This window comes from Amphibalanus amphitrite, unplaced genomic scaffold, assembly GCF_019059575.1.
Source record: "Amphibalanus amphitrite isolate SeventyFive unplaced genomic scaffold, NRLGWU_Aamphi_draft 000375F_arrow, whole genome shotgun sequence".
Taxonomy (NCBI): Eukaryota; Metazoa; Arthropoda; class Thecostraca; order Balanomorpha; family Balanidae; genus Amphibalanus; species Amphibalanus amphitrite.
The window spans coordinates 369497-439774 of NW_024881869.1; the positions used below are offsets into that span (position 1 = coordinate 369497).

At 48.2% G+C, this 70278-nt stretch overlaps 4 protein-coding genes across 8 annotated transcripts; all 4 read left to right on the forward strand.

Annotated features, from left to right (window-relative positions):
- Positions 1-577: 577 nt before the first annotated feature.
- Positions 578-8237, forward strand: LOC122389893 (sperm-associated antigen 7 homolog). 4 transcript variants are annotated; one of them, XM_043382362.1, is made up of 7 exons: positions 578-595; positions 5327-5401; positions 5847-6003; positions 6208-6296; positions 6839-7010; positions 7326-7479; positions 7710-8237. In XM_043382362.1, exons 3-7 carry the CDS (start codon positions 5854-5856, stop codon positions 7820-7822), a joined length of 678 nt encoding a protein of 225 aa, XP_043238297.1. In that variant the 5' UTR covers positions 578-595; positions 5327-5401; positions 5847-5853; the 3' UTR covers positions 7823-8237. The 4 variants fall into 4 exon arrangements, with proteins under 4 accessions (XP_043238297.1, XP_043238298.1, XP_043238299.1 ...); XM_043382363.1 differs by lacking the exon at positions 578-595 and having other exon boundaries at positions 5331-5367; XM_043382364.1 differs by lacking the exons at positions 578-595; positions 5327-5401 and adding an exon at positions 5555-5744.
- Positions 8238-9868: 1631 nt separating this feature from the next.
- On the forward strand, positions 9869-38336 carry LOC122389869 (ATP-dependent DNA helicase DDX11-like). 2 transcript variants are annotated; one of them, XM_043382330.1, is made up of 20 exons: positions 9869-10257; positions 11064-11336; positions 11776-11952; positions 12431-12597; positions 12930-13059; positions 13458-13559; positions 15219-15371; positions 15761-15884; positions 16325-16467; positions 16830-16950; positions 17757-17958; positions 18258-18468; positions 18891-19040; positions 19458-19581; positions 19816-19946; positions 20231-20328; positions 20720-20855; positions 21421-21804; positions 29339-29428; positions 37857-38336. In XM_043382330.1, exons 1-18 carry the CDS (start codon positions 10132-10134, stop codon positions 21457-21459), a joined length of 2607 nt encoding a protein of 868 aa, XP_043238265.1. In that variant the 5' UTR covers positions 9869-10131; the 3' UTR covers positions 21460-21804; positions 29339-29428; positions 37857-38336. The 2 variants fall into 2 exon arrangements, with proteins under 2 accessions (XP_043238265.1, XP_043238264.1); XM_043382329.1 differs by having other exon boundaries at positions 21421-21525.
- Positions 38337-42161: 3825 nt separating this feature from the next.
- Positions 42162-52782, forward strand: LOC122389870 (atlastin-like). Its single transcript, XM_043382331.1, has 2 exons — positions 42162-42806; positions 50351-52782. Exons 1-2 carry the CDS (start codon positions 42768-42770, stop codon positions 52172-52174), a joined length of 1863 nt encoding a protein of 620 aa, XP_043238266.1. The 5' UTR covers positions 42162-42767; the 3' UTR covers positions 52175-52782.
- Positions 52783-62645: 9863 nt separating this feature from the next.
- Positions 62646-66381, forward strand: LOC122389874 (atlastin-like). The gene is made up of 2 exons (XM_043382334.1): positions 62646-62928; positions 64082-66381. Exons 1-2 carry the CDS (start codon positions 62920-62922, stop codon positions 65897-65899), a joined length of 1827 nt encoding a protein of 608 aa, XP_043238269.1. The 5' UTR covers positions 62646-62919; the 3' UTR covers positions 65900-66381.
- Positions 66382-70278: the final 3897 nt, after the last annotated feature.

Sequence of the window (70278 nt, forward strand, 5' to 3'; positions counted from 1 at the left end):
AGATCTCGGCGGCAGCGAAGAACGTGATCTCTCGTGCTCAATCTTGTGCGACTCACAACGGGGGCCACCTGACTTAAGTGGTGCTCTAGGCATGAAAATACAAAACTTCATTTCATTCTCTTTCGTTTCAGGCGTCATTTGCCTTAATCAGTGGCATAGCAAGGTCACACGACAAAAATAAAAAAGCTTCAAGACTTCTGGGACACCCTGTAGTTAGCTAAGAATTCTATTTCAATATATTCGTTATTTGCAATTTAAAGTTTTTCTCACAGAGAATTCAGAATATATGCTCTACACATAGTGAATAATTTACTACCAGCTTCTTACATTTCATCGTCTTTTACTCGCCATAAATGACTACGATTATTTCCTTTTGGTGCATGTTCTTTTTGTGTAATCGATGAGGCAAACTGCTTGTGACTGGGATGATTCGGCAGTTGATTCGGCAGCATTACTGGGAATAACGAATAACAGGACGGAAAAAGAGCATCATTGATAAAAGAACACAAGTACAAATATTCATCGAAATAAATTACCCGATCATGGATGAAGTAAACCCGATGATGTTTGTTTATTGAAGAAGGGTGTATTATTATTAATTTGTTATGGACATGCCTAAGAGCTGGACTTTTTGCACGCGTTCCCCGCCAGGGGGCGCCACTGAGGAAGCACCCTCTGACGTCACGATAAAACTGCGCGCACTGTGCGCACGGTTTTGTAAGCAAGTAATATAGTGGTGGTTTCATGGTGGAAATTGGAATAAGTATTTTGACGTTGTAAAATTTCAAGCCGTTTTTGTGAAATTAATTAGTAAATGCATTTAAAAAGTATTTATTTAAAGTGTGAAAGGAGAATAATTAGAAGAACATGAATATTTTTGTTCCAATAGCTTATTATGTGAGACATGATCGGTACTAACGGGTACTTCTAAGAAGTAGTGAAGAAGTACCAAACAGCCTGCTCGGCTACGATCGTCAGCTGTCCTTTGGAGCTGGACTTCAACGCTGTAAAAAAAAATATGTGCTGAATTAATTTTAAGTTTCACCAAAATATAAGCAATTTATCATTTCTTTTTCACTTTTGTAATCATTGTTGAGTGAAGAGACATGTTGCTAGTTCTGACAATATAAATTATAAAACGAAAGGGACCGTGTATATCACACCACGGTGAGATTTACACAATACCGGCCATTTGTGTAAATCACACCCACCCCGGTGTGATATACACAAAATCTACTACGTAGTGTAAATCACACCCGGGTGAGGAATACACAGAGAGGGCAGCTGTGTGTATATCTCACCACGATGTGACGTCATAGCAATGCTGAACGTCCATTGGTCAGAGCAGTGACTCTGCTCGCCCATTGGTCAGATCAGACTAAGCACTACGAATATTCCGGCGGGATTCCGGGCGTCCTCTCTCTCGGAGTCAGCTGACCGCCTGGCCTAGTGGTGAAGGTGCTTGCACAATGATACGAATGTCGCGGGTTCGAGTCCCGTCGGTGCGGGCGCTTTTTCCCGCATTTTCGCTTTTCCTTGGTAGCGGTGGGTTCGCTGCCGACCGACAAGTTTAAAAGCACCAATACAATATGGAAAGCGACGTCTGAATGCTCGTGGCGAAGCGGTGCAGTGCCGAAGGCAATGCCTTAGGAGAGATTACAGGCAATGGTAAGTCAAATATTTTTAGGTTAAGTGGCTGTGTATCTGGCTTCAGGCCGAAGGCCTGAAGCCTGATGCACAACCACTTAACCTAAAAAATATTTGACTTACCATTGCTTGCAATCTCTTCATGCGAGTACCTTCTTCCTCATCCACGGGTAGGCAAAAATCAGTAGGTCAGGTTAGGTTAGGTTAGGTTAGGTTAGGTTAGGTTAGGTTAGGTTAGGTCAGGTCAGGTCTAAGGTTTGGTTAAGTGTCTTGTTACCGTGCCTACTGTGTAAATCTCACCCAGGTGCTGCGTGGTTTGACACCCGGGTGTGATTTACACACTAGGAGCACATTGTGTATATCACACCCCGGTGTGATTTACGCATTGCCGGCCCACTGTGTAAATCACACTCCGCGTGGTGTGATATACACAGGAGTAGTGTATTGTGTAAATCACACCCGGGTGAGGTTTACACTACAGTGCGATGCATTATGTAAATCTCACCGTGGTGTGATATACACGCGTCCAAAACGAAATGCGACGGTAAGTATCTGCCACTAAATTATCACTAAAACCAAATACATGGAGAATCTTGCTACCATTGCTTATAAAACGTGCTTATCAATACACAAATGTTTTATTTCAGACAAGAAGGATTTATTTGCCTGACGTTTTGCGTCATGTGCTACTGCTTTGATTCCAAAGACGCTCTCCGGGTCGGGGTAATTTAGTTCTTCATCGATCGATAAGAGATTTTGATTCCATTGATATCCAAATTGATAAGCTCGGCACCATGGAGTAAGGGCGTCCCCACAGGGGTGACGCAGGAAATATGAATGGCGTTTACACCACAGTAGTTTCCCACAGCCGGCAATGGGAATCTCCTGTCGGTGTAAACGCCACTTTAGTCCCATCCAACTCAAACACTGGGGAATATCCCCGCACTTTTGAGGACGGAAATCTATGGACCTGTTCGAAAAATAGTGGATAAACTACGACGAGCTTTCAGTTTTATGGTTGGGTCTCCCTTCCGAGGCACATATTTACGGGGGATATTGGGTCATATTCCCCCGGCGTCCTGATGATCGGCGCCCAGCTCAACGTCGAAGGCGCCCTGATACGCGGCACTGCTATCTGTGAAGGTGCCCAGGTTGCTGCCGCTCGAATTTTGGTCGCCTACTTAAAAAAAAACTCCGTTGGTGCCATCTCAGTTTCCTCGAGGTCAGGCAACCTTCACACGCCGTTGGCTACCTTGGCTGGCCGGCGACTCGTTCCCCTCGTGGCGACGCTCTTGACATCCAGTCAAAAGTTGGAGTGGCTGGCGCCCCCAATTGGGGCCGGGGAAGGGGCAGTGGGCCTCCACGTTGCTCTCTTCCCGAGCCTATGGTGACTTGGCTCAACTCTCCTCAATAGAATCTGGATTCTGCACGCTGTTGTTGTTGTTTATTGGGGCTTTAGGGCGCGTCGAATTCTGCACGCTGTATTAACATGGGCGTAGACACCACTACGGACAATACGGACAGTGGGTGTGACAATCAGTAGTGCCATTCATATAGAGGGTGTCATATATGAGCGGAGAGGCAACAGTACAGCTGAGCGGAGATACAACATTAAAACAACAGTACAGCTGGCGTTGCATGGAGCTGCAGGCAACCGGACAGCGGAGGCTTGCGAAAAATAAACAGTTCGTCACTTCAACGTATAAACAATAGTAAAAGCAACATAAACACATATTCTCATGGTCGAACCCATGCAATAGCGGCTCACGGCGGGCACAGGCACGCAATGCGGTAGCGGTACCGGATCACACGTCATGGGCGTTGTCTCAGCATAGGTTGTTATGAGCGGAGAGGCAACAGTACAGCTGAGCGGAGAGACAACATTAAAACAACAGTACAGCTGGCGTTGCATGGAGCTGCAGGCAACCGGACAGCGGAGGCTTGCGAAAAATAAACGATTCGTCACTTCAACGTATAAACAATAGTAAAAGCAACATAAACACATATTCTCATGGTCGAACCCACGCACTAGCGGCTCACGGCGGGCACAGGCACGCAGTGCGGTAGCGGTACCGGATCACACGTCATGGGCGTTGTCTCAGCATAGGTTGTTCGCAATCTAGTTGAAGCCTAAGAAGACGGCCAGTGGGGTCTCACTGCTGCTGAGGCGACCTCGGAGACGATGCGTCGCCCCTCCTGTCGGCGACCTGCGGTGAGCAGGACTCCAGCTAGCTGTCTGGCACGTTGCCGACACTGCCAGACGCTGTCAGCAGGCCTCACTGCTGCAAGTGATGTGCAGATGGACGCCAGGTGACTTCGTCTGCAGGCGATTCCGGAGACCGCGGCCTCACCAGGCAGTACCACCTGCATCGCCATGTCGGTGTTTCTAGAAATGGAAAAATAACAGTATCGGTGAAGGACAAGCAATAGGTACAATGTATTCTGTTTTCCTCTCTTGCAGGTATACGTAATCTACAATTATCATTGTTCCTATTTCATTCAACTGAACCTGAAAATTCCATATTGGCACATTGTTTGACTAAATTTGTGTAGTTGGGAACAGGGGCGACGCCACGGTGCGACGACTGGAGGGGACATTGACCATTTTGGAGGGGACGAGGACCATTTCAAGTCGATTCTTTCCATGCAACGCCATAGGCGTAATGTTAAAATTTTAAAAAGTGGAGGGGACGAGATCCCCTCCGTCCCCCCCCCCCCCCTGTGGCGACGCCCTTGGTTGGGAAACAGATTGTTTGAAATACATGTTTGGCTGAACAGTGCGGAAAATATTTCATTGATCACTTTAGCTGCAACAAAAATACTGAGACAGAAAACATTTGCGCTTACCTGGCTCCTTAGTCAGTCCCGCACAACGGAAGTGGTACCATTTATCGCAGCCGTCACATCCGACCATCGGTGCTGCACTAATGCTGCTGCACTCCCCACATTCCCAGTACCTTAGGAGCGTCTTGGCTGTGAAAAGATTACATGAGTCATGGCGCATACATGAATAGTAAGATGTTTTATATGTTTAACATCGCATAGCAAAGACACAACAGCTGGGAGTCAAATGTAAGCCAAAAAAGTAAGCCCTGCCATGTTTTGCAGACTGGCTTTTAAGCAAGAAAAGCTTTGCTAAAAATGACGCTTGACAAAGCCTCATCCTACTGGGCTGTCTGACGTGTCTCCCTGTAAAAAGCATGTGGCCCTTATATTGTATATATGATGAATATGTTAATAATGCAGAGAAAACACAGCATAAATTATACCCAACGTTTCATCTTAATCGACTTTGTCAAGGGTGTTTGAACAGCTTGAGATGAGTGAAGTGTAAGGGTACCTAGGTACATCTGAAAATAAACTGAATCTGCGTTCAATAAACATTGATTTTGATAATACATTTCACAAATCAACTGCTAATAACAATCATACTAAAATAGCACGACAGATAACTAACAATCGCATGAAGAACTTCTTGATTCGCCTTGACATTGTCGTCCGAACGAATGTTGTGAAGTTACACATTTGTCTTTTCTGCGCAGCATTTGTGTTTGCCATTTACCGCACCAATGTTCGCCAGCGGTGGTGACTTTTCCTTACCTGCTCACGAAACGTCACACACGACATGACGTCACCCGAAGACGTCATCAAAAAGTCCAGCTCTTAGGCGTGTCCTTTGTTATTGTTCCTCTCCATCTTTCCCGTCATTTCAATATTCAGGTAACTATCCAAAGCAGAATACGCTGATAAAAAGGTATGTTTGATGGTCAAGCAAGGGGACTGTGTATCATAATCCATAGGTACAATGCAATTGTGTTAGTTTCTTGTAATTTGAATCTATTGAAAGTTTGTTTTCTGTTGAGATAGTTGTTATTTCCTTGTGCACCCCACTTCCATTCACTAAATAAATTAATCCACCCAACAAAATTACCAGTCCAGTTCATAGCAAGTTCAAAATAAGCTGCGATCAGACTCATTAATTTATTTCAAATTGAATAGGTAGTGCTCAATAATCCATAATAATCCATCTGAAAGGTGTGGGTTCCTTCATGCTTGCTACTCGCTACCTGCTCTTCACAGGCACATGGCATTGAAAGGTGCTGGTGTTATTTTGGTGCCTTCAAATTACATTGATGTGGTATACGCACCAGAAGCTGGAGATTAATTTTAATGGTTACCTATGCATTTCTCTGTTTCAGGAACAGGATGGATCTTCTGGGATCTATAATGAGTAAAATGGAGAAGCCTCCAACAACAACTACACAGGCACAGCGAGATGCAAAAAAGAAGCACCTGGAAGAGGCAAAGAAAATGAAGGAAAGAGAAAAGGACATGCTTTTGAAGTTTAGGCAGCAGGTATGTACTTAATTAAGATGCTTTCCACTTTGTTGAACTGGTGGTTTTACAGCAACGGCTGTTTAGTCACTGTATAGGTGGTGAGGACTGTGCAGGGTGCAGGCTCATATTCTCTTGCCAAGGACTGAACTGTCCATCAATATAGCTGTTTGAATTTCCAGCTATGTATTTTTCATTTTCAAGTTTGATGAGTGTCCTTTCCAGGCTGAAGAAGAGATACAGAAGTTTATGAAAGATAATGCTCTTCAAAAGAAACCACTGGCACCTATGAATGAAGTACAAAGAAGCATTGTGTAAGTGAAGCTACAGTTTATTGTTTGAAAGAAATGGTTATTTACTATGCACTTGTTATGTGGGTGGAACCTATGTGGACATCCAGCTTCAGATAAACATAACTTGTTATTCTCAAGCATTTCTGTATGGAATGGCTAAAACAGCACATTTTTTGAGTGTATTCTTGTCCTTGTAGGTATATGTACATATGCTTATTCTCATGTGTGTCTTCACCTGTGCCAAGATGCACAGATACACATTAACTTGTTGCCTTTAAAAAAGGGTTTGATGATTCTGAAGTTCGTGGGCTGTGCATGCCTACATCTTCTTCTCATCATTTTAGGTGGTTAATATTCATATTTAAGTAGGTGTTTTGGCCTTTATTTAGCCAACATCAAGCATGCATCCAATCTGGCACGCAAAGAAAAAGCATAGGTGCATATTTCAAATAAAAATTGTTTGGCTTGGCTGTTCACCATGCTTTCTTGTCGCGGCAGAGTTGCCCCTGTCCCATGCTTTTTTGTAACCTAAGTCAATTTACGTGTATGCACCTGTGCCGCAGTCATGACGTGGCTGAGGTGGCCGGAATCGTATGCCACGCCTTCGGAGAGGAGGGTGTCGACCGGCACATCATGCTGTTCAAGAAGGAGTACGAGCTGACGCAGGAAGAGCTAGCGGCGCTGCGCAGGGGCGAGGAATACGACCCCCTGCGTGCCAAGGAGCAGGCTTTCCAGGTCAGTGGAGCTGCTCGACTCCGGGCCCGACGCCCAGCGGTCTGTGATCACCCGTGCGTCCTTCAAAGGATGTAAAGAAAGAAAGGCGTGGAACAGAAACTAATCGTATTTGGTGCTTTGTATGTTGAATTTTTCCTAAAAAGTTGCCCCTTATGCCCATTTTGATGGCTAGGTATGGTTTATGGTATCGTTATTTATTTTATCACGATCAGGCTACGCAGCTCCCATCTTCCTCGTATGAGCACAGATTCATTCTACTTACTTTTCGATTTTGACATTTTACCTTATTCTCTGCGATGCCTTTTCTCTTGGCAGCGAGACCTGGCGGAGCGTCTAGCCGAGCAGGAGCAGCGTCAAAAGCGGCCGAAGAAGGGCTCCGAGCCGCCGGCCGCCTTCCTACAGAAGCGGCAGCACCTCTTCGCGGACGACGCGGCTAAGCGTGCCGATGTCAACTCCTCGTTTGGCGTCGGTAAGCCGCGTGCCGCCGGAGAATCATATCGCTCATAAAACGCGCCGTATTTATTGCACAGGACATAATAGGTACAATCGGTTACGAATCAAACGACTTCATGTCATTAAAGGTGTGGTATCTAGATATCTATATGCTTTATTATCCTGCTTCCCGTGTAGTTTTTGCTTTGTGCTGCGCAACTTACCTTCTGCTGAAACGCTGACCCCTTGTCTGACATTTCTTGACAGTGGCCAGCCACCTAAAGACGGACAAACGCTCTATCGAGGAGACCCTAGCCGATATCCGGGCCAAGAAACGGCGTCAGAAGGATGACGACGACGCCTGCGCCAGTGGCAGCTAGTATCCCGCCCGCCGGAGCTGTTTGTGAACCATCCACCGGTCCCGCTGCCGAGTGACGTCATCACCGGCGACTGGGTGACGTCATCACCGGCAGCTGGGTGTGTGTTACGGTGCTGGACGTTTGGTGTGTCCTGTCACCGAGCGGCCGGGCGCCTCAGATATATGGTGCTAGACAGCGGTGTTGAGGTGTCGGCTCGTGCCGAAGTGCGGGTTTTTGAAGGTACGCGCTGCGAGGCGACTCGCACTTGGTGTTTTGAGGACGAGGGAAGTGTGTGCCGCAATATCTCTCAGGCCCTCGCCGGTATTTGGTGGCCGGAGAGCAACCACGATTTCATCTGTGAATACGCGACATTGGCCGATTGCATGGGTATTGTTGGTCATCGAACATCGTAATAAATGCTCACCAATGATTCTTCTATTGACTGATTAGTGGTTGGCATAGGTGGGCATCGTTCCCCAAAATTGTAACTTCGTTACTCGTTCCTCCGTTCCTCAAAACGTGACTTCCGTTACTCGTTCCTCCGTTCCTCTGCATATAATGTAACGGAAGTTCTTTTAGTCCGTTACTCCGTTACAGCAAAATAAAAAACGTTAAAATGTTGGTATTTCACACATTTTTGAGACCATTCTAACACAAACTAAACCTACCGAGAAAGTGGAATGCCCACCAAATCTACCAAGACAGTGGGCACTGATTGGACACTAAACCTTGAAACGTCTGGTGGTACTGATGCGCATCACTTGTCCCCGGCCAGATGCCGGTTGCCCTTCACGAACACTAGACGTTCCAGGTTGGCATCTGAGAGCATAGGCGGCGGAACGGGGGGGGGGGGGGCACCGGCGCACCGTGTCCCCTTTGATTTTGGCATTTTAACATTAGCCCTATGTGCGTTGCATGGAAAGAATGGGACAAAAAGTCGGCAGTGCCCCCCCCCCTCCCTTAATTGAAGATGTTCCGCTGCCACTTTCTGAGAGGGGTAGCCCTTTTTGCACGTAGCACATCTTTTCCCTTTGAGAACATGCGCTCTACTGAGGCGCTTGAAGGGACGCCCGTGTTGAACTTTGCGAACACATACTGCAACGCCGGCTCATTGCGGAAGGCCAGTACACTGTACACTGAGGCCATCTTCCGTCTTCAAGTCAGGGCTGCTCAATAATCCACTATTCCGCTTCTGCATTAATGTCTGTGGGTTAGCTGAAAGATCAACCCGCTCGGGCAACGAAAAGTAACGGAGGAACGAAGGAACGGACTAAACTGTTAACTTGTAACGGAGGAACGAACAACCAATGTAACGGAAGTTACTTGGTCCGTTACCCTTTTTAAAATGTAACGAGTCCGTTCCTCCGTTCCTAAAAATTGTAACGGCGTTCCGGAACGGAGGAACGGAGGAACGGATCGTGCCCACCTGGTTGGAAATACAGCAATACAACTGGATGGAGACCACCAGAACAGCTGGAAACACTGGGTAGCAGCGGTAGATACAGCTGGATGCCGGGGGTATGGAGATTTGGGGCTTGGGCGACCGCCCAGACTGTCATGGCAGGTGTAGTGTAAGTCTCGCCGGGTATTACAGTCATTCATAAGCCATTCTGGGATGCAGGTGAAAATTCATGCGTATTCTGCTGTTGCAAGTGAGGATGAATCGATAACCTCAGGCCAAAACATATCATGCAATGTTTGGGAAACACAAAAAGTTTGGGAAACACAAAAAGAGAGTCATTTCTCATTTTGTCTGAAAGGAAATTTAAATGTAATACGCTTCAGTGATAATTTAGCTGCTGTGAGCCTATTCATCTAAGAAGGGAAAATGGTGCCTGTGTGACAAATCTGGAGCAAAATCGCGCGCAACTTTTCCATAGGGGTGTTCACGGGCACCGCACACTGCTGCGTGCGCTGTGTGCGGTACGTCCAGCAGGCGTGGGGGTAGGGGATGGGTAGGCGGCTCTGACGTCACGGCTGCGTGCGGTGGACGGTCCGCTGTGGCCAGTCCCGACCGGCCACAGCGGTCGCTGTGTGCGGTGACGCAAGGCTGACGTAGGGACGCAGTGGGCGGAGCTTGGAGGCTGTGTGCGGTCCGACCGCACACAGGGTCCGTGAACAGCCCTCATGACTTTTCCAAACTACTCACTCGCGCAAATACATGTCACTAATCTGGATTTGTTTATATATTTCGAGGTTTGCGATCACGTGCCAGGTCTTTTCATATTCTTATTTTTATACTTTTTGTTCGTAGTACCAAGCATTCCAATTGACATCCTACGTCAGTTTGCGTTTTGATAAAACGATATCAAGATCGAGACTGATGGATCATGGAGGTTCCAGAAACATTTGAGTTTCCTTTTCCTCCATACAAGGCTCAGGAGGATTTCATGAAGAATCTTTACAAGGCTCTTGAAGAAAAGAAATTAGGTATTTTTGAAAGCCCAACAGGCACTGTAAGTGATGTGCTCTTCAGGCTCCTTGCTTTTGTCGTATTTTCAAATATTTTTTTTCAGTTTATTTTGATTGTGTTTCATGTAACAAGGCCGTGGTTGTCTTGAAGTCATGGTCATAAAAGGTTTTTCCTGGTATACTGCTTAAGTGTTCAAGTCAGACAATAACTTCAATCTACACAATTATGAGCCATTGTCTGGCTCAACGTCAGTATTTTTACGAGTTTTGATGAAACATGATTGTATTTGTGGTATGTGGTACCTATAATGCATGTCCTACAATTGCTCAATTTGTTCAATGCAATTTGTTGATGCCAAAGTTATTGCAAAGATTGGTGAAAATATTACTCTGGCAAAATTGTCATGAGGACAGGCTAGCAGAAGAGCTTTGAAAGAACTGTCAATAATGTTTTTCTGAGGCTCTAGCTCTATAGGTTTCCTGGTTCATGAGCTCATTTGTTTTAAACTATCAAAATTGAAAAAAAAATTGTGTTAAGTTTACCTTTGGTGACCTCTGGTGACCTCAGCAATGACCTGCTAAAAATACTTGTATGGTCCTGAAAGACTTTATAGCAAGGTGTATGTTGCTTTCCCCACTCTTTCTAGCTTTCTTGTTTGTTTTTTTAGGTAACCTTGTATGACCAAATATGCCCGCCACCAGCTTGGCAAAGTCAGCTGAGACCTCCGCCCAAGTGCGGGATAATCACATCAGGAATCAGACTGCATCTGGCTCCATCAGTAACTCCACATAGCTGGTGTTTTACCGTGCTGGCTTATTATTCACCCCATCTCTACTTTCCCACTGCCAGGGGAAGTCTCTGGCGCTGATCTGTGGCGCCGTTCGCTGGCTGCGCGATCACGAGGCGCGGGAGCTGGCTGACGCCGAGGCGGCAGTGGCACAGCTACGCTCCTCCGGGGGCGGGGCGGCGGCGGCCGGAGCAAGCCCGGATGACTGGCTGGCGGAGCAGGCGGTGGATCGGGAGCGTCGGCAGCAGCTGCTGCGTGCCGAGCGCCAACTGGAGGCCCTGCAGCGCGCACGGGCCAGAGCTACGGTCAAACGTGGCCCCCGGCGGCCTGAGAAGGTGAGGGACTCTGTGCGTGTGGGATGAGGAGGGGGGGGGCTCTACTTGTACTTTGAAAGTCTGATGATTAGGGGTAAGTACTCTGGTGGATCTAGGGGTGGGCTCATTTTGGGTAAATGCCCCCACAGCACTCAAAATCGACAAAAACGCGTTTTTTTTCGAGAATAAGACTAAAACTGAAGCTTTTATGAGAAAAGTTTATGTTGAATTGCACAGCAGTGAATAAGGAATGGAAATTTGATGAGTTTTTTAATTTTGAGAAGCGTTTTTTGGTGCATGCTCTCCCGCAGCGTCCAAGGCCGCCTTTCTGGATCCGCCAGTGGTTAAGTATGATGCCTACTCTCTCGGTGTTTTCTAATCTCATCTTATACATCTCACCGCCGTGCCATCATGTTCATATGTCTCGCGCTGACATTTCCCGCGCTTCCTGCTGTTCCAGTCGGCCGAGCTGGCGCGACAGGAGGACGAGTTCCGGCAACTGTTCGGTGACGTCGTCGAAAACGATCCACCGGACTCCTCTGGCCAGGAGGAGGATCTGATCGCCGAGTTTCACAGCGATGAGGACAGCTCGTCAGATGAGGACCCTGAGGAGGAGGAGGAGTATCATGGCACGCAGGTTCGTCCATAGGACACTGAATGATCGTATCGTATAAATGTGACGCTCTCTTGCCGGTATTTGTGACTGCATCATAGGGTCCGTTTGTGATATCTAATTTTATCGACGTATGCCAAGCTTTATTTGCTTCGAATTACGGCAGCTTATTCGTCTTTGGAGCATATAAGTGATGTGCTGTCGCTATACCGCGCATGGTGGTCCGTACCAAGGTCCGTACCGTACTGTCGCCTGTCCAGCTATCAAGTGCTGGCTACTCGCAGCTAGCTAGTATGGACGTGCCACAATCCCTTCTTTCCGTACTAGGCAGCACAGACATCCCCAGCTGGTTGTTCGTGGTCTCCTAAGACCAATTACCGGTTCGAGTGCGCATAGAGCCCAAACATCTTCATCGTTACCAGATAATCCACTGTGCCGTTTAGCGTCGTTCCCGTCTTTCCCTCCGGCCTGGTCAAGTGATCACTCTTCTCTCCTCCCTCAGATCATCTACACGAGCCGCACCCACTCTCAGCTGAGTCAGTTTGTGGGTGAAGTGCGCCGGTCGCCGCACGCCGATCATGTCCGTCTGGTGGCGCTGGCGTCGCGGCCCCAGCTGTGCATCAACGACTCTGTCCGGCGACTGGGCAGCGTAGGGCTCGTCAACCAGGCGTGAGTGGGGACTGGAGACCACGGAGATCACGCTGTGGGACAAAGCTGTTGGAAGGGGAGGGGTTGTTAGCTGGAGCTGAGAGAATACTGTCGGGAGGTTAGAAGAAACTGTCTAGGAAGTGGGTTGGCACTGTCAGGTGCCGGGACGGAATGGCTAGTGGCTTTGCCCGGGCTTTTAGTGTAAGGACTTCGAGACGGACTGAACGGAGTTATCGGTAGGCTTGTGTCCGTCTTTTGCGGCTGGCTGTAGTCACAGTTGGTGCATTGTATATAATCACTGGGTCATCGTACCCCTACCATCCCTCTAACCTCACTATCGATATGCTCGCCAGATGTCTGGACATGCAGAACAAGACGGGCTCGAAGGCGACCAAGGTGACCGATGGCGGCCGTGCTGAGAAGAAACAAAAGTCGACCGGCGCGTGCCCGTACAAACGCAGAGTGGACGACATGGCCGCAGAGGTGGGTCCATGTAATGGGAAACCTCCGTTCTCGTGTATATGATTCTATGAAATGGTGGCTGGGGAGGATTGTTGCGACTTGCGAGACAGTCAAGTTTTCTACATTATCTGCTTATTCACAGATGTTCTCAGCTAAAAAAATATATTCCGTTTGCAGATAAAAAAGCTTCGATGTCTTACTGAAGCCTGGCAATTGAGATACCTTGTTTGTCATATTTACGTCGGCGCGGTGGCTAGGTTTGTGGCTGGCTGATGTGGTTAACCTGATGCTCAGAATTTCTGCTTCTTTTTACCTCCCCTGGGGGAGGTAAAACAGAGCCTGTTTGTGTAGCCTGTTTTCTGCCATCACATGCTGGGCCGGTCCCGGCCGCTGAAGGGTATCCCCGCTGGTGTCCCCAGGTGCTGTCGGAGGTCAGGGACATTGAACAGCTGGTGGCTGAGGGCCGTCGCAGGAAGGCCTGTCCCTACTACGCCAGTCGGAGAGCGGTCAAACACGCTCAGGTACGTTCAACTACGCCCCAGTGACCACGCCCACCCAGTGACCACGCCTATATCGTGACCACGCCTATCTCGTGACCACGCCTATCTCGTGACTACGCCGATCTCGTGACCACGCCCATCGCGTGGCCACGCCCATACCGTGCCGTGGCTGGAATGACTTGCTGGGGGCCGATGATCTCTTTAGCGCCGTTCTAAAACTCATATAACAATACCGGAATAAATTCTGATGACGGAGCATGTTTCATGAGCTTGCACTCTCTCCGTCGCTTAAGGTAGCAAGGATCAGCGGGTTGAACCCAGACAGTCACTATAAGCTCGACATATGGCTATGAAGATCCTTTAAATGTATCTTTTTTGTTGAGCATTATTTTCGTTAACGACTACATGAAAATGCTTATACGTACACATAAAATTATCCGCCGCTCTCCGCTCTCACCCGGCTCATGTTGTCTCGGATTCTCCGGCGCTGTGCCGGACGTCTGTGGACCTTCAGTCTCCGACCGGTCCCAGGTCACGGCGAGTTCCTCCGGCTAGCGCGGTCCGCCGACGCCGTCTGACCAGCGCCTGGTGACCTCCGACGCCCGACTCAGATCGGGGCCTCCACAACCGCCCCGCTCTAATCGGGGGCCTCCGCTGCCTGACTCAAATGTGCACATCAAGTACCTAAGAGCTGCAGCAGCACTGACTGACCGACCAGGTAAAATAGCCGTGTTCGGGTCCTCCCCGGCCGTCGAGTCTTCGTTTCCGTGAGGAAAGGTGTCGTAAGACGTACCAGCGGCGCCTTGTTGGCACTTCTCAATGCTCTGACTCACGCCGCGCAGAGCGCCGATGTTTACTCTACGACGGGGCTCGTGAAACTTGGCGTGTCGATAGGCGTACTCGAAGAGGGCCGAATAAGGAAAGTGAGAGAAGTTCCGGTGCTTTTTGATGGACCACTTCGGTTTGCTGAAGAATGTGTTGATATGCGGCTTGGTGACTGCCCGACCCGACCGTGGCTCGATGGACTCGCAGTTTGTGAATCAGTGAGGCCTCCAATGTGTGAATCGCTGAGTGGCCCGGCCTGAGTGGACGCCGGAAAGGGCGGTGGCGCTGGTCAATGTTGCAGGGTGTTGCTCTGAGTGCTGCTCAGGTGTGTTGCATGTTGTCAGATGCTGCTCAGCTGCTGCTAACTGCTGCTAACTGCTACTGTTAGCTGTTCTTCGCAGATTAGTTACTGTCACAAATTGTTAATTGCTGCTAACTCACTATACAATATTGGCGAGCGCTTCTGGATGCTAACTCTGACTGTGTAGGACACTGGGAACGATCACAGACGAGAGGGAACAATGTGACGTTGCGAGGAAGGCGAAAAAGAGCGAGGTGCTCGTGCGACCGAATGTTCGAAATATTACTCCCGGATAGGGTTTACCTGCTTCATCGTGTCCCAGGTCTAGACATCCCCACGCCATCAAAATATTTCGAGAAAAATGGCTTCGGGTATTATAACTACCTAGCAGGTCAGGGATAACGCAAACCTTTATGATTGGAATAGACTACAAGGATTGAAAAATGCTGCGATGTCATAGGTTGCGCGCGGATTTTATTTACTTATTTTATTGAGGTGTTTTGGGCTGTGCTCTGATTCCAGCTCATCTAAGCGGTATTCTCTCCCGTCCACAGCTGGTGGTGGTGCCCTACAACAACTTGTTGCACGCTGGCACGCGCCAGGCCAGCGGTGTGCGGCTTACCGACAGCGTCGTTATTGTCGACGAGGCACACAACCTGCTGGAGACGATCGGTAGCATCCATACCTGTCACCTTTCGTACAGACAGGTTAGTATCTGGTAGCTGTCAGCGCCGATGATCACTGCAGTCCGGGCCCCCTAAAACCTCGAATGATCGTCATCTATAGCCGTCAGCAGTCGTCCAGACAAGCTAGTTTCCACGTTTGTGCCAAACGATATTTAGTGACTTTCCAATAACTGTTTTCCTCAAAAAAGATTTTGACATCTTATAACTAATTTTGACAGTTCAACCTCATTAAGAGTTGATTACCTACGTTAATCGCCGATGTTATGTCAGAATGCACCTTGCACATTACGCATCATATCAGCTATCGCGCATATTTTTTGCGAGGAATAACATTGCATGTCAGACAGACGTAACTTTCCTCCACAGCAATGTGTCTCCAATAATGTTAAGTTTCTGTTTTCGTTTCTCAGGTGTCTGAGGCTTTGGAGCAGCTCAATCACTACATCGAGACGTACAAGAAGAGGTTCTCGCCAAAGAACCTTCTCTATCTTCGGCAGCTGCTGCATGTGCACAAAGGAATCATCAAATTGGTCGGTATGTATATTGTATATTACATAATTAGGGTGCGCATGGGATATCATGTAAGGACACAAATCAAGCTTTTGAACGACGATATTGATATTTGTGTCTGCCAGTAGAAACTCTGCTTCCGCGTATACCTACATTATTGCCAACATAATTGCTTTTGTGACGGTGAATGGCGGAGAACGCTTGTGGCGAAATGAATCGATTCGCAATATAGGATAGGATTATATTCGACTTCTACTTTGCGTTTTTTTTTTTTTTTGCCCTCATCAGAGCACTGCTGTATTCACCTTCGTGTTTCTGCACCCCATTTGTCATACTAGCTTTGCCATGGGCTATCTATGTAACGTATGGATAGATTGGAGTTTGGACATGGTACTTGTGTTGTTCCGTCGGCTGCACACTTCTGGTACCATTGCACATACGCGCATTGGTTTGGTTCACCACAGACAGCACCACGAAGACGATGCCGCCCGGCTCCGAACAGACCAAGGTGCTGTTGCTGAACGACTTCCTCTGCGGCGCCACCATCGACAACCTCAACATGCGGAAGCTGCTGCTGTTCGCGGATAAAAGCCGACTCGTTCAGAAGGTTAGTGTACACTCCTGACTTAATGAACGGTGCACTAGCCTGCTTGTTTTTCTATATGTGTTCCACCAATTAACTTTTAATTTTATCTCTGGCAATTTGGGATATTTAGCAGAAGCTTTATTGCATAGTACCATATCTGCAGAGCTTGGCTGTGTTTTGGCCTGACGTTATCGTTATTTGCTATGCTGTTACACTCCAGAAAATTTGTCATCTAAGGACAAGAAAAGTGCACGCATCACCGTGCCGTGGCCCTCACCTCATGATCACCTCAAATGTTCAGAAAGCGTAGCCAACCACCAAACATGTATGAATCTATGCGCCCGTAGCCATGTCCTAAGCCTGGCACCCATCTACCTCCCCAGCTGCGGGGCTGCTGGAAGAAGCGGCAGGTGACGGCCGCGCCGGTGACCACCGGCCGGTCCGCCGTCTCGCAGTTTCTGCGGGAGATCCAGCAGCCGGTCAGTGACCAGGCGCAGGCCACAGGTGGGTGAAACCGGCCCAGAACGGCTCGTGATAGGGGGGGGGGGGGGTGAGTGGGGTTTCAATTGGAGACGGACTGTCCCGTGACTGTTTCTTGTCGTGGCGACAGAATATTTGATTTTTTACAGGGAATATGGCTGGTGTGATTGTATCAAAATTGAATGTGGTGATATTGTGGCTTTTTTGTGTGGTCCGAAACGTTAGTTGATCGATACCAGTCTAACCCGCTCCCGATATGTCGTCGTTTGGAATTGACTTGCACGCCTATAAGAATTTTCGGTGTTTTTGTTTTGTTGGGTTAGGCCCCAGGCCCTTTCGATCCAATTAGACTTTTTCAGAGCTCCGGGAGGATGCTAGGAATTATGGGGAGATATTGGTCTGGGCGGGCACCCTAGTGAGTCGCCGGGACTGAGTCTGTCCAGAGGACAGGTCGACCAGCCCCCTAAGTACTCACTGCACCCGGCTACAGTGGTGTGCTCCCTCGGGAGCAGCGGTCCGCTCCAAGGGAGACAAAGAGATAAAGGTGACCGCCCGCATGAGATAAAGGTGCCTGTCCAGTCCGGAGGGGGGGGGGGGGTTGAGGCGTGTAGGAGAAGGATTTCAGCATCCTGAGGATGGAAACGACGGAACGGAGGGTTTCAGTGCTAGTCCACCACATCCACAACATCCACAATCCACATCTGCCGACCGCTCCTCGCGTATATACAGCCGGTCCCTGGGTACCCATTTGACGTGGTTTCCGTATTTATCATCAGCTGCTCATCATACGTGCCACTGTGAATAGTGAAGATGTCTCATTTCCTCTGCAGCGGAGCAGCAGCCCGAGGCGCCGGCCGAGACTCGCACCTCTGATATGCCGCTGATGGCCACACTGCAGCTCATCAGCGCCCTCTCTGATCCCGACCGCGACTGTCGGCTGCTTATCTCCACCACCAGGGCGGAGCCACCTACCATCAAATATCTGCCGCTCAATGCGGCCGCGCAGTTCACCGATATCGTGAAAGAGGCACGGTAAGTAGAAATGACACATCACAATGCATAATGTGTTTCATAAAGTGGTATCACACAATTCAGTTATACCCGATTAATTCCACTTTAGTGCAGTAGGGCAGGATTGCATCCAGCATCTTTTTCACAATTACTCTGTGATAACCGTGATCTATTCCCCACTTCTGCACGATTTGCGGTGGTAAACGTCAGACCGGTGGTAACCATGACTGCCTCCCGCATAACTATACATAGACCCGTGGTGGCCAGCCACACCCTTGGTAACAGAACAGTAGACTTCCAATCATTGCCCTCCCACACAGCGCGGTGGTGCTGGCCGGCGGCACGATGCAGCCCGTCTCCGAGTTCCGCGACCAGCTGCTGGTGGCCGCCGGCGCCGCGCCCTCCCGGGTCACTGTGTTCAGCTGCGGCCACGTGGTGCCCTCCGATCAGCTGCTCACCCTCAGTTTGGCGGCCGGGCCGTCCGGCGCAGAGCTGCTGTTTAACTACCAGAACCGGGCCCTGCCGGCCACTGTGAGTGTCGCTCGACGAGCCGCCGGTGCGCCTCCTGCTGAATGTTATGTAGTAAATGTGTACGTAATGTTACCTTTTCTCAAGCTGTTAATGTCAGCAGGTTTGATAATCCATCGAAGTTGTTTCATTTACGGTAGCTTTATGAGCTAGTAAAAACTTAATACGAATATGTGCATGAGTTCTTATTTACTGCATAGCCTAGTAAATACGGACGAATTTTGTATTAAGCTCTCAATTGTTATCCGTTTGCAATGTGCATTTAATGTGCCTATTACTCCATATTCATGTCTTTTGCGGTAACGTGCATCAGCCTTGATAATGACGTCGCCAAATTAAGCGACAGCGGCTCACCCGTTACCAATGTCTGTCCAGCTGGTGTTGTCTGCTGGCTGATCCCTACCTGCCACCACCCGTGTCCACAGATGAGCGAGCTGGGACGGGTGCTGGTGAGCCTCTGCACCCTGGTGCCGGCGGGGGTGATCTGTTTCCTGCCCTCGTACGACTACGCCGCCGCCACCATCGCCCATCTGACCTCCACAGGAGCCATGGACAGGATCGCGGCCAAGAAACAGGTACGGTGGGATAATGGTGGTGTGTTAGGGTTACTGGTTGGTTGGAGGGGGTGATAGGTATTGGGTAGTCGACCTGCTTCCGTAGAAAAAAATATACGGATGCCTTACGCATTTTTAAGCTTGAAAGCCCGTCTGGTACGCTAAAATCTTCATTTGCTCGCACAATGCTTTAGAAGACCTGGTATTGATGACCAAACCAACCCAGTGTGTCCCTGACAACACTGAATAGTGAATACCATGCATCCCACTGTTGGTTTCGACACCGATGTAGGAAATTCGCTCGTCAATAGCCCTGGTAGTTGACACCATACCTCTCATCTTGCTTGACATCATTGTGCCCCACCCGGTTAGTACTGATCGATGTTAACGCCACCCGTTTGTCCTAACACCAGCCCCCTCCCCCCTCTCCGTCCATAGGTGTTCCGGGAGCCGCGTCAGGCCAACCGGGCCGACGCCGTGCTGTCCCAGTACTCTGCCGCGGCCAGGGGGACCGGCCGGCGGTCCACGGGGCCCTCCGGAGCCATACTCTTCTGTGTCGTCGGTGAGCCGGGACGCTGAGCTTTGCTGTTTATGATGCTAACTTTGGGAAACTTGGATCAAAATCGCCATTTGCATTTACATTTTTTTTCTTCTGAAATATTGCGTAGCCTTGATTTGCAAATAATCGCGGGTAGAAGTTTCGGGCTGGAGTCCATATTCAGGTCAAGCACGATTTTCCCACTTTTTTCGCTCTTTATTAATTATTATGCACGGCTAATTCTCTTTCATGTTACAGGCGGTAAGATGAGTGAGGGCATCAACTTCAGTGACGACCTGGGTCGCTGCGTGGTGGTGGTCGGCCTCCCCTACCCCAACGCCCGATCTCCGGAGCTCGTGGAGAAAATGAACTTCCTTGACGCCAACGTGGTACGTTTTACCTACCGTCATACTTCGGGTAGGGTAGGTATAAAGTAAACCCATTGTATGACAGATCCTAATCGTGGTTGAATCTGCACCTCTGTCCACACCTCGAGCCGAGCCGGGGAAGAATTGACTATGTACACCATATCAGTTTTCCCCTTCAATTGGCGTCGTGCTCTTGGTCGTGCTTATTACATGCTAGGATTTATAAACGGAAGTGTGTCGCTCTCCCTTTGTACTTTGTGTCATTTAGCACACCCCAGTTCTCACGGTGTGTGCACCGTTTTCAGAAGCGCTCTGAGGATGGTCGAACGGCCGGCCAAATCCTCTACGAGAATCTCTGTATGAAGGCGGTCAACCAGTCGATCGGACGCGCCATTCGGCACAAGTGAGCGACGAACGCCGGGGCTTGGTATTGTGCTTGGACGTTGGTGCTGTTTCCATTCTTATCCTCTCTTTTTATCATTATACATGCTCTTATTGTTTGTCTTAAAAGCGTTTTTGACATCAGCCGAGGGACATGCACAGTGTGTAGCGGTGTCTACCAATTATAAAAACAATGGCGGTGATTTAGCGACAGTGATGGGAATAAGTAATTATTTTAATCGTGATTCCCGATTTGAACCAACCCAATGGTGCGCTATAACGTCTATCTACACATCAAATGCCTAAATCAATCCGATCATCCGACAAACGGGGTGAAAAGCGACATACTCTGCTAAGTGCTAACTACGCTTAAACCCCACCTGAGTCCTGACCTGACCTGACCTCGGTCCCAGGAACGACTACGCCTGTGTGGTGCTGTGTGACGCGCGCTACAGCCGGGCCAGCACGGTGGCCGGTCTTCCCGAGTGGATACGAAGACAGATGGGACACCACGCCAAGTTCGGGCCCGCCTTCGGGCAGATCCGTCAGGTGGGTTCACACTGTCTCGCCGAGAGTCGGCGAGTGGCGACCGTGTCTTGCGCTGGTGCCTCAGATTCTTGATATAATTGCGCATTACCTCATTCAGAGCTTTAGCCTCATTGGAGCTGTGTTTTTTATGTTGCACTGGGAGATTTACTGGTAGATTGTGGGGTGCACCTAGGTTCCTATTACACTTGGCAGAAAATAATACCTGGGCTTATCTCTCTAAGGCCTTGTCGGAGAAACGGCAAGCCTGGTGAGATAGCGTCACGTCGATATGGCGGGACGTGTCATCTGGTCGGTCGTATGACGGTCGTGTTTTCCATTTTCCTCCACTATAAATTGCCGTTATCTCTTTCCCGTGCTCAGATGTATCTCACGTCAAAGTCGCGGGGCTTATGTGGAATTATGTGCGCGCTACCGATAGTGTCTCGTCTGTAGTCTACGCCCTGCCTAGTGTGTCTTGTCTTTCACTTAGCGATGTCAGGAAACGTGTCTTGATATTGTTCTCTTCTAGCCATAATATGTTGTGGCCCGTTATATATTGACCTCCGTAACTCGTTTTTGTTTGCAGTTCTTCAAGAAAATGCAGGAAAAGTTTCCTTCGTCCTAAAGAGCTACAAACACACCTGGAGGAAAACGATTGTCGAGGTTTCGTCCCCGTGAATTTTTCAAACGGGTAAAGCCAACATCTATCTGTGGTCGGGCAGCGTCGTACTGTGTTTATCTGTACCTTGTTTAAGACTCAAGAGCTATTGAATGTGTATACGCTGCGAATGTTGAATAAAAATATTGGATATTCTAAGCGCAAGACCTAGCAAGTTGTGTTACGTCATTGTCATGATGTGCTAATTGTTCCTCCGGTATGCTTTTCAGTGTTCAGACTCTTTCGCATAGAAGTCTTGAAGGAAGCTCCAGCAGGTTGAGTGGGTAGGATGTGGGCCTCTCCGTTGTCAGGGTGAGTAGGATTCATTTCGGATGAGGCCACGTCGACACGGGGATGCCAGCTGTCCACGCTGGACTCCCCTGTGCTACTTGTAAGAAAATTAGCTGGAATGTTTGCATGAACGGATTGACAGAGCCGGAGCCCACGGTGAGCACTGGGTGTGTTGCGTAGGCTCCATCCGTGCAATCCGCTCGGCTATCCGTGTGATGGGCTCCGGCCGCTCCCTCCAACCGCACTTCAGCCCCGTCATTAGTCTACGACTCGTAATGTGTCGATGGCCGAAGCGACTCGAATCCAGGCTGAGTTAGAGTTGCCTCTCACTACCGTGAGACCGTCCAAAGCCTCGGGACGGAACCTCGCGACGGACAAAGTGAACATTTGATCCTTAGCACGGGAAGATCGAATCAGCTTTCATAGCACTGCTCCTAGCTCCCAGCGAGCAATTACATTGACAAATCGAAGATGCGGGCGTGCTCCCCTAGAAGTAAAATCTCAAAATTAATTAAACTTTCGGATAAAAACTCCCTCGCCCTACTGAGGCTCCTGACAAGGACGACGGAAGCCGCATATAGCCGCGTAATATTTCGAGCATAGCCACCTAACTAATGGAATTTTATTTTCATGCATACCCAGACCCTAAAAAGTGCAATACAATCGAATAGAATAGAGGTTACGGATTGAGGACGGTCAACAAAGGACCTGTAGGAATCCGGTCATCTATTTCTTCCGTACGTCAACCATGTAGCTCTCTAGCTCATCCTGGCACCGCATGCTTAGTCAGTCCGCAGGGTATACTTCCTGTTCGCCCAGGGGCGCGGGAACTACGTTCAGACTGGGGGGGGGGGAGGGGGCACACCATAATAGAGATCAACCTAGGGTACCCCCAAATCTAGTTTACTCACCGGTTTTAGGCGACTTATTTTTCATCCCTTGACTTTTTCAATAAAAAAAAACATTTGCAAAAAAGTGTGGTATTCCGTCTCAAAGCTGTGGGGGCATCGCCCCCACGGCCCCAGAGTTGGGGGGCAAGCTCCCCCCACTGCCCCCCGTCTCCCGCGCCTATGTCAATGTGCTCGCCCACAGCTTGTCGAGATGATTTTTGAATGTGTTCAAGTTTGGTGCCGCGACGGCATCTGCAGGGAGACTAGCAGGGAGACTGTTCCAGCCAGTTCCCGCGACCAGCTGTCAACAATGCGGTGACAGAAAGAGGTCTGGCGAAGATGTGAGTTCACTCGTTGTTGCCTATCGAAAAAATTAAGGCGCCAACTTTACATAGCCTTGGAGTCCTTGGACAGAAGGTTTCAGTTCGCCAGTCAATAGTCACAGTAATCATTTAGCTGTACTGTTCTTTAACAGCACCGGGGCGCGTGGTCACAGTTCCTGCGCTATTTCGACAAAATACTTGAGCTAGGCGCATTCAATACTATTGGCCTGTTCCAGCGCCTCCAGAAGAAATTCTTGACTGGAGGCTCTACCAGAGGTTTTACTGGAGGCGCTGGAACGCAATCTGGAGATTTCTGGAGATTGGCGTCATAGATACCAAAAGAATGACGATTGTTCTCTCTTGAAACGCAAAATTTGTTTTCAATTTTAGTTAAAAAGATAAATAAAATTATAGCAATGTAATTTTCTTTTCATTCAAGTTGTAAAATAATCAGTCAAATGTCCTTTGTTTACATTCGTGATTGTCACATGTGCACCATAATTGTAGACCAGAGCCTCCAGAGAAATTTGGACCTCTCAACTCTCTGGAGGCTACTGGAGGTTTCTGGAGCTTTGGCGAGAGCTTTCTGGAGCTTTCTGGAGGCGCTGGAACGCTCTCTGGAGGATTCTAGAGCTTTCTGGAGCTTTCTGGAGGTTTCTGGAGGCGCTGGAACAGGCCCTATGCTAATGTTGTAGGCACTCGCCTTTCTTTCGGTTCTCCCGCGGGTTATCGCCAGGGGGAGGCACTCGCCTTGGCCGTAGGGGAGACCCGGGAGGTATGGGCCGGTTTTGTGCAAAGGCAATTTTCTTCCAGTGGGCAGTGGCTACACCCGGTTTTTCACTCTGTGCACGTGAAATTGCCTTTCGTCTGCAAAGTGTGCCTGATATTAGGCATCTGGGATCAACTATTTTGTCTCGAGATAACTTTCAATAAATCATGTGCCTTTTCGATCCATCAAAATACACCGGGAGGTATGGGCCATGGCCCGGGAGGCATGGGCCGGTGCCATGTTCATATTCTTTTCTCGACAATGAGAATAATACTCGTAGCTGGTTTCGACCTTGATCTCTCTTAGAGCCCAGGAACCGCATAAGCGGCCAACAGCTTACTTTATGGAGGTCACTTGGGCCCATATGTATTTTGGTTAACTCAATCATGCACCATGAAATAAGATCAATAATATTTTTCCGTTCGAATGAAATTTGAAGTTAAATTTTCCACCTTGCGCGACAAAAATAAAACTTATTGACGGGGACATTCAATGAAAGCATCTTCTTTATTTATTTAGGATCAACGGGGTGGGTGGCCCGAACCTCCCGGTTAGGACGCCAGAATGTGCGTAGCATCTCAGCTCATAATCTTTCATGAAAGCTTCAAATTGTCTATCCAGTCATAATTTTCATGCTTTAAACTTTATGTTGGCGATGGTCTGACATCATAAAACGAGCGTTCAAATTTATTACGATTTTTTTTTTTTGTATTCACCGTATTTTACTCGAAGAGGGCAAAAACACTTCGTCACCGCTCATTGCCAAAGAAGACTGAGGATGATTTTGAAAATCGCGTGGGTTGTATAATGGAATGGCTGTTACCAGTTAATGCCGTCAAATGTGTAAAAATACGCAACACTTCTTCACAACTGCGATGGCCCATACCTCCAGGAGGCCCATACCTCCCGGGTTTCCCCTATATGGGCCAGAATGTCTAATGATTTCTGCCATGTTGTGTATACCAAAGTCTTGAAAAGTTGATCACTGCAATCAAACTGCAAGCATGAAGCAGCAGCACTTTTGAGTAGTGTACCTCTCACTAAACTGCACCTCTGCTACCGTACATGCAATTTATATTTCTGGTATACACAACATGGCGGAAATCGATAGACAAAAACAAGTCACCAATGCTCCTTCCAGTATATATTAGAGTTCAGTGGTTATCGCGAGTCTTTTGGTGATAGGTTGCCTAGCAACAGTAGGAGGTGAACTGCTTTTGAACAACCCAATTTCAGTTAGCCCTCTGAAATGGTTTTCATGTTTTCACTCGATCTTAACATTTTAGGGCGAGTTTTGTTTTATTTTCTTGTGGCGTACGTTACTTATCTTGGGATTAAGTGAGACTATTAGAGTAAGAAGCTTTTGAGGGATTGTGTGGCTTGACTGAGTTGCTGTAAATATTTAATAATCACTGGTAAGCAAGCACGGTCGCCACTCGTCACTCGTTTTTTTATCATATCTTACCTACTACCTTCCCTTCAAGGTGTTCGGGTTAAAGAAGGCCACTTGGCCACAGCCCCCGTTCACGAGCCTCAGAATTCCTTTACCGTGACGTCACGTGGGCGGCAAAAATCCCTTCACCCCATAACGATCCATACAAATGAGGCCGAGTTTTGAGCTGGGCTGACGCCCAAGTTGAGGGCTAAAATTTTATAAAAAGCATACCATTTGACTCAGTAAGGCTTGATTTTTCCAAAACCGGGCCTCAATAGGTCGAATTCAAATGAACCAAGCATTAATTTTGCCTTTTAGATGAGGCCTGCAAATTTCGATGAAGTTTTTTCTCGTGAAGGAAAAAAAATAGTGCTACCAAATGCGTCTTGCGCCGCTTTTGCAAAAGTTAGATACTAACGCCATTTTCTATCAATAATATGCAAATTTATTATGATTTTGGCCAAATCGAATGGCAAACATTCACTTAACAATAGCAAGACTTCTATGAGGTGCATTGTTTTGGCGAGTGATCTATAGTATGCTTCAAAAATACCACTGGAACTTGGTATGCATCATACTGCACTACCAAAGGAACTGAAGACTCGTATCTGAGCCACTTTGAATGCAAGATAATGGGCTGAAGTGTGAAAAAGGCTGTGTTATGCCTTTCAAGAGAAGAAAACATGCCAGTATTGGTCTTTTAGCACAAATATTTATTTCTAGTGAATATTAATAATGTGTAAAATCATAAAATGTTGAAGTTCACTTGATACGAGAACAATCAACAGATCACCAAAGCAAGGGACCTGGTTGACTGGTCTTGTTGAGTCCTTTTTTACATTTCTCTCATCCAATAAGTACCTAGTTAATTGAGTGAGTATTGTCTACTATTATAATTTGTGGTTAATACCTTATCATAGAACATTGTGAGCCACTGTCGTGCTGCCGCAAGGCGCAAATGAGCAAGCACAAGTGCTACAGTGACATGAATCATTATGAATGTATTTCCAAGGTGGCATGTACAATAAATGTTACAAGGGTGGAGTATGTTCTTTTATGAAATGGAAATCATTTAGAGATACAAAACATCACATGATTCAGAAGAATATTGGTGAGCTGATGATATTTTATGTTCGTACTTTAATAGCACCCATTAAAATCATTTTCATTTTGTTGAGCAGTGCTCTTGAGATAATGGGTGACCGGGACGGGTCAAGTAATTGAGTTGAAGAACTATGCTGAAATATGAATACAACACTAAACATTTTCAGCACGAAAAACCATCACCTTCTTCGTCCACTCCAAACACATCTATTTTTGAATGCATATTTCACACTCAGGAAACCTTAATGTAAGGCTGGCTGAACTGCAGGTTCATTAGCTACGTTAGACTGTGCCCATGCTGCCCACAGTTCCTTGCATAAGAAGACCAGTGAGTGATGAAGTTCTAACCTCTAAATCATTGAAGTCACTTAGAAACATGGTCTGGCACATTTTGCACAGCTATTTCAATTTCATATAATCCAGCAAAAGATATGTTGAAAGTCGTATGGAAACCATGAATAATGAATGTGTACTGGAGCAGCCAATCTGCAAATATGGTAACTTCGACGAGATCTTGTTGGTGTGGGCTTATTCGGCTGGTGCGGATTTGGCATGGTGCGGAGCGGATTTGGCTAATGGCTTGGTGCAGTGCGGATTTAGTGTGGTGGGTAGGTTAAGGTGGTAGGTTTTAGGTTGTAGATTTAAGATTGTAGGTTGTAGGTAAGGTTAGGCCAGGTTTGGTTAGGTTTGGTTTGGCTTGACTTGATTAGCAGGCATCTCTGGGTAGAGCGCCTCTTCCTGGTTGGAAAAACAAGTGTGGGGCTTGCTTAACGACTACCACATTTTTTTCTAATGCATGATTTTACTAGATTTTACAATTTGAAACATGTCAAAGACTGTTGAAGAGGCAATTGGTGTACATTGCTCAGACCATCACTTTGTCCATATAGCCAATGCAGCATTATTATGAGGGCTAATTATTGCATATCTGATGGCCATGCTCAACCCAAAATTTAAAAATATTCATAGCTGAATAAAAATTTAATCACTCATCAGCATTTCAATTTCATTGTGCGATACAAACCGACCTCTGATGAACAGACACTATAAGGGAAAATAATGACAGAAATGAGAAAACCTGGTGATATTATAAGCGATCTGATAAATAAAGCTAGAGTCGTCTGAATCCTCAATAGTCCTATCTAAAATCGCAAATTTGCCCATTATCACTACCTAATGGGCAAAAAATCCACAAACAATACCCTATATACACGGCCTATACGTCCTTGAACAATACCTTGCATTATAAATGTCTCACGCAAGTCATTTATGTATTTGCAAACGGCTACCAAATCGCTACCATATTATGTGACGTCACCTGGGCGGCAAAAATTCTTTAGTGAACTAACCTTATAAGTAAAGTAATCTTGACTTGGCCAGGCCAGGACACTGTTTCACCGGTGACAGCAGCATGCTGCTATTACAATTAACATGTGTCAAATTGGGTTTCCATGGAAACATCAACAAACCATGGTAACATCCACTGTGGTAACATCTGTGTAATGTCATCAAATATTGCTGCTAACATCTTCACGGCCTTGTGATCAAGCAAATGTAACAAACACATTCAACGAGACAGCAACTCTGTTTCAAACGCAGCTATAAAAAGCTCATGGATTACAAGAAACGTCATTAGTGTGACATCATCACATTGCGTCAGCTTGTGCAATTTGATAGCAGCTATTTATCTCACTGTGATAGCAGCATGCTGCATGCTGTTATCACAGGTGAAACAGGGCCCTGAGGATCCCGCTCTCATCGAGCTCGTGAGGATACCTATACATTCTGGACTGCGGACTCTAAGGGGAAGGGGATGTCATACTTCTTGTTCTTCCAGTGTTTGTCCAGTCATGCCTTGAATTGGTTCACCGATGTTGCTGACACCAAAGAGTCTCAGCTGGGAGAAACTACAAGGCGAAGATCCAAAAATTGATCGGTCAATAAATAGACCTTTGATGACCTTATATGGGCATAAATGCAGCCCTCGCTTCTATGGGTGAGGAACAGGGTATAAGGTGCCGGTACTTGCGGTATCGCATCCACTTATTTGAGAGAAAAGGCTTCCATCCTCCACTAGAAATTAACGTGATTTGATTAAATTTGGTGAATGCACTCTAAAATGGTGATAGGAAAACGTTTTTTTGCAGGCTCTGGGCATCACAATCAGCTGGCCATCCAATAAATGGATCGGTGTTTTGAAAGAAAATTGTTTAAAGACTTAATTTAATTACATCTTTTATGTTTTACTGTTGGTTCAAGTAACATACCATATTCATTATCAGATAAATCCCCCTGTCCTATCCCCTTGTCCGATCGCGCAATTACAGATTATTGGAGAATTTGGAGGCGGCAAAGTTTACCGTGCCCATCAAGGGCAAACACTCACCTGTACTTTATGAAGCATAGGTCCCTCTCACGTATACGTCAACCAGCCGCAGACCACGGAGTTTCATATCATCGATCCAGCGCTCGAGCCCCGGCGATCACCTCCAGGGGCGCAGCGCTCTACCAATTAAGCTAACAGCCATCACTCAGTGACTCAGAAGTGCTCCGACTACAGTTACCGCCGCCGCAGAATAAATTGTGCTGAAATGTTACTGTTTTGCACCTCAAGTTGAACTGCAGTCTGCTTTATTTTCAAACATGCATATTGTTACACTATTTTGAAGATTTCAATCTAGAGGATTGTGCACAGGATTTGTAATGAAATTTGGAGGAATCTGGAGGATTTTTGTAACCTGTCAGGAGGCTAATAAACGTCAAGCACCCGTCGCGCTTCGAACTCAGGCTGTTTTCTCACCACGCGGAGTCCAACGCTCTACCAACTGAGCTACGGAACCGACTAGGCGACTAGTTTCCTCAAATCCCCAACTGATATCAATATGTGAACATAAGACCAACATAAGTGTGGTCTTCTTTCTGAGTGTCAAGTTCTCCATTGTAATCTACTCATTTAACAGCCTTTGGTTTAAAAGCACATGTTTTTTTAAGCACAAATTGTTTTTTTATCTGATTATTGTTCGGTTCCTTGCAGGTGGCACCAATTTATTAAGATGAGTGAAGATTCATCAATAATTGATGACATTGAGAAGACTGAGGACTTACTGAAAGAGCATCAAACTAGGTAAGTAGGCACCATGTGGAAAATTGCACGATAAAGCATCAGGTGGTTAAGGTTTCATTGACATTGGCCCAGTATTTTCTGATTGTGGGCTTGTGTCCAACAGTTAAGAGGTTTTGATATGATGTGTCTGTGTTCCATGTAGAAAATTGACAAGAAAATATTTAAAAGGGCACAATTTTATTTGGTTTACCAATCTTTTGGGCTAATTTGATCCAATTAATCCACTAAGAGCGGAGAAACTGAAAAATGAAAAACGGTAGGGTAGGTAGGGGAGAGGGGCAGATTTGGGGGCACATCCTCTCAGTGGGGGTTTCTTTAAAACTGTGACGGTCCGCCCCACTCACCGGTCACTGTAGTACTGATGCTCCGCCGCCGCGCTGACCCGTGGGTCAGCTGATGTCCGACCCGTCCACCAGAGGCGCGCCAGTCGCCCATAGGCGCGCTCAGGTATCCCAGAACCCCACACAACACCACACTACTCCTCCCCCACTTCAGCCCCCACTCCCCACATCTGTCTGCTAGTTTATACTGTCCACTCCCCCAGCCGGTCCGGCGGCTTCCGCTCCCTTGCACTCCGTCGCAGTTCCCGAGCTGGTACATCCGCTGGGTGGGGAACCGGCTCTCCCTCTTCGCTGTCATCTTCCCCATCATCTTCACCCTCAGCATCGTCAACGTCCTCTTCTTCCGATTCGAATATCAGCTCCCTTTGGGCAGTTGCTGGACCTGGGTGCTGACTCTTCCCTTGTGACTGACCCTCAGCCGGTGAAGGTCGACGGCCTTGCAGTTTTGCCCCATCTGCAGCGCGTTCGGAAGCCTGTAGGTGCTCTTTCCGTGGCTCTACCGGCTTAAGTTGGTCATGATGCCTCAGAAAACGTTGCCTGAAGTTGTCCTCTCGCTTGATCCAGTAAGTATTACCCTGGCGACATTGAACCACGATGAATGGACCACTCCAACGGGCCTGAAGCTTTGCAGGAGTTCCCGGTTTGGGTGGAATTTTCATGAATACACGGTCACCAACCTGATATTGGACAGCATTCCCAGACCCCCGGCTTTTTCTTACTCTCGCTTCTTTCATTTGTTGCTCCCTGGCAACTACTTCCTCATGAGCGCTGTTGAGGTCTCTCACGAGATTCTTCGCCCAGCTTGCCTCTGTGGTACGACCAGCCGTGTTGTTCTCCAATCTAATGAGCTCCGGAGTGCGTGGTTCACGTCCATATTGGAGGTAGAATGGGGATCTGCCCGTTGTGGAGTGAGGTGAACTCATGTACTGGAAACGAACGATATTGAGCTGAGTATCCCAGTCTACGGCACGCTCTTGAGAACGTTTCCGCAATAAGGACCCGATAGTCTGATTGACTCTCTCTACCGCCCCATTCGCCTGGGGGTGGAAGCTGCTGATTCTTTTCTTGTCGATTCCTAGCGTCGAGGCCAGAAGCTTGAAGTGACTGTTCTCAAATTCTAGCCCTCTGTCAGTCAGCAATGACTCTGGAATGCCATGGCGATACACAAGTACTTCCACCAGCGCTTGAGAAACAGCTTCAGCGGACTTACACGGGAGTGCTGCCAGCTCCACACTCTTGGTAAGCAAGTCCAGCACGACCAGGACGAATCGGTTACCACGCTGTGTCGGACAGCGCCCAAACGGACCCATGAGATCTACAGCCACGTGTTGCCATGGCGAGGTAGCCTGCGTAGTGAGCTGTAGTGGTGCCCTGAATCGCCGAGGTGGGTCATTTGATCGGGCGCACACCTCACAGCTACGACAGTAGTTCCTGACATCAGCCGACATCCCCTGCCACATGTATCCTGCTTGGATCACCTTCTGCCTCGTTTTCTTTGAACCGAAGTGCCCAAGTTTGTCATGCTTGAGCTTCAGTATCCGTGGAATGAGATCCTGAGGAATCATCACGAACTGCTTTCTTCCTTTCCTGGCCAACACTAACCCATTACCCGGATCAAACACTGGCTCGTAACCAGCAGCACGCCACTGTGTAGACATCTGTCCGTCCCTCCTGCGGAGACGTAGTTCGCTGCTCAGGGCGCCGAGCCGCTCATCTTGTTGCTGAGCTCTGCGCAGCTCTTCGAGGGACGGCACATCCGCCTCTGGGCAAGTATCGACTGGCTCATGAACGGGAACCGGTAGCTCAGCAGTGGTACACACTTGAGCCCGAGACAGCGCGTCAGCCGGCGCATTTTCCTCCGCCTTCCGGAAATGAATGGAAAACTGAAACTCTTCTAGCTCTTCAATCCACCTAGCGTACCTGCCTCGTGGATCTTTGGTGTTCTTTAACCACTGTAAACCAAAGTGATCGGTGTACCAGCGAAACGGCCTCCCAAGAAGATAATGACGAAACTTGCGAACAGCAAAAATCAAAGCGAAGACCTCCTTATCCCTGATGTGCCAATTTCTTTCACAATCAGTAAACGATTTGGACGCAAAGCAGATTGGCCTTTCAACTCCAGCATCATCTCGTTGAGAAAGAATACACCCTAATCCAGTATCACTTGCATCAGTGCTCACCTCGAAGTCCCGTTGTAGGTCTGGTAGCTGCAACGCTGTAGCTTCACAAAGGGCCTGCTTCATCCGTTGGAACGCGAGTTCTTTGCCTTCGTCCCAATAAAAACGAGACTTTCCGGAGAGCTGGTGGAGAGGCGCCGCCAGGAGTTGCAGTTGTGGAACAAAGTCATTGTAATAGGTGCACATCCCCAAAAACTGCCGCACCTGTTTTGTCGTTGTTGGACTTGGCCAGCCCTTGATTGCCTCTACACGCTCCGGATCTGGCTGTACTGCAGAGCCAGAAACAACGTGACCGAGAACGCGTATGCGGCGACGGCAAGCCACCACTTTTCTACTCTTCACAGTTAGACCTGCTTTCCGCAATCTCTCAAGCACTGCTCGTAGCAGAGTGAGGTGTTCCGTTACCGTCCTTCCTCCCACGACGACATCATCCATGTATGCTGTGACACCGTTACCGAGAAGGCCCTTCAGCACGACGGACATGAGGCGGGTAAAACAGCTCGGCGCACCCTTGGCTCCATAAGGCATCACCAGAAATTCCCATTTTGAATCTTCTGTACAAAACGCTGTTTTATGCCGATCTTCCTGCGCAACGGGTACCTGCCAGTAAGCAGAATTAAGGTCGAGCGTCGAGAACAAGGTCGAACCGGACAAACTGTCCAGGCATTCCTTCACCGTCGGCAGGTACGTAACCTCTTCAACTGTCCTTTCATTCAGACCTCTATAATCAATCGCAAACCTATATGAGTTGTCAGCTTTCCTAACCATCAGGATTGGCGCTGACCACGGCGAAACAGACGGCCGAATGATGCCCCGTGCCTCCATCGACGCAACTTGCCGCCTGACTTCATCCCGTAAGTGGTACGGCGTCCGGCGCGGGCGCACCGCCACCGGCGGCCCGTCAGTAGTGGTGATTTTGAACGTTGCCATGTGTGTGCGGCCCAACTCATCCTCGTTATTCGCGAAGACATCTCTGAATTCATTCAAAAGACTCTGCAACTTCTTCCGGTCAGCACCCCCAATATCCGCTTCCGAAATATCCACTTCTGCCGGACCCGTACGCAGGAGCTTGTCCCTTTCCGCGTCTTCCTCCACACTTGCAGCCGTAACCTGGCCCATGACGGAGTTCCCATATATTTTGACAGATTCTGCGCCAGGATTGTGAATCAGAATAGGCATCCTATTCCCCGTGTCGGACCGAACGAAACAGGGGACTGATGCTACCCCGTAACGAGTAGCTTTCTCAGGATCAGGATCGAATAGCACCTCCCTGGGAAGACGGCCAAAATCGTCCGCGCCTACATACACGACTCGCTCAGAATGAGGCTCCACGACGCAGTCTTGCAGCAAACGAACCGAGACTGGCTGCGTAGGGACACCGCAGTGTCTGGCCTCCAACTGCATACGGTGACCACCGAGGTGCAACAACTGTGCGTTAAGGTCGACCGAAAAACTAGGAAATCGGCGGAGAACGTCCATACCAAGAATTGCAGGCGCAGATAATTCTTTCACGACAATAATTGGCACGTGGCTTACTTGCGTCGGGCCAATGCCAACGTTCGCTGTGATGGCACCAATACAATTTAAAGGCAGTCCATTAGCGCCAATCGGTTTCCGAGCAGTCGGGCTCATTTTCAAACCATTTATCCCAGGTAGCGAGGCTGAAATGCACGTGACCGCCGCCCCTGTGTCTACCAGCCAGGAACAGGGAATCTTGTCTACTGTCCCGCCCACATGCAGCGATTGATTTCCCGGCTGGCCCGCACTCAGCAGAGAGGGACCAGCCGCCTTCAGTTTAAAGACAGCGGACAGTCGTGCTGCGTATGTCCAAACTCACGACAGCGCCAGCACATGACCGGGCTGGCCCGTCCCCGGCCGCGCGCCAGAGGTGCGCGTGTGCAAAACCGCTGAATATGCCCAGCTTCTCCACAAGTCCAGCAGACGACGCGGCTCATCGCTCCATGCTCCATACCAGGATCAGCGTGCCCCCAATGTGGCTCCTGGCTCCGTCCCTGCCCACCCGGCGGGCCGGCGCCGGCCGCCGAGTCACGTGCTGGGGTCATGCTGCCACGACCCGCTCGCGGCCCCGGGGCGCCTGCAGCCCCGCCCCGCCGCCACGCGGCGCCCACCCGGCCGCGACCGACCGGCCCACGGGATGGAAAAATACGCGCAACTTGCTCCTCTCCCGGGCTGCTGCACCCGCCAGCAGCTCCTGTTATGACATCACGAATTGCCAGAACGGAACGGGACAGTTCAGCGACCTCCGTTCTCAACTTTGTGATACTGTCTGGCTCACGCACAGTCTGACCCGCCGGCTCCAGACTGCCAGCAGAGTTCCCTATGATCCCCACAGCACAGGCAGGTTTGGGTTTGCCGTCTGCGCCCGCCATTGCCTCGTCAATCTGTTTTGCACGGGCTGGAAGGTTCTCGACATCCAGGTCGGGGCATAGTAGCCGCAGCTGAGCAGACACAGTCGCATTGATACCGTCGAGAAACCGAGATTTTATCAGAGCCTTGGCGACAGAAGTGTCCGCCTTGGTATCAGGAAAGGCGTTCACGAACAGAGACTGCAACGCAGCCAGAAACATACCGTAAGTCTCGCCGGGAAGTCTGGCGCGGGTCCCGAACGCAGTCTGATACGACCTGGTGGAAGCTCCAAACTCTCGCCGTAGAGCAGCCTCCAGCGACGCCACCGAGCTGGTGTCGTCTTCCGTCAGCGAGTCCATGATGCCGATCCTCGAGCCCAGGCCCAGCAACGCCTTACCGATCGCCTTTTTCTCATCTCCCACTTGCAGCCGGTACGCCTTCACTTTCCGCATGAAAGTATCAAGTTCCTCCCCTTCACCCCACACCACACGGCTGTCCCCATGTCCATCCATCGCGACTATCGCTGCCACCAGTGTGACGGTCCGCCCCACTCACCGGTCACTGTAGTACTGATGCTCCGCCGCCGCGCTGACCCGTGGGTCAGCTGATGTCCGACCCGTCCACCAGAGGCGCGCCAGTCGCCCATAGGCGCGCTCAGGTATCCCAGAACCCCACACAACACCACAAAACTATCGAGCGCAGGTATGTTGTAATGCAAGCAGCAAGATAAGCTTGTTTTTGCTTGGGAGGGTTTGTTAGGTACTATCGATATGACAACGTACCCTGACCTTGACCATATTTGATAAAATTTGGCGTCTGAAGCTCGTTTTTGCAACAGAAATCCAAACTTTTTGACTAAAACAAAATGTTAGTTCATACATTTTGATTTTCATCAAGTGAGGCACATTCTGTCACTCTATCGGGGCAGATTCGGTCACTGGCAGAACCTACCCCATCTGTTCAGATTTGTTGGGATTAGTGCATGCCGCCTTCTCACTTCTATCTGTAAGAATCTTGGCTGGCACCACAGTGTATATAAATAGCTGGCACCACGGCGGAGCCGAACCCCGGGCGGCCACCCTCGCCGCCCTGCCCAGGCTAGCCTCAGGGTATATTGAGTGAAAGGCTAGCCTATCCCCCGGGGGCCATGAACTTAGTAATTGGACGCTGCTTGTCATGTGGTGTACATTGCAGAGCCTGATATAATATGCCAACTGGATGCGGCAGACACCCCTTCCACCCATAGTCCCACACAAACTCAAACATTTTTTTTTTTTCAGAAAGAACATTTTAGACTGAGCATTCCTTCAGCGCACTTGTGCACTCGTGATAGGATCTACAAACATGCATCACCATTGGAAAACTTGCAATGGTGGGGATTGAAAAGCACAACCGCACTCATAAATTGGTGCGAAAGTTCCCAATAGTTAGGGTTCAAACTTCACACCCAAACCCCCTCCCCCTGGACCTATCCTCACCATCAAGTGCAGAAAGAAAAGCTGAGGAAGCAGGGAACACCATAATTCACAGATATACCTTAACAATACAGCGCTCAGGTGCAGGTCAAACTTCACCAAATCAAGATTGTGATAAAGGTGAAATCGGCCAGAAAACTGGCCAAATGATGGACGCAAAATGACATTTGTGGTCAGCGCGTCCCAAAGCCCCAGTAAACTACATCTGGGCAAATGCGCGAGGAAGCTCTCTTAAAACTTTCCACAGAACCTGGTGTCCAAAATTACTAGCCCACGGCCACGCCGTACTGGGACTGGGGTATTTCTATAACGCGCCCCACTGGGGAGGGCTATTCAAAGCCCCACCGTCTCTTAATTCCGAAACTACTGGGCTGATTTTCAAAATTAAAACGGGGCCTGATAGCACTGCAAAAACTTTGTTGTGGAACGTAATATTATTGACCTCGAGGTCACCGATGACGTCACATGTCAGTTCAAAGTAAAAATTATTAACGTTTGGGCTTGCTCACAACTTGGGCTCTGGCCGCCGGCTTACGAGAAAGATCAGGCTCCTATTTGGTTTACACGGTTGTGAATATATGCGTAAGATACCCTGAGGGTATCAATGTTGTACTGATTTTTCAGGTCAAGGCCAGGTCATCCTATACGCCACGGAAATTTAATATCATGTATCGGTCACCTGACACATGTTTTATGATCCACTTCGGCCATAAATTTCGAAATCAGTGTCTCTGTGTCATTTGAGGCCATTTCCAGCTGAATATAGCTGAGATCAGGTCACTTTCATGTAAAAAGGTCAAATTTTTAAGTTGAAATATGCTAGAGACAAAAAATTATTATAACAAGAAATTGTTAAATATAACAAGAAAGGTGTCCTTTAAATGCAGTCAGCAGTTTGAGTTCAGGAGCACGATGGTGCTATTTATTTTGGTGTACCATTTTGAAAACTTACTGAAAAATGGGTTTCAATTTTTGATAATGGTGAAATATTTACCACAAAACGCATAACTTAGCTTTTTTGAAGATGTAAAACTTCATAGACTGCTTCATCGGTATGTGTTCTACCACATGTATTCGTTTTTTTAAGTCGAAAAGTTATCAAATAATTTCAAGTGTTATGTCATTTTTTAATGTTTCGAAGCTTCGAAAATCCGAGATAGTATAGCTTGGTAGCCCTGTGTATTTTGAGTCCTATCATGCAAAGGAATTGGATCTAGCTTAAGAACAGTTCCTGAGAGACTGAGAGCCATTGTAGCATTTCAATGTTTTGCATCAAAATCGGTCGAACATGTTGTCTCTCTTACGTCATTTCTGGTCGATTCATGGTAGCTACGAAACTTTTGTCTTGACACAAGGTGTCAAATTAGTGCAGCCAAAGGTATCTGAAAGTTTCGTTTTGACACGTCTAGCGGTTTAGAAGATCTTACTTAAAAATGGGACTGGGCTCTGTAGAGCCCCCCCCCCCCCTCACAGTGGGGCGCGGGCTAGGTATGCATTGGTGCTAGATAGGCATGCTTTGACTAATGATCTGGTAAAGTCGTAAAATTTACTGATCGCTGATCCGCGGTACGAAAATAAAGAAAACAGCGAGCTCAGCTGGCTCGGCTTTCAATAAAACTCACAGGACCGTGAGCTGTGCCGTGGTGAAGACGGCTCCTCGTTGGCGGTGATAATTTTTTTTTTTTGTCAATGCTTTCACCACCCTAACAGCCAGATGAGCTAACTGTGGGTAACGAGTGTGATTGATTACGAATCTGATTGATTTTCTGCGCAATGTTGAACAGCTTTTCCGTGCGGCTTCGGCTTATCGGCCTGCGAAGACTCGCAGGTGTCGCTAGGAGCATTTGCGCTCAGGACCCTGGTTCCCGAATAATTTGGTTATTAGCAAGACTCCACTTGTCAGGTGGACGGCTTCGTTGAAAGCACATCAACACACTGACCGCTGAAGTACCTATGTAAAATGACCTTTTTTATTGAAGAGACAAACATTCGCTGGGCAGGTATTCATACCTAAACATAAGATGATGACTGAAGATGTACCTGATCATTTTGTTCTTAATGTTTTCAGGTTGTCTGAACTAGAATCGCGATTGAGACAAAGAAAGCTACCAAAACCGCAAGAAGAAACCGCTGAACAGGAGATCGAGGACATAAAGTCAACTCTCAAGGAGCACGAACAAACGCTGAAAAGGCTGCGCACCGAAAACCGCCGGTCGCTGGCTATGGTTGCCGTGTTTGTCGTGCTGTTTGGCTCCTTGTACGTGATGTTTACTCTCCTGCGACAGATGGGCTGGGTGTGATCGCTTCAATTCCATGGGACCTCCGGCACTGTGTGATTCGGATGATCAGTTGATGATTTAAAAGTTTAAGAGTGATTGTTATCTTTCAAGATAAGTCTGACTTGAGATCGTTCAGCTAGTGTATCCAAAACGTCTTTTCCGTTTTCATGAAGCTGATGGGAGTTTACATATTACGTTCCATCACCGCTATGCCATGCTTCGCGACGTGATCTCGCACCTATAATGAAGATAATTTTATTAATTTTGTGTCCGATTTTTGTTCTCAAGTGTTTGGAGAATGCGCATATTAGTTTGTCCAGGGTAACGTCTTCCCCGTGCTTATCACGACCGTTGCTCTGAAGTTGATCATTTGCAAACTTTCGTGATCTGCATTCTACAGTCTTTTTTGCTCAATATGCCTGTATGGTTACTAGCGAGCGAGCGCAGCGAGCGAAGTGAGTCTTTTCAATATAACGGAAAAATCTCAGTATGAGCGGCCCGGCCCGGCCCGGCCCGGCCTGTAACGCTTTTGAGAGGCTTATATCTCAGCAACCGCTGGACCGATTGGCCTGCGGTCTTTTTTGTTGGGTAGCCCCATCCCTTCTACCCCGTAATTGACTACTTTTGATACATCTCAGTGACCGTCGTGGCACGTGCCACGTGAAAAGTCAAGGGTGTTCAAGCTGTTTTGCAAAAGTAGTGATTTTGAGAGGCACATATCTTAGCAGCCGCTTGGGCGATTGGCTTGCGGTAATTTTTGTGGGGTAGCAGCATCCCTTCTACCAAAAATAGGGTACTCTCGATGCATGTGGGTCACCCCCAGTGCACGTGCAAAATACAACAATAAGAGGTGTCAAATTTGTTCCCATTTTAATAACTCGGTAATTACTGGGGCGATTTCGCTGAAACTTGGCATACAGGTAGGCACCCACCAGACAATGCATTCCCATGTGTTGCGGTTAAGGTGCTACTGCACGTGCGCACGTGCAGGGGGCGCTTCCTGATCTCGAGAACGGCTGGGCCGATTGCGCTCAAATTTGGTACACGGTTGGGGACCAGTTAGTAGGGTGCCGTGCAATAGTTAGTTTGGACCCCGTTTGCACGTGCGCACGTGCAGAATGCCGCTTCCAGATCTCAGGAACGGCTGGGCCGATTGCGTTCAAATTTGGTACACCGCTAGCGACCGGTTAGAAGGGTGCTTTGCGCAAGCCCGTTGGAAGTACCTTCTCGCCCTTCCGCACGTGCAGGGCTCACTATCTCGCTCGCTCGTTCTTCGCCCAAAAGGCGTTTTACTGGTAGTTATCTTTGTAAATAAATTTGTGGCTTCAAAGATTTATTACGAGCGAGCGAGCGCAGCGAGCGAAGCGTAGTCTTTTCAATATAACGGAAAAATCTCAGTATGAGCGGCCCGGCCCGGCCCGGCCCGGCCCTGCCTGTAACGCTTTTGAGAGGCTTATATCTCAGCAACCGCTGGACCGAATGGCCTGCGGTCTTTTTTTCTGGGTAGCCCCATCCCTTCTACCCCGTAACTGACTACTTTTGATACATGCCAGTGACCGCCGTGGCACGTGCCACGTGAAAAATCAAGGGTGTTCAAGCAGTTTTGCAAAAGTAATGATTTTGAGAGGCCCATATCTCAGCAGCGGCTTGAGCGATTGTCTTGCGGTCATTTTTATAGGGTAGCTGCATCCCTTCTACCAAAGGTCGGATACTCTTCATCTATGTGAGTGACCCCCACTGCACGTGCAAAATACAACAATAAGAGGTGCCAAATTTGTTCCCATTTCAGTAACTCGGTAATTACTGGGGCGATTTCGCTGAAACTTGGCATACAGGTAGGCACCCACCAGGCAATGCATTCCCATGTGTTGCGGTTAGGGTGCTACTGCACGTGCGCACGTGCAGGGGGCGTTTCCAGATCTCGAGAACGGCTGGGCCGATTGCGCTCAAATTTGGTACATGGTTGGGGACCGCCCAGTAAACATGCCGACGTCGGCCCGACGTCGGGGTGACGTCGGCAACTCGGCATCGGCATGCCGACGTCGGCCCGACGTCGGTCCAACCTCGGCACGACGTCGGCTGGATGTCGGATATGCCCGCATGTTCCGACGTCCAGCCGAAGTCCAGCCGACGTCGGGCCGACGTCGGACCGAGATCAATTGCTGAGGTCCAGCCGACGTCGGGCCGACGTCGGACCGACATTGGCCGCTGTTTTGACCGTTAAAATAATATAAAATACATGTTTCATGTTTCATAAAGAGCTTCTGTATTCAAAATATCCTCAGGAAACTCAAATCTTCCTCCACGCCGCAACCCCCTGATCCGGACTGGACGGGAAACTTTATTCCATTTGGGATTGCCCGTAAGCCGAGCTCGCCAGTAGCCGGGTGCGGTGAGTGCTCGGGGGCTCCTCGGCCTATCCTTTGGTCAGGCTCAGCCCCGGCAACTCACCAGGGCCGGGCCCAGTTCATATAGAAAGGCCAGTCGGCAAGTGTCACTTTGCCAAAGTGCCACTTATCAAAGGGACACTTTGGGAAGCGTCGGTGCAGGTGTGTAAGAGTGGCTATATGAATCCATAGTGGGGTCGCCCTTTCCAATAAGTGTCACGTAACAGCAATGGGACCAGGGACTCTATATGAACTGGACCCAGGGTGCTCGCCAAGAAGACCAATGTCTCCATCCTATGATCCTTCCGGCTCTGAAATGGTCTTGTCAGACCGAAAGGGCATAACCCAACAAAACAAACCGAGTTCGTTAGCTGGCTGCGTGGTGTAGTAGTTAGCGCACTACCCTCGCGTTCGAATGACACGGAGTTCGAATCCCATCGCCGGCTGATGCTTTTGGCGTGTTGTCCCGGTAAACATGCCGACGTCGGCGACTGGGGGCTCGAATCCCGCCGCCGGTTGATATTTTTGGCGCGTTGTCCCAATAAACATGCCGACGTCGGCCCCGTCGGTCCAACGACAAACGATCTCGTCAACCTCGGCAAACGATCTCGGCCCGACGTCGGCTCGACGTCGGCTGGACTTCGGCTGGACGTCGGAACATGCGGGCATATCCGACGTCCAGCCGATGTCGGGCCGAGGTGGAACCGACGTTGGGCCGACGTCGGGCCGAGCCTCGGACCGACGTCGTCATGTTTACTGGGCGGTTAGTAGGATGCCGTGCAAAAGTCGTTTTGGACCCCGTTTGCACGTGCGCACGTGCAGAATGCCGCTTCCAGATCTCAGGAACGGCTGGGCCAATTGCGTTCAAATTTGGTACACCGCTAGCGACCGGTTAGAAGGGTGCTTTGCACAAGCCCGTTGGAAGTACCCTTTCGCCCTTCTGCACGTGCACTGTGCAGGGCTCACTATCTCGCTCGCTCGTTCTTCGCCCTAAAGGCGTTTTACTGGTAAGTAGCATATTAAAGGGACCCTCCCACCTTAACATAAGTTTTGAGTTGAGATAGCCAAATTGGTGGCCATGGCCTGAAAATACCGGTTTGGGCACTCACAACATCGAAAAATGCTTTAATTCGGAGATATGGAATTTCAAACTTGCAGTTTTCGGATTCTAAGGGGCTAATGCATTGGTATGCCCCCTTAGAATTTGTGACGTCAGCGGAGGTCTAACGATTTTTAAATCTTTTACTAAAACGTTTGGTAGCACGCGGTGGTATATGCTGCTTTGCGCGCAACAAATGCCGCACTTTCAAATAAAGTCGCTAGGAACAGCGGAGATCCCAGAAAGTAAACAATAGTAAAAGTCTAATATCTTGAAAACCAGTGAATATTTTTCGATGAAATTTGGTAGATATTCGTTTTCGCTCTTCCTGAACCGAGCGACATCACTTTCATGCCAATTCATTAACTTTTTTGAAGGTGGGAGCCGGGAGGGTCCCTTTAAGGATGGCAGTCAGCAGGGTAGCTATAGTCTGTTCCATATCAAGCTTGCAGTCGGAGTTTCTTCGGCAGATCGCTCCTCCGCTCGAATTTGCGTCTTAAAATGCAAGAGCTGTATATACAGAAATCACGCACTGCCTTCAGCAGGGCACTTAGGCTGCAAACTTGAAACGGAACAGAGTATAGGAGAGCTTTAATCCAAAATTAAGAGAACTATGATTTGTTAGAGACTATCCCGGTGAGAGTGAGATGGCTTAGTATGCACCTGGCCTTGCCTAAAAACGACACACACAGACACACATATAACAATAATTCGGTAAATCTCAATACTACGCTGTTGGCTGTCAGGCGGTCTGCCAGCCATACGGGGTTGCGATACGGGGCGCAAACACCATACCGAGCTATCGGTCACGGACGTATCAGCATCCCCGTCCTTGTTATCATCACAACACATTGCCTCATATCAGTGCATCGAGCTGTATCTGAAGCGCCAGCAACGTGCGATCTACGTCAGCCGTTGCCAACGCATCACCACTGCGACTGTCGGTGTGCTGGGCCGTCGGGTAACAGGAAACTACAGAACTCCGCCTGTTGTTTATCAAGAGGCTTCCGTGATAAATCACGGCACCCTCCTGAACCACGGCTGCATTGTCGTGAAGTCCTGACCGTCCAGTCTTCAGATTAAGGGCGGCAGCAGGCAGTGACAGGTGCACATCAGTGGTCAATGATGCAGGTCTTGAGGTCGTCTGGTTGAGCTGAAGAATCGAAGGAAAGTTTTCGGTCGACAGCCGGCAAGACCGGCACAAAAGTGGCAACATGGGTCAGAGCCAGGCAAGGCTACGTGAACCGGTCCAGGTGAGAAAGGCGAGGGCGCCGTGGGGGAGTCGAAAGAGTGCTGTCAGGGAGTTTCAGGAGCGCCGTTGTCAGGGAGTAACGGTAAACGGGAATTTCATTATTTGGGAGATTTAAATTCACTGAAAGAGCCGCCAGGAATTGGTTGGGGGCGAGAGCGTCACGCTCAACCATAGTTCATAGGTAGATAGCTGTTGTTGAACGTAGGTAGTTGTTTTTGAACCGACACTCATTGTTCGGGGCTCCAATGAGTCATTCACACAGCAAACACACAACTAGCAACTAGCAAGAGCAAAAACCGTGTGAGAACCGTGGCACGTAGCATCACCAAATTTCTGACACAACTTGGGGCAATCATTTGACACATGTTCTAAAAGTTTTCAGTTCCAGTGATCTCAGGTCAGGTCCTGAGCTCTCAAAAACCGGTACATGGTCAAAATAACACTGAAAATACACTATTTTGTCAATGAAATCTAGCTAGTTGTTCATCGCTTTCATTCAAACTGGCAGGATATGCTAAGTTCAATCCCGGTTTTTTCAGATTCGGGTGGCCAAGGTCATCTAGAGGGGTGAGACTAAATGCTTACTTCGAAATCTAAGCTGTGTTGCGGCATTGGCGGTTATGTGCGGCGTGTATGCCGCATGATTAGTAAGCGGCGACCACTAAATTAAAGACTTAAACGCTCCAACCTGTTTTCAATGAATAACACTGCATACCAAAAATGCCAATCGCTCTCGTCGTAAGATATTTAGATTTAAATAACTAATTTGTCTGCATCATCATTTTGAACCAAATTAATGCTTTCAACTTAGTACTCACTCACTCCTTCCTTCGTTGGCTCCAAACAGTACTTCGATTGTCTGGAAATCGTATGCCAAATCCCGCACCTGTATACCTACGACTGGTGCATATAAAGGCCGATGTAAGAATTTCAATAGGCTCTCGCATGCGATTTCCTGGCTACCCAAAAAGTATGTTTCAGTCATGCTATCAAAACATGGTATGTCAGCCCTCTCACCAGCTTGTAGTGCCCCTGACCGTCATTAAAAGCCTAGTTTCCCTCCATCATCTCTACTAGATTTAGGTGATGCTCCGACAAATTCACAAACAAGACCGAACTTGTTCGGAGTTCGGACTGTGAGTTAACCCTCGCCCTTTAGGGGGGGGGGGGGTCGAACGGACTCCCCTCGGTTTTTCGCAAATAACTCGCGTAAAAAGCGGCCGATCACGACGTAACTTTGAGTACCCTCGCGTTGATCAATTTTACACCTACCCTGAAAATTTCATGACGCTGACGCAAATAACCTTTGACCTGTGACCTACTTTTCGAGACCATGTTTGGCCGGAACCGCGATTCAGCGTATGTCGGCTTGCATTAGCAGCGCGTTTGCAGTCTTTTCGTGGTTTCAAGCGTTCAAACATGTGATATGATGTTGCCCCCATGCATTAGGGTGGGTGTCAAGGTCACCTGAAGGTCAGGTCAGGTCATTGACCTTTGGTGACCTCGGTTCACTTTTCGAGTTTGACATGTTTCTAGGCCAGTTTTTTCGAGCTGAATTCGAATTAAGCAACCACATGAACGTTTACAAAGTAGTTTTGGTGCCTTCGTAACATGTTACGAGGCTGTCAGAGGCGGTTGACACCTACTACAAATACCTGGCAGGACCTCTACTGGTTGACCTGACCTGACCTAACCCGGCCTGGCCTAAATGAATGAAGACATCATCTGTGATAAAAACTAGCATGATATTCGTGATCAGCACCCCGAAAACCCCATAGCAGCCACACTACGACGTTCTAACAGGTCCCAATTTTCCCGCCTTTTGGGTCATTGACCTGACCTACCTGGAAGGTCAACCGATGACCTAGGACCTTAAAATTGGGTATCATCGGCTTTCTCTCGTCACGGGCAACACGCTCGTTTTTTCCGCGAAGCTCTAGCTTGATCAGGAGCGAAACGGCAAGGGGTTATAGGTACCTTATACGTTCGCGGCTGGAAAAACACCAATACGGGCGAGGGTTAGGTTGACAGTATTAATTTGGTTCAAAACAATGATGTAGATAAGTTAGTTATTTAAATCTAAATATCCTATGACGAGAGCGATGGACATTTTTGGTATGCAGTGTTATCCATTGAAAACAGGTCAAAGCTATTGAGTTTTTAATTTAGTGGTCGCCGCTTACTAATCATGCGGCATACACGCCGCACATAACCGCCAATGCCGCAACGCAGCTTAGATTTCGAAATAAGCATTTCGTCTCACCCATCTAGAGGTTACTACAAATTCTGATAAATTTTGGCCGAATGGCTCAAATTGTAAAATATGCTCTATTTCAACGTGTTAACGTGATTAATTTAAGTTCATTTAGTATTTTCATAGTAAAACTAGGTGTCCAGCATTACGCGCAGCGTAATGAATCAATTTTCATTAAAATCGGCCAAGTAGCGGCCGAGTTATTGCCAGAATAAATTGGTGACTCCTCCTGGCCGGCGGTGCTCTGTTCCGGTATTCATTGCCAAAGGTCAGTGACCCGCCGGCTCTGATTTCGCTCAGTTTTGCAAGCGAAGAAACTGAGCCTACGGCACGTGCTCACTGCTCGGCGCCGGCCGCGGCCCAAAATCCCGCAAAGATGCGCCCGCCACGTGCAAACCGGCGAGCGCACCCCCACCAAAATTTAATACGACAAATGGTTGCACGCGTCCGACTCGGCGCGAAAATTTCACCCCCGTAGCCCGCACCGTTCCACAGCAATAGCCCGCCACGTGCACAGATGCGCCCGCCACGTGCAAACCGGCGAGCGCACCCCCACCAAAATTTAATACGACAAATGGTTGCACGCGTCCGACTCGGCGCGAAAATTTCACCCCCGTAGCCCGCACCGTTCCACAGCAATAGCCCGCCAAGCGTGACTGACGCGTTACATACAGACATTTTGATTTTTATATATGTAAGTAGAGGGACAGCATTACGCGCAGTGTAATAAATCAATTTTCATTAAAATCGGCCCAGTAACGGCCGAATAATTGCAAGAATAAATTTGGCGTCTCCTCTTGGCCGGCGGTGCCCTGTTCAGGTATTCATTGCGAAAGGTCAGTGACCTGCCGGCTCTGATTTCGCTCAGTTTTGCAAGCGAAGAAACTGAGCCTACGGCACGTGCTCACTGCTCGGCGCCGGCCGCGGCCCAAAATGCTGCAAAGATGCGCTCGCCACGTGCACACCGTTGCACACACCCCCTCGAAAAGTTGATACGACAAACAGATGCACGCGTCCGACTTACGTCGAAAATTTCACCCCCGTAGCCCGCACCGTTCCGGAGCGATAGCCCGCCAAGCGTGACTGACGCGTTACATACGTACAGACATTTTGATTTTTATGTCCCGGCTCTGTACCGGGACAGCATTACGCGCAGCGTAATAAACCAAATTTCATTGCAATCGGCCCAGTAGCGGCCGAGTTATGGCCAGAATAAATTTGGCGTCTCCTCCTGGCCGGCGGTGCCCTGTTCCGGTGTTCATTGCCAAAGGTCAGTGACCTGCCGGCTCTTGTTTCGCTAAGTTTTGCAAGCGGAGAAACTGAGCCTAAGGCGCGTACCGTCTGATCGGCGCCGGCCGCGGCCCAAAATGCCGCAAAGATGCGCCCGCCACGTGCAAACCGCCGAGCGCACCCCCACCAAAATTTAATACGACAAATGGTTGCACGCACCCGACCCGGCGCCAAAGTTTCACCCCCGCAACCCGCACCGTCTCTGCGCAATAGCCCGCCAAGCGTGACTGACGCGTTTCATACATACGGACGTTTTGATTTTTATAAGTGTAACTAGAGAGACGGCATTACGCGCAGCGTAATAAATCAAGTTTCAATAAAATCGGCCCAATAGCGGCCGAGTTATTGCCAGAATAAATTTGGTGACTCCTCTTGGCCGGTGGTGCTCTGTTCCGGTATTCATTGCCAAAGGTCATTGACCTGCCGGCTCTGATTTCGCTCAGTTTGGCAAGCGAAGAAACTGAGCCTAATGCGCGTGCTCTCTGATCGGCGCCGGCCGCGGCCAAAATTCCGCAAAGATGCGCCCGCCACGTGCACACCGCTGAACCCACCCCCTCCAAAATTTAATACAACAAACAGATGCACGCGTCCGACTTACGTCGAAAATTTCACCCCCGTAGTCCGCACCGTTCCGGAGCAATAGCCCGCCAAGCGTGACTGACGCGTTACATACATACATACATACGGACATTTTGATTTTTATATATGTAACTAGACGGACAGCATTACGCGCAGCGTAATAAATTAATTTTCTTTAAAATCGGCCCAGTAGCGGCCGAGTTATTGCCAGAATAAATTTGGCGTCTCCTCTTGGCCGGCGGTGCCCTGTTCCGGTATTCATTGCCAAAGGTCAGTGACCTTCCGGCTCTGATTTCGCTCAGTTTTGCAAGCGAAGAAACTGAGCCTACGGCGCGTGCTCTCTGCTCGAAGCCGGCCGCGGCCCAAAATGCGGCAAAGATGCGCCCGCCACGTGCAAACCGGCGAGCGCACCCCCACCAAAATTTAATACGACAAACAGATGCACGCGTCCGACTTACGTTCAAAATTTCACCCCCGTAGCCCGCACCGTTCCGGAGCAATAGCCCGCCAAGCGTGACTGACGCGTTACATACATACATACATACGTACAGACATTTTGATTTTTATATATGGGAATAACTAGGTGTCCAGCATCACGCGCAGCGTAATGAATCAATTTTCAATAAAATCGGCCCAGTAGTGGCCGAGTTATGGCCAGAATAAATGTTGCGTCTCCTCTTGGCCGGCGGTGCTGTGTTCCGGTATTCATTGCCAAAGGTCAACGACCTTCCGGCTCAGATTTCGCTCAGTTTTGCAAGCGAAGAAACTGAGCCTAAGGCGCGTGCTCTCTGATCGGCGTCGGCCGCGGCCCAAAATTCCGCAAAGATGCGCCCGCCACGTGCACACCGCTGCACGCACCCTCTCGAAAAGTTGATACGACAAACAGATGCACGCGTCCGACTTACGCCGAAAATTTCACCCCCGTAGCTCGCACACTTCCACAGCAATAGCCCGCCAAGCGTGACTGACGCGTCACATACATACATACATACATACATACATACATACATACATACATACATACATACATACATACATACATACATACATTTGATTTTTACATATGTAACTAGAGGGACAGCATTACGCGCAGCGTAATAAATCAGTTTTCATTAAAATCGACCCAGTAGCGGCCGAGTTATTGCCAGAATAAATTTGGCGTCTCCTCCTGGCCGGCGGTGCCCTGTTCCTGTATTCATTGCCAAAGGTCAGTGACCTTCCGGCTCTGATTTCGTTCAGTTTTGCAAGCGAAGAAACTTAGGCTAATGCGCGTGCTCTCTGCTCGGCGCCGGCCGCGGCCCAAAATCCCGCAAAGATGCGCCCGCCACGTGCACACCGTTGCACGCACCTCCTCGAGAAGTTGATACGACAAACAGATGCACGCGTCTGACTTGCGCCCAAAATTCCATCCCCGCAGCCCGCACCGTTCGGGAGCAATAGCCCGCCAAGCGTGACTGACGCGTTACATATGTTACAGGCAATATGTGGAATCAGGCATTCTATAGAATGCCTGACCGACCAGGCATTCTATAGAATCCCTAGGTATTCTATAGAATGCCTGACCCACCAGGGATTCTATAGAATCCCTAGGCATTCTAAAGAATGCCTGATTTTCAGGCATTCTATAGAATGCCTAGGAAATACACGAATCTTTCCAACATATAAGTGTATGTTGTATAAGATTATGAGCACAGACCGACATGTACCATTATTATTTTCTGCCAAGCTACCTTGCGTTCAGCTATTTATGTTCATTCAGTCAAATGTTCATTCAGTCAAATTTTCCGGTCAGGTAATCTGACCTTATTAGGTCAAATTGTATCAGGATTTCATTCTGAGAGTACAGAGTATTTATATTAACGCTAGAAAGACGATGGTGGTAATGTCAATATCGGAAACGCCTTTGGTAAAAAAAAAATTACACAGAAAAATTGACAAATCGTCCATTTTTGGAGGTGTTTGCCTTCTAAGGAATTGATTTAAGGTCAAACTGGAGAAAACGGCTACGAGCCAAAAATGGACAAAAATTGGGCTGACCTAAAAAATGGCTTAGCTATTTGTTTTAGAAATGGCACCCTTTCGAACATTGCCAAAGAAGAACTGAAGTAAAATTTCATAATTTTGAGTCTTTGACGACCTTTCGAATACCGCATGGCCCAGAAGTCAAGCTGGAAGGAGAGATCGAACAACACCTAATCCGGCTCTTGTTACGGCCGGGCCACCGCCCAGACGTGGAATAATGAACCATTTATTCAGGTTATTCCCTGACATTACGGTGTAGGTTGAGCTGTCCATGTATGTATATTGAGAGTCGTTACACGAAGTGCTTATGACGACATAAAATGTGACCTTTGGTGTATTTTTCACCTTCATTTCTAACATCAGAACAAAGCCATCGTCATTCGCAATCACTTTCGATTCAAGCCTACGGTCCACTCTCCCAGCCAACACTCTTCTAATGCAGCTTCGTATCTGTAGCAGCATAATCCTCCGAGGGTAACCGTTTAAGCGACTGGTTGGCCTGTGACTCTCCCGCGTGCCTTGCGCCGTGGCTCTCCCGTGCCAACGGAATTGGATCAGCTGCTGCTTGCGGCGCACCATTTGGTGGTCGGCATAGCCCAATACCTCCCTCGCTTCCTCTCAGCTCATTGCCCTGAAATGGTGTGAGGTGACGACCGGCCTAGGCCAACAATGAAAATTAGGTAAACAAATAGCATTACTGCCACTGACCCCTAATTTTCGAAGTGTGTTTTGGACAATCAAAATACTTAGGCATTCTATAGAATGCCTGGGAGCCTAAGCCAGGCATTCTATAGAATGCCTAAGCAGTCAGGGATTCTATAGAATACCTAGGGATTCTATAGAATGCCTGGTCGGTCAGGCATTCTATAGAATGCCTAGGCATTCTATAGAATGCCTGATTCCACACATTGCATGTAACACATACATACATACATACGTACAGACATTTTGATTTTTATATAAGTAAATATTAAGTTACTTACACTGGTTTAAGTATAGGCCATTCTATGCGCTTTGACGTGCTGAGTTCACTGGTGCTTTTATTTTTGCTCTTACCAGATCAAAAGTTATAGGCGAAAAACTTTTATACTGGTAAAGCGAAATTTTTACATTCCGCCCCCCCCCAAACCCCCTAAACATTGACCTAGAGTCGCCAAATTTGCACAGGGGCGATATCTCCTATGGGCCCACCTACCCTGTAAATTTGGTGTTTCAAAGTGCCATAGGAGCCAATCACCATAGGAGCCAATCGTACCAACTCCTCCCCTCGCCGTTCGCGTTATGAAGAATGCCCTCGTCTGGCGAGGGTTTAAGCTTCCCAGCATGAAGTAGATGTACTTAAAAAAAAAAACAGTCGCGACTATATGAAATGTGAATTAACCGATTTCCTATCCTTTCAGACCTGTGCCATGGGGAAGCACATAGTCAAAGAAAATGACACCGGAGGCTTCATGCTTTGTTCGGACACCCTGGAGAGCGTCCTTGGGACAGAACACGCCGATAAACCCGTGATAGTAATATCAGTAACGGGTACAACCGACCCCGGCAAGACAATGCTTTTTGACATGATGTTACGGCATCTCGATCCATCCAGAAGGAGCACCGACGATCGTGGCGGCTCTACGAGAGGAAGGGACTACCGTCCATCACGCAAAAGCGGCATCGAGTTGTGGTCGCACCTGTTTCCCGTGACGCTACCCACCGGGGAGGAGGCCGTCATTGCGCTCATGGACACCCAGGGCGCCGCTGATGACGCGCCGCGGTCGCAGGCGGTGCAGTTCCTCGCCACTCTTCTCAGCTCGCTGCAGATCTTCAACGTCGTGGACGACTTGAGTGACGATGTTTTGGAGCAGCTGAAGCAGTCCATAGAGTTTGGTCAGGCGCTGTCGAAGAGTACCGACACCCCGGCCTTCCAGAAGCTCATGTTTCTTGTGCACCATTGGAAGGCGACAGACGAATTTCCACTCGGCGCTGCTGGGGGTGGGCACCTTGTGACGAAATGGCTCCAGAGCGAGAGGTCAGATGAGCAGATCGAGATGGTGCGCCAGCATATCGGTGACTGCTTCAGTGACATTCAAGGATTCCTCCTGCCGCTTGGCCCACTTCGCAACGGAGTCTCTCGTCCTCCTTCCATTTTCAATTTGTCTGAAGTACTTTCGGATTTTCTTTACATGGAATTATTCTCTGGACTTTTCAACCAACTCATGGCATTACACCCCAAATACTGGGAGCTGAACCAAGAGGCTCTGGCGCCAGAGAATCTAGCTATCAAGGTTGTCGCGGGCGAGCGCCTCACCGCTGGCGACCTGTGCAGGCTCATCACCAAGTATGTCGAACTGTTCTCCAGCGAGGAGCCGCCGAAGCCGGAGGACGTGGTGTACGCGACGATCGCTTCTCTGTATCCCGCAGTACAGGCCGCCAAAGAACAATATGTAGAGGCGATGGCGAGTGTGTTTCGCGAGGGTCAGCCCGCGTTGAATGACGACGAGCTGATGAGACAACACAAGGAAGCCGCAGCGAAGGCAGAGGCAACCTTCCACGCACAGAAAAAGACGGGAAACGACTCTCTGGTACAGAACGGCCTGAAGATACTGATGAAGGACATTGAAAAGTGCTTTGATGATATTGATCATGAGAACACTGGCAAACGCAAGAAGGAGGAACAGGCAGCTGAAAAGCAGAAGAATGAAGGGAGCCAGCAGTACATCATAGAGCTGGTAAAGACCTGTACGGAGATGTACATCAACGCGATGAAAGCTGTTGCCGACGTCGACGGCTTCGTTACTCGTGACAATTTAAGAAGGGCTCACGCCACCGCCAAGGAGAATGCGATGAATAAGTTCGACGTCAGGAGCAAAAACCATACAGTAGAGTGGGACAGTCGCTTTAAGTTGACATGTGTCATCGGTGCACGCTTTCGCCTGATTCAGCACCACAACGAGGTCATGAAAGACGCTAAGAATCGACAAGCCGTACGTGGCAACATGAAGGCCGTGGAAGTGGCTCTCAAAACCTACCGAACTGTGATGAGCTCGACGATCTCTGGGGAAGGCATGAACGACGACGGCCTTATGGGCCAGCATAACCGGTCACTCGGGGCAGCCGTCGAAATTGTCAAATCGCTTCATGAAGGGGATGAAGATACGGCTGAAAAATACGTGCAGGAACTCAAGACGCTCATCGGTGAGGAGTTCGCTATGATCAGATACAGTCACAAATCATAGAAACCCAAAGCAAGCAGGAGCCAACCGCTATGTGTGATAGAGTGAGTGTTGCACAATTTGCCACCACGAGCTGGTCGTGAACTAATTGTATGACTGTGCGGTGGTAGGCAGTTTGAACTTTGAAGGCCCACTGGTGTGGCTGTGACAGTATTTGTACCGGCAGCAGCGCGGCGTCCGAGGAACGTGTCAGCGACGTCGGGCGTAGGCACAACTGAGGGCAGGAGAGATCGCAGAAGACGGACGATGGTGACGCCATGGCGGACGCACGGGGGCGATAGCTTGCAAAAGTGATCGTGGTGTGGTATGGCATGGCTGCGATGGTAGTGGGAGTCAACCGGCGCGTGTGGCGCCGTCTTCAGCTTGAGCTGCTGCTTTTACCTATATTTCACTCTTCAAATCCAAGAACAAGGATGGATGACAGGCTTTAATTTTATGGTTTGCTATAGGATGCATTTGCAATGTGCGTTGTGTATTTTACATATAATTATTAGCAATTAGCATGGAGGATTTTGTGTTATCATACGGATCGAGATTGTAGTTCATGTAGGTATACTGTGATAATGTGTGCTTAGATGGAATGTGAATAAAGTTAAGGCCAACAAAGTTGACCGAAGAGTATACTTCCCTACCAACGTATGGTGTGCTTGCATTTAGGTACACCTCGCTCTCCCGTTGTCATGACTCATGACTATCTGGTGCTGGTTTCTGATTCTAGTGCAGCCTTTGGGTTAGTCGTGAATCGTGACGTGATTCCCGGTGCGTCCTTTCTCCCCCCCCCTGGGTCACCGATTGCTCAATTATGTACAGTGAACCTATTTTGCGCCGCCATTCAACTCTTTCTGGACCGCCTCATTAAAGCCATGTTCTCAGATCCTGTCACTTAACCTTCCAGGTGGTGGAGGGGCTTTTTTTTTGCCACCCTCCCTTAAGTTTTTTTTCGATATATCTCGAGAACCGCTGCGCCGATCGTCACTTAACTTTCAGTACCCTCCCGTGAATAGCTATTGCACATTGTGACCAAAAATTTTCCAAAGGCTATGATAGGTTGGCCGCTAATGACGTCATAGTGACGTCATTAGCGGCCAACAACAAATAGTGACGTCATTTTTGCCAGTTTCGACAAAAAAAAAGGTTTCGCGGGAAGAGCTGTCAGGCCTACAGCTTTAGAGATACATCTAAATGTTTCGACATAAGAGGTGTAGAATTAGGAGGGCTACAACACTGCTATCTCGGATTTTTGAATTTTTTGGATTTTGACCCCCAAAAATAAAAAAGATTTTTTTAATATAATAGCCGAAAAATCCAAAAAGTTTTTTTTTTATTTTCGAAAAAACGGAATATATGTGATAGTACCTACCTACCACGTTCTATCTGTATACCGAATTTGAGATCGATACCTCTTTTTTTGGCCAAGTTATAGCGAAAAAAACTGTTCAAAATTGATGACGTCAAATTTTCTAACTCAATTTTTAGCAGTTCTAGACCTCGTAGCGCAAAACAAAGACCAACATTAGACTCCCCGTGACGAGCTGCATTGAATCAATACCCATTTTATGCAAAAATATCACTTTGAAATTTGACCTTTTTGACCTGACCTTGACCTGATCTCCACCAGAAAGTGACCTTAATCGTACCTGATGGTCTTATTACCAACACCATTGAGTTGGAAATGAAAAACTGGCCATAAAATATGCATCGCACAACCTTAGTAAAGTTGGGTTTATGTGGTGACCCTTGGTGACCTTTGGTGACCTGACCTGTGACCTGACCTGGTATGACCAGTGACCTCTAATAGCAACATATGTTCTAGACAACTGACGCCCTATCACTGATTTTCGACAAAATGCGTTTTACTCGGTGTTATAGCGCTTTCCCTAGAAGCCGCTTTCCCTACGACTTTTAAACTCGACATGTGACTAGCGTTTTGGTATTTTAGTACAATGTGTATGCGTGTGTGTGCTTGTGTTTTATATGTTTTAACTATTGTCATTGACTAGAAGCTGACACTAATCCATCATTGGAATGCTTCGCTAATACAATATACAATATACAATACAAGCCCAGTGAGCGGTGAAACATTTTATCTTTGACCTGACCTGTGACGTCATCGGTGACCCCGAGGTCAATGAAATTTAATTTCCTTCGACAAATTTGACAGGGCTATCGAACGCCGTTTGAATTTTCCGGATCCGTCCAGTAGTTTGGAGATACGGGGGGGGGGGCAAAAAAATGCCCCCCCCCCCCCCACCGCGCGGAAGGTGGCCGGGAGGCCCACCGCGCGGAAGGTGGCCGGGAGGCCCACCGCCTGCCGGGTTAATTCAACAGCTTCACTTTACAGAGCACATTGCGATCAACATGACACGGATCGATTTGTTCTATACGAATGTTTAGTTAGCTGTTTTGAAGTTGGTGATTTTGTGAGACTTCGATGACGTTGAAAGATCGTACAAAATATGCTCATCTCAAACACGGCATTTCTCAGCCGATCAAGATGAAACAGCACCAATCAATTTATCATTTGCGGTAGGTCACCGTAAGTCAACTTAACCCGGCAGGCGGTGGGCCTACCAGCCACCTTCCGCGCGGTGTGGGGGGCATTTTTTGCCCCCCCCCCCGTATCTCCGAAACTACTGGACGGATCCGGAAAATTCAAACGGCGTTCGATAGCCCTGTCAAATTTGTCGAAGGAAACCAAATTTCATTGACCTCGGGGTCACCGATGACGTCACAGGTCAGGTCAAAGATAAAATGTTTCACCGTTCACGGGGCTTCTAGGGAAAGCGCTATAACACCGAGTAAAACGCATTTTGTCGAAAATCAGTGATAAGGCGTCAGTTTTCTAGTACATATGTTGCTATTAGAGGTCACTGGTTATACCAGGTCAGGTCACAGGTCAGGTCACCAAAGGTCACCAAGGGTCACCACATGAGCCCAACTTTACTAAGGTTATGCGATGCATGTTTTATGGCCAGTTTTTCATTTCCAACTCAATGGTGTTGGTTATAAGACCATCAGGTACGGTTTAGGTCACTTTCTGGTGGAGGTCAGGTCAAGGTCAGGTCAAAAAGGTCAAATTTCAAAGTTGATATTTTTGCATAAAATGGGTACCTATCGATTCGATGCAGCTCGTCACGGGGAGTCTAATGGTGGTCTTTGTTTTGCGCTACGAGGTGTAGAATTGCTAAAAAATTGAGTTTGAAAATTTGACGTCATCAATTTTGAACAGTTTTTTCGCTATAACTTGGCCAAAAAAAAGAGGTATCGATCTCAAATTTGGTATGTAGATAGAAGGCGGTAGGGACTATCACATATATTCCGGGTTTTTTTCGAAATTCAAAAACTTTTTGAATTGTTTGGCTATTATATTCTAAAAATCTATTTTTTTTATTTTTGGGGTCAAAATAAAAAAAAAATTGAAAAACCGAAACAGCAGTTTTGTAGCTCTTTTGATTCCACACCTTTTATGTCTGAAACATTTTTCTGTACCTCTAAAGCTGTAGGCCTGACAGGTCTTCCCGCGTAACCTTTTTTTGGGTCGAAAATGGCAAAAATGACGTCACTCTGACGTCATTAGCGGCCAACCTATCATAGCCTTTGGAAAAAATTTTGGTTACCATGTGCGGTAGCTGCTCCCGGGAGGGTACTGAAAGTTTGGTGACGATCGGCGCAGCGGTTCTCGAGATATATTGAAAAAAACTAAAGGGGGGGGGGGCAAAAAAAATAAAAATGTCCCCCCCACCGCCTGGAAGGTTAAAAACCTTTTCACAACTGGTTATTATCCAAAGGCGAACATCAATGAAATAGCTTAAGTGTGACATACCTACTGGGGCTGGGCCGGGGCCTTATACGTTAACCCGCGCCCCGTAGGGCTACCGGCGGACCCTACCACCCCACTATGGTTGGAAACGGCCTCACGGATGGCCGTGGGCAATTTCGGAATATATGTATATTTGGGGTGTCATTCTGTTGGAAATTGATGAAATGTTTTGAATTGGGCAGAAAAAATTATTTAGTTGCGCATTTAGTCTCCATTATCGTACGTGGAATCGGGAGTTTCTGATAGTGGCTTTTTTGGTGCGCCGTCAAAGGTTTAAACAACCGCGCTGGTGATAGCATGTTGAGTACCTCCATGACGTTGTAAAACTGGATTATTATATATCAAAATAATCCTTGTTATGTTTGCTATCGAGTGGAGTGACTCTTTTTCCCATGCGTGTTCAAAATCAGGAACGGCATTGCATTCTGTTTGCAGTGTCACCACAGCAATATTTGCAAAATTACGTTTATGTTTCATTGGACATACAAAAAGTTCTCCATCGACCTCCATTGAGCTTTTTGGCAGAATAAATCTCTGTTCAATTCTGCGTAAGGGGAACGTAAAAGCAGACTGCGCACTTGTGCGCAAAATCGTCGGTGAAGCTTCATCTCCCGAGGCGTACCTACCCGTCGCTTCGTTAGCACCAGGTCGGCTCGTCAGTCTTGCAATCGCTTATCCTAATAAATGATGGTAAGAAGCAGGGTTGCGGAGTCGTGGTGGCGCCAAATCCGACTCCGACTACGACTCCGACTCCTGACTCGTTGCCATGACTCCGGCCGACTCTGTCTCCGACTCCGGACCCCTGCCAGTGTTTCGGAGTCGTGATGGAGCTGTTCCGATTCGGACCGACTCCGACTTCCACTGCGGGCTCCTGACCGACCCCGACTCCGACTCCGACTCCTGGCTCGTTGCCACGACTCTGGGCGACTCTGACTCCGACTCCGACTCTGACTCCGACTCTGACTTCGACTCCGCTCCCCTCGTAAGAAGTAACTGCTCGCCCCTGCACCTGGAGTATGGATATCGTGCAAACGTGTATGGATATCCTGGAGTATGGATATGGATATCCACCGACAGAGCAGACATACAGACATGCTGTAAACGCCATTACACTGCCAATACCATGGCAAATCAAATGGCTATCTATGGCTTTTGATCATCGTTCTACATTTTCCAAAATCTTGAACTGAATGTTGGCAATTTCTCGTGACTACTTCACGACCATGATGCATGCATTTCTGAAATTGATCTTTTTTCAACCAGCCACGTACTCGTATGATAAAATGAATGTCACCATCGTGTTCTACGCCCAAAAGTACCCATAAAACATGTGTCATGCATGGGCTGCGAATAGGTACCAGTTTTAATTTTCGGGGTTATGTGCTTACCTGATTGACCTGACTTTGACCCTGGCCAGTGGCCTATGTTTGACTGACCCCTACATTGATCTGACACTCTTTTAGCACTTATATTAAGGGTTTTGACAGTTGTGACAGTTGTGACAGATTGTTTAGGACCAACTGTTGACTGAATTTATTTAGGACCAACTGATGACGATATAATCGAAACGCGAAACGCGAGGCACCGATTGCGAGGTTCTAAAGTCCATGCTACTGAAAGCCCGATTTCAAGTATTTGACCTGATCTTGACCCGACCTGTGACCTCGAAATTCAACTTTAAAGTATTCATGTGAATCGTCTCGTCGTGTTCTTCTTTCGTTTGCCGCGCCTCGTGCGTTTCGCTGCGCCTATTTGTTCGCGAGTTATCGGCTGGGGGCGTTGAACGCCCCCCCCCCCGGCAAACGGCGGATGGGGAAATACCCCAGCAACTGCCGGGTTAATCTGACGCATGTTTTGTCATTTGATCGTCATTTTATTTCTTACTTTTTTGCCCAATCTAAAAAAAAAAATCATGAATACTCTTTCTCCAAATTTTTGACCCTTTATGACCAATAGTAAGACACTGTGCGTCACTACGTTGATATTTCTCGCCAGAAAGCATAACAACAATATCCATTCAGTAAAAGCAGTATTCAAAACATGTTCAAAATGCCTCGCGATATCGATAACATAAGGAAAGACATAGGCGACTTATAACATGCTTGCAATGATGACGTCACACATGCGTGACGTGACGTGACCTCGTCATTTCTGAGTTACTGTATGATGCACGAAGGACACTGGTATACCTATGCAAAGTTTCATCGCAGTCGGTCTACGCATTAACAAGTTATGGGCAAAACATTTTTTCGCGTTGACCCCCGGCCATCCGTGAGGCCGTTTCCAACCATAGTGTGCACCCGTAGGGGGGGGGGGCGTTTCGGCCCCCTAAGATCTCGGAAATTTACCGGCCGATTTTCAAAAAATTCCAACAGCGTTCGATAGCCCCACCCGGGAACTACCTTGTGACCAAATTTCATTGACCTAGGTCAAACCGATGACGTCGCAGGTCAGGTCAAAGGTCGGATTTTCACCGTTCACAGGCATTTCAAGAAATGTGTTGTGAAATCGAGTAAATTGGTAAGTTATTGAAAACCATCGATGGCACATCGTTCGTCAAACGCATACTTCGCTATCTGAGGTCACTGATACCAGGTCAGGTCACAGAGGTCATGTCACTGGGGGGTCACAATATGAAAGTGTCGTGTGATACATCTTTTATGGTCCATTTTACATGACAAATGCGATAATGTGGGTCAGGCAGCCTTTGGGGCCAGGTTAGGTCACGTTTTGGTGAAGGTCAGGTCATAGTCCTCTCCGTGGCCGAGTGGGTAAAAGCGCCGGAATTCGACGCTTAGCCGGAAATGAGAGCCCGGTTCAAGCCCCGGTGCGGGCGGCCACATTTAGCTCCTACGTGTAATGGCGTGCGTGTCTGTGGCAGGGGCCGCACAGAAGCCAGGTAACGTGAGTGAGCGGAGGGGACCGTGTCCAGTCGTGAGGGCACGTTAAACGTTCGGACAAAATTCTGCCATACAACTGGAATTGCGCGATCGGGTAGTGGGGTCAGGGTCAGCACAACAAGCTATGCTTAGTGCGGGCTCTGATTCCTCAAATCCGCCCATTCAGCCATTCGGACTAAATTTATATATAAAAAAAATATTAGGTCAAATTTCAAAGTTGATATTTTTGCATAAAATGGGTATCGATTCGATGCAGCTCGTCACGAGGAGTCCAATAGTGGTCTTTGTTTTGCCCTACGTGGTCTAGAATTGCCAAAAATTGAGTTTGAAAATTTGACGTCATCATTTTTGAAGTTTTTTCTCTATAACTTGGCCAAAAAACGAGATATCGATCTGAAATTTGGTATGTAGATATAAAACGGTAGGTACAGTCCACAGCAGAAGTAATATGGGGTTTCAGTCATGGGTATGTTCTGCTTCTGAAGCTTAGGAACGATTAGCCAGACTACAATGAAACTTTGAATGTAGCTTATATGTTTCGTCACCCTTGCAGCTGCAACTTTAGCTATTGACATCTTCTTTTCGATCACTCCGCATTAAACAATCGCCAGTCAAAGCCAACCGTTGAGATTGGTGAAACCCTAATTACTTTAGCGGTGGGCTGTACTATCACATATATTCCGGTTTTTCGAAACTCAAAAAACTATTTGGATCTTTTGGCTAATATATCCAAAAAATGGAATTTTGTTATTTTTTGGGGTCAAAACTCAAGAATTTCAAAAATTCGAGATAGCAGTTTTGTCGCCCTGTCAATTCTACACCTTTTATTTCTGATCATTTTTCTGTATCTTCAAAGCTGTAGGCCTGACAGCTCTTCTCGCGAAGGTCTTTTTTCGGTCGAAAATTGCAGAACATGACGTCATTCTGACGTCATTTGTGGCCAACCTATCGTAGCCTCTGAAATTTTTTTGTCACAATGTGTAAAATTGATGCCCGGAGGGGTTCTGAAAGTTTGGTGGCGATATCTCCAGCCGTTTAGAAGATATCGACGGAAAAGGACAGGGGGCCGTTTCGGCCCCTCCCCTACGGGGCGCGGGTTAACTGGGAAGGGGGGACGCAATTGCCTCCCCAGTCCCCAGTGGCCAACATTCCCCTCCCGGCCCAATCAAAACGTGAACTTTTTACAAAGTATACATTTTATTTATTTATTATTACATTCTCTGCAATACGCTTTTGTGATGGTCGGTTTAGCCTCCAGCAGGGGCGCGGAAACTGCTTTCAGACGGGGGGGGGGGGGGGGGGGCACACCACGATAGAGATCAACCTAAAGTACCCCCAAATCTAGTTTTCTCACCGGTTTTAGGCCACTTATTTTTCATCCCTTGACTTTTGCAACAAAAAAAGAAAACATTTGCATAAAAAGTGCGGTATTCCGTCTCAAAGTTGTGGGGGCACCACTCCCACGGCCCCAGAGTTGTGGGGCAACCTGCTCCCACTGCCCTCCCCCCCCCCCCGGTTCCCGCGCCAATGGCGTTCAGAAGAAGAAAATTACAAAATAGTCGTTTTCACGAAAAATGTTTTTCCGCAATAGCTTTTGACTCAAAGGAGTTACGACCTTACCTTTGCCAGCATCGTGCTTCTGTCGTCGAGACGCGTCAAACACATTATAAGTTGACCTTGAAAGGTAATTTTGAAAATTTGACCTCAGGTCAAGGCCATTAGGCCATCAAGGACCTGACCGGGAAAGGTAATGCTGCATATCAGTATCCGGTCGAGCTGAACACATGAGGTGTTAACATCGCTCTGGCATGTCTCTATCAAAAGTTGTTGTCAAAAGACTCATGGGGACCTGTCATGACCTGAGATGACCTCAGGTACACAAAGAGGGGTCACGGGCGGATTTTCCGATTCGGTGCGTCATTTTTACCTGTAAACCTGTGTTTGAGTGCTTACAACGACTTTTTTAGAGTGTTTAGAACGACTTTGACTTTTCACTTTGAAGTTATTTTTCGGCTTGCTGAGCGTGTAAGGCAGAGGGCTATTGCACGGAAAAGCTAGTTTTGTGATTTTCGGAGCGCTAAGTAGCAAATTATCAATTGGCAGCTGGCCAGCCAGTGACCCAACTCATCTGGTCACCTGATTATGGGTGGCGAAGTAGTGATAAAGATAAAAACATCGTGTTTGACCCCCCCCCCCCCTCTCCCCGAAATCCCTTAGACGAGGCCCTGTACAGTCGTGTACATACAGGTTGATGGTCCGCCACTCTTTATCCACCGGGTTCCTATGGCTCAGCATTGACAGCAGCCGCCTGGTACCGGTAGGCTGTGCCGCATGACCCGAGAGTGAAGCGGCACAGCCTACCCACACTGTATGACACCGGCTCGGGTCGCCTGGTAGAGCGATTTGACCGGACGCTGCGTTACACCGGCTGGGGGGAGGGGGGGGGGGGTAAGGGTCAGGCCTGTCTATTTGGCTCGGCTCGGTGGATGAGGCGGGCTGGAGTGTGGTGTGGGGCGGGGGTGATGTGGGGAGGGAGTGAGCGGACCTGGGGCTGGGTGTGTGTGGTCACTTGTCGCATAGAACCGATCGTAATCCACCCTCCAAAAATTCGCTTTAGAGATATCACAAAACCCAGGGGGGTTCAAACACCCATCTCCCAAGTGGGGTGCGAAAGGACAGGTAAGGGTCCATACGGTCTCCTCATGAATTGCAGCAAAGAAAGAAAACAGACCTGTCACCAAATAATCTTTCTGAAAAGTGGACTAATCGCATAGCCTCGGACACAGAAATAAACATCCAGCACGCGAAGCGTCTCGAACCGGGCCCCTCACTGCCGGTCAGTTTGACAGTCCAGCACTCCTACGCTGAGCTACACCGGATGGTGACCTCGGCCGGGGCAAAGTCTGGCCGGGCGGGCGGCGGGGCCGGGAGGTCGGCAGCAAAGTCAATGAATGTTTTTGTGGTTTCGGGTGCCGGTCGCTCTAGCTTGGTGAAATGATGATGGATCATTGGCAAAATTTTCAACGTGGAGTCCCGGTTCGAGCCTCATCGGGGCTCCGGCTACTTTTCCGAGTTAGGATCTGGTTTGATTTTAGTGGTTGCGAGCCATTTATACGGTTTTATATCTACATGTCGATTGTCGATTGATTGATTCATTCATTCATTCGTTCATTTAATACATGTCGACATTTAGCATACGAATTGACATCCAGGATCAATCCGATCAATCTACCATTTTCATAAGCGTATTGCCTAAATATCATGCATAGGTATATGTGGCACAAGACCTATGGTTGCCTCGATACCGTGCCAAATCACGTTTTGCACAATGCACAAGTAAATTATATTCGCTGGGTCTTCCGTGCATTGTGCTTAGCAAAAACAGGAATGCAATTGTTAAGCGACGCAAAATGTGCAATGCAGCAAGTGACCACACACACCCGCCCAGCCCCCATGGTCCACCAACACGCCCCACACCACTCGCCAGCCCACGCCAACCACCGAGATGAGCCCCTCCCCCCGCGCTGGTCTGACGCGACAGCTGGTCTACAAAGCGCTCCACCCGGCGACCCGAGCCGATGTCAAACGGCGTGGGTAGACTGTGCAGCTGCACTCTCGGGTCATGCGGCACAGCCTACCGGTACCAGGCGGCTGCTGCCAATGCTGAGCCATAGGAACCCGGTAGATAAAGAGTAGGGGACCATCAACCTGTACACGACTGTACTGCGTCCGCAGCAATCAGCATTCGTCAACCGATGCCAATGCCTCACCACTCGGACAGTGTGTGGGCCGCCCGGGGAACGGGGAACTACCGATTTCCACCTACTGTTTATTAAGCGGCCTCCGCGGGGCGGGCCCCCCACTCCGAATCACGGCTGCATTGTCGCGCAGTCCCAGCCGTCCAGTCTTCAGGTTAGGTCGGCAGCAGGCAGTGACAGGTGCACAAGTCATCTTATTGTCTTGATGAGCTGAAGAGCTGAAGGAGAGTTTTCCGTCGACAGCCGGCACGACTGGCACAAATCGGCACCATGAGTCAGGTGAGAGAGGTCAGAGTGCCGTATGGAGTGGCGGAGAGTGCGGTGTCAGGGAGTGATTGTAAAACAAAATTAGTTAGGTGGGAGTTTTCAAATCACTCGCACCGCCGTCAGGTATTAGCTGAGTGGTAACGGGTGAGTGTCATGCTATATAGGTACCACAGGTCTTTGTAGCCAACGCAGGACGGTTACCTACCTAGGTAACTACTCATTGCTCAATGCTCAATGCTTTACTATGTTATTCAGATGGCGAACAGCGAACATAAAACAAGAAAAATCACAGAGGGGGTATTCTGCGTTTAGGGTAGCTCGTGCCATCTATACATACACTGGTTGGCAGCTACCCAATACGTATTTGGCATCCTCATATAACAGTAAACATATGCTAATAATCTGCTAATGTCGGGAGCTAATAATCTGCTAATAAATGCTAATGTCGGGAGCGACTTAGGTACAAGGTGCGTGCGGAAGGGGTTACATAGGTACGGCTCTCGCGGTAGGTTTTGCACTTTTACATTTCCGGTTATATCTCAGAAACTAATCGATCTACGATGAAGCCATTTTACACGATCATGGCCGGCTTGTTACCCAACAAGTCGATCGTATCTTCAACACTTAAAAGCTTAAGTCGACGAAGATATAGCCTGAAGTAGGTACACTAAATTTTCTAGGTGCAAAACCTACCGTTTAAAACCCGCGAGACCTGTACATGATCAATGAAATTGCCAAGTATTTTGAGCCTTTCCTTTAAAAATTTGTTTTCTTACTGCGCATAGGCGTAGGAACAGAACAGCCGAACAGGGGGGGGGGGCGGGGCCATGGCCCCCACTTCTCAGACATGTTTGAAAGTGAAGTCTTTATTTTTTATGTAAATACAAAAGTAAGAGCAGGAAATGGTTCAGCAAGGTGAGATGAGCACAAAACTGCGAATAATTTCTTCATAGGGTTATTGCGGCTCCCACAAAGTGACATTGAAGTTTCGCTGCCCCCTCCCCCCCCCCCCACACACACACACACTATCCGTGAGAGTCCTACGCCCATGCTACTGCGTCCTGAACGGCCAAGACATAAAGTAGGTAGGTATGCGTAACATAGGTATATCAGTCACGACAATATTAAGGTTAAGTGTTAATCTACACCTTTCCTTACCTTTCAGATACCTGTCAGTGCCAAGCAGATACTCAAAGAAAATGGTACTGGAGGCTTCACGCTCTGTTCGGAGACCCTGGAGAGCATCCTTGGGACAGAACACGCCGACAAACCCGTGATAGTGATATCAGTAACGGGTACAACCGACCCCGGCAAGACAATGATTTTTGACATGATGCTACGGCATCTCGATCCATCCACAAGGAGCACAGACGATCGTGGCGGCTCTACGAGAGGAATGGACGGCTGTCCATCACGCAACAGCGGCATCGAGTTGTGGCCGCACCTGTTTCCCGTGACGTTACCCACCGGGGAGGAGGCCGTCATCGCGCTCATGGACACCCAGGGCGCCGCTGATGACGCGCCGCGGTCGCAGGCGGTGCAGTTCCTCGCCACTCTTCTCAGCTCGCTGCAGATCTTCAACGTCGTGGACGACTTGAGTGACGATGTTTTGGAGCAGCTGAGGCAGTCCATAGAGTTTGGTCAGGCGCTGTCGAAGAGTACCGTCACCCCGGCCTTCCAGAAGCTCATGTTTCTTGTGCACCATTGGAAGGCGACAGACGAATTTCCACTCGGTGCTGCTGGGGGTGACCACCTTGTGACGAAATGGCTCCAGAACAAAAGGACAGATGAGCAGATCGAGATGGTGCGCCAGCATATCCGTGACTGCTTCAGTGACATTCAAGGATTCCTCCTGCCGCTTGACCCACTTCGTAACGGAGTCTCTCGTTCTCCTTCCAATTTGTTTGAAGAACTTTCGGGTATTCATTACATGGAATTAGTCTCTCGACTTTGCAACGAAGTCATGGCATTACACCCCAAATACCGGGAGCTGATCCAAGAGGCTCTGGCGCCAGAGAATCTAGCCATCAAGGTTGTCGCGGGTGAGCGCCTCACCGCTGGGGACCTGTGCAGGCTCATCACCAAATATGTGGAACTGTTCTCCAGCGAGGAGCCGCCGAAGCCGGAGGACGTGGTGTACGCGACGATCGCTTGTCTGCATCCCGCAGTACAGGCCGCCAAAGAACAATATGTAGAGGCGATGGCCAGTGTGTTTCGTGAGGGTCAGCCCGCGTTGAATGACGACGAGCTGATGAGACAACACAAGGAAGCCACAGCGAAGGCAGAGGCAACCTTCCACGCACAGAAAAAGACGGGAAACGACTCTCTGGTACAGAACGGCCTGAAGATACTGCTGAAAGACATTGAGAAGTGCTTTGATGATATTGATCATGAGAACACTGGCAAACGCAAGAAGGAGGAACAGGCAGCTGAAAAGAAGAACAATGAAGGGAGCCAGCAGTACATCATAGAGCTGGTAAAGACCTGTACGGAGATGTACATCAACGCGATGAAAGCTGTTGCCGACGTCGACGGCTTCGTCACTCGAGACAATTTAAGAAGGGCTCACGCCACCGCCAAGGAGAATGCGATGAATAAGTTCGACGTCAGGAGCAAAAAACATACAGTCGAGTGGGACAGTCGCTTTAAGTTGACATGTGTCATCGGTGCACGCTTTCGCCTGATTCAGCACCACAACGAGGTCATGAAAGACGCTAAGAATCGACAAGCCGTACGTGGCAACATGAAGGCCGTGGAAGTGGCTCTCAAAACCTACCGAACTGTGATGAGCTCGACGATCTCTGGGGAAGGCATGAACGACGACGGCCTTATGGGCCAGCATAACCGGTCACTCGGGGTAGCCGTCGAAATTGTCAAATCGCTTCATGAAGGGGATGAAGATACGGCTGAAAAATACGTGCAGGAACTCAAGACGCTCATCGGTGAGGAGTTTAAAATGATCAGATACAGTCACAAATCATAGAAACCCAAAGCAAGGAGGAGCCAACCGCTATGTGTGATAGAGTGAGTGTTTCACAATTTGCCACCACGAGCTGGTCGTGAACTAATTGTATGGTCGTGCGGTGGCAGGCAGTTTGAAGGCCGATTGGTGCGGCTGTGACAGTATTTGTACCGGCAGCAGCGCGGCGTCCGAGGAACGTGTCAGCGACGTCGGGCGTAGGCACAAATCAGGGCAGGAGAGATCGCAGGAGACGGACGATGGTGACGCCATGGGGGACGCACGGGGGCGATAGCGGGCAAAAGTGATCGTGGTGTGGTATGGCATGGCTGCGATGATAGTGGGAGTCAACCGGCGCGTGTGGCGCCGTCTTCAGCTTGAGCTGCTGCTATTACCTATATTTCACTCTTCAAATCCAAGAACAAGGATGGATGACAGGCTTTAATTTTATGGTTTGCTATAGGATGCAGTTGCAATGTGCGTTGTGTATTTTACATATAATTATTGCAATTACCATGGAGGACTGGAGGAGTTTGTGTTATCATACGGATCGAGATTGTAGTTCATATAGTTATACTGTGATAATGTGTGCTTAGATGCAATGTAAATAAAGTTAAGGCCAACAAAGTTGACCGAAGAGTACCTATACAGGGTGTCTCAAAAGCTCGTTGACAGGTACCAGCCATGCTTTTTTGCTTTCTTTTAGACACAAAATCCCGACAAAACCACACGATGGACAGGTTTTGGCCGTTTACAAAGCAGAACCTCTCCTGAGGAAAACACTCCGCAACCCAGCGAAGGTCTTGGCATGGGGAATGACGATTGACGAGCGTTTGGGATTTGCAAAATTTGCACAATGTGTCTAAGAAACAGATGGCCGACACATTCTTCTACGATATGCTGCGAAAAATTTTCCCCTGGCACTTCCCATTTGTTCAGGAATGGGGTTGTTTTGAAAAGGAAAATGGTGCTTGGGAGGTCGGCGCCAGTCATTCATGAAGGAGTTAGCGCCAGAGAAGACCTACAAAATACTCACGGATGGTGTCGATGCACGCTGTCGGCTTTCAGGGAGAAGCGGATGTTGCCGGGGAGCTCGTCAAACCTAATTCCGACGCAGAAACTGCAGGGGATTCCCTTACAAGAGCTTGAAAGCTGGTAACCTTTTATCAGCCTCCGGCAGCTGACGGAGCGACGAAAATTGGTATGGGCAAATGTTTGTGGAGATACAGCAAAGGGTTTGATTTCCAACCTCCCGAATCAGTTGTCAAAGCATGCATATTTGTCTAGTGTGCACACAGACACAAAAACCTTAGATTTTTGGCCGGTTCTTATATGCTTTATGGGCATGGGAAATGTGTATACGAACTTTTGAGACACCCTGTACTTCCCTACCAACGTATGGTGTGCTTACATTTACACCTCGCTCTCCCGTTGTCATGACTCGTTACTATCTGGTGCTGGTTTCTGATTCTAGTGCAGCCTTTGGGTTAGTCGTGAATCGTGACGTGATTCCCGGTGCGTCCTTTCTCCCCCCCCCCCTTGGGTCACCGATTGTTCAATTATGTACAGTGAACCTATTTTGCGCCGCCATTCAACTCTTTCTGGTATAGGCGCGGGAGCCGGGGGGCAGTGGGGCAGCTTGCCCCCCCCCCCCCCGCAACTCTGGGGCCGTGGGGGCGGTGCCCCCACAGCTTTGAGACGGAATACCACACTTTTTTTGAAAATGTTTTCTTTATTGTTGAAAAAGCCGAGGGGTGAAAAATAAGTGACATAAAACCGGTGAGAAAACTAGATTTGGGGGTACCCTAGGTTGATCTCTATTATGTTGTGCCCCCCCCCCCCCCCCCCCAGTCGGAAAGTAGTTCCCGCGCCCCTGCTTTCTGGACCGCCTCATTAAAGCCATGTTCTCAGATCCTGTCACTTAACCTTCTAGGTGGTGGGGGGCATTTTTTGCCCCCCCCCCTTAAGTTTTTTCAATATATATCTAGAACCGCTGCGCCGATCGTCACTTAACTTTCAGTACCCTCCCGTGAATAGCTATTGCACATTGTGACCAAAAAGTTTTCCAAAGGCTATGATAGGTTGGCCGCTAATGACGTCAGAGTGACGTCATTTTTGCCAGTTTCGACCCAAAAAAAAATGTTTCGCGGGAAGAGCTGTCAGGCCTACAGCTTTAGAGATACAGCTAAATGTTTCGACATAAGAGGTGTAGAATTAGGAGGGCTACAAAATTGCTATCTCGGATTTTTGAAATTTTTGGATTTTGACCCCAAAAATAAAAAATAGATTTTTTTTAATATAATAGCCGAAAAATTCAAAAAGTTTTTTATTTTCGAAAAAAACGGAATATATATGATAGTACCTACCACGTTCTATCTATATACCGAATTTGAGATCGATACCTCTTTTTTGGCCAAGTTATAGCGAAAAAAACTGTTCAAAATTGATGACGTCAAATTTTCTAACTCAATTTTTAGCAATTCTAGACCTCGTAGCGCAAAACAAAGACCAACATTAGACTCCCCGTGACGAGCTGCATTGAATCAATACCCATTTTATGCAAAAATATCAACTTTGAAATTTGACCTTTTTTGACCTGACCTTGACCTGATCTCCACCAGAAAGTGACCTTAATCGTACCTGATGGTCTTAAGTTATAACCAACACCATTCAGTTGGAAATGAAAAACTGGCCATAAAATATGCATCGCACAACCTTAGTAAAGTTAGGTTTATGTGGTGACCCTTGGTGACCTTTGGTGACCTGACCTGTGACCTGACCTGGTATGACCAGTGACCTCTAATAGCAACATATGTTCTAGACAACTGACGCCTTATCGCTGATTTTCGACAAAATGCGAATTACTCGGTGTTATAGCGCTTTCCCTGGAAGCCCTGTGAAGGTGAAACATTTTACCTTTGACCTGAACTGTGACGTCATCGGTGATCCCGAGGTCAATGAAATTTGGTTTCCCGAGACAAATTTGACAGGGCTATCGAACGCCGTTTAAATTTTCCGGATCCGTCCAGTAGTTTGGAGACACGGGGGGGGGGGGGAAATGCCCCCTCCCCCACCGCGCGGAAGGTGGCCGGGAGGCCCACCGCCTGCCGGGTTAATTTAACAGCTTCACTTTACAGAGCACATTGCGATCAACATGACACGGATCGATTTGTTCTATACGAATGTTTAGTTAGCTGTTTTGAAGTTGGTGATTTTGTGAGACTTCGATGACGTTGAAAGATCGTACAAAATATGCTCATCTCAAACACGGCATTTCTCAGCCGATCGAGATGAAACAGCACCAATCAATTAACCGTTTGCGGTAGGTCACCGTAAGTCAACTTAAAATCCTTTTCACAACTGCTTATTATCCAAAGGCGAACATCAATGAAATAGTGTGACATACCTACTGGGGCTGGGCCGGGGCCTCGTCTAATACGTGGGGGGGGAGGGGGGAGGGCGTTTCGGCCCCCCCCCCCTAAGATCTCGGAAATTCACCGGCCGATTTTCAAAAATTCAAACAGCGTTCGATAGCCCCACCCGGGAACTACCTTGCGACCAAATTTCATTGACCTAGGTCAAACCGATGACGTCGCAGGTCAGGTCAAATGTCGGATTTTCACCGTTCACAGGCATTTCAAGAAATGTGTTGAGAAATCGAGTAAATTGTTAAGTTATTGAAAACCATCGATGGCACATTGTTCGTCAAACACATACTTCGCTATCTGAGGTCACTGATACCAGGTCAGGTCACAGAGGTCAGGTCACTGGGGGGTCACAATATGAAAGTGTCGTGTGATACATGTTTTATGGTCCATTTTACATGATAAATGCGATAATGTGGGTTAGGCAGCCTTTGGGGCCAGCTTAGGTCACGTTTTGGTGAAGGTCAGGTCATATTAGGTCAAATTTCAAAGTTGATATTTTTGCATCAAATGGGTAGGTATCGATTCGATGCAGCTCGTCACGAGGAGTCAATAGTGGTCTTTGTTTTACCCTACGTGGTCTAGAATTGCCAAAAATTGAGTTTGAAAATTTGACGTCATCATTTTTGAGCAGTTTTTTTCGCTATAACTTGGCCAAAAAACGAGATATCCATCTGAAATTTGGTATGTGGATAGAAAATGGTAGGTACTATCACATATATTCCAGTTTTTTTCGAAACTCAAAAAACTTTTTGGATTTTTTGGCTTATATATAAAAAATTGCATTTTTTTATTTTTTGGGGTCAAAACTCAAAAATTTCAAAAATTCGAGATAGCAGTTTTGTAGCCCTGTCAATGTTACACCTTTTATTTCTGATCATTTTTCTGTATCTTCAAAGCTGTAGGCCTGACAGCTCTTCTCGCGAAGGTCTTTTTTCGGTCGAAAATTGCAGAACATGACGTCATTCTGACGTCATT

Excerpts from the sequence above, each read along its gene's own strand:
- LOC122389870 (XM_043382331.1), top strand. The coding sequence starts at position 42,768 with ATGGGTCAGAGCCAGGCAAGGCTACGTGAACCGGTCCAG. Across the intron at positions 42,807-50,350 it reads GGCTACGTGAACCGGTCCAG|ACCTGTGCCATGGGGAAGCA; the intron begins GTGAGAAAGGCG and ends CTATCCTTTCAG.
- LOC122389869 (XM_043382330.1), top strand. The coding sequence starts at position 10,132 with ATGGAGGTTCCAGAAACATTTGAGTTTCCTTTTCCTCCATACAAGGCT. Across the intron at positions 13,060-13,457 it reads TGGACGACATGGCCGCAGAG|GTGCTGTCGGAGGTCAGGGA; the intron begins GTGGGTCCATGT and ends TGGTGTCCCCAG. Across the intron at positions 19,582-19,815 it reads CATACTCTTCTGTGTCGTCG|GCGGTAAGATGAGTGAGGGC; the intron begins GTGAGCCGGGAC and ends TTCATGTTACAG.
- LOC122389893 (XM_043382362.1), top strand. The coding sequence starts at position 5,854 with ATGGATCTTCTGGGATCTATAATGAGTAAAATGGAGAAGCCTCCAACA. Across the intron at positions 6,004-6,207 it reads TTTTGAAGTTTAGGCAGCAG|GCTGAAGAAGAGATACAGAA; the intron begins GTATGTACTTAA and ends TGTCCTTTCCAG. Across the intron at positions 7,011-7,325 it reads CCAAGGAGCAGGCTTTCCAG|CGAGACCTGGCGGAGCGTCT; the intron begins GTCAGTGGAGCT and ends TTCTCTTGGCAG.